Below are 69,646 nucleotides of genomic sequence, written 5' to 3'. Positions count from 1 at the left end.
CTTGTCTGCTGTCATGATTCATGCAGCTATTATTTCATCCAAATGAAAAATGGAGAACAGAGAAGCAGATCATGGCTTGTCTACAGTGAAAAGAAGGACTGGGTTATTTACTTTGGCCTTTTTGGAAACACAGGAAGGAGCAATCAGCTAAGTGAGCTTAGTGCTTGGAAAAAATCTTTCATTCCTTTAGAGACAGCATGAAAAGTCAGCTGAGTATAAAACATAGAGAGGAAAACAAGAAGAAAAGGGACAAGAAGAGAGGGACACAACCTAGAACAGATAATGGATGTCTATTCTATTAACATTTCTCTATCTGGAGAATGGGGCTGTTCTATGTGTTGTTTTCTCCATTCAGATGGGCCCCCTGCCTGTCTTTGCATAGGGCCCCACATTTCCTCAATCCGCCCCTGCCTGCACCCAGGACTCAGAACCCGCTCCACTGAGCCGTAGAGGGTCTGTCACTGCAAAAACGATCTAGAAATAAATAAACAATTCTCAAATTAAGTGTATTTCCCCTTAATCTGAGCAGGTAAATGTGATAAATAAGATGATCTGCCAATGGAAGGAAACATGGAAGGTTGGTTCTTATATCAGTCAGGTCAGGAGTTGACGTTAGGATTTTTACCACTTGCCCTTTGGGAAAGTGACTTTCACATTTAATTTGCCCAGAAACAATTTTTACTTGCCCAGTATAATGTCTGATAATCACAAGACAGAAGTCAATGTCACAAATGAATAACGTTTATTTTAGAGTCACGGTATGTTTATACAAGATAATACTATTAATATAATGTTATTATCCATAGTTATTTTATTCAGGGTTTCCACAGTCTGACATCATTTCAGAATTCCCTGACTTTTAACTGACTCAGGATTAGTTTTCCCTGACAAAATAAATGCAGCAACAAGACAATAATAATAACATAACAGGTCACCAATCTAACATGTTTAGCTCTATAACATTTAAATGCACCACTCCAATGTCTAAGAGAAAAAAATTAAGGAAAAATTTTTAATCTATGACCTGCATCACTGTACAGAAGACTGCCATATGATAGCGCTTTCTAGCTTGTTTGTCGTTTTGCTAGGTGGACAAAAATCACGCCATCTAGCAGAAAATCTTGCGGCTTTTTCAAATCACGCGAGAATGTGTACAAAACAACAAAATTGCCGCCGACTGGGTCGTTTTCAGCTAATGTCGGTGATTTTAAAGTAATTTTGAGTAATAAATAATTTTTTTTGCGATCTCGCCGGGAGATAGGGCGATGGTTAACATGGAGCCCTGCAGGTGTTAATCAGGCTAATAGTCTAACAGCGACTCCCAGTTCATTCCAGAATTCACTTTGAAATCCTCCTTCTCACTCGCAGTGCTCTGCATCATTTATTCCTGGTGGTCTGCAGGTGCATTACAAGGGCTAAATGAAAATATATTTTATTTCTTAGGTAGGAAAATAAAACAGGGCTGGGATCTGTTCCAGTCTGATGACCCAAATGAAAAATTAAACAAGCTTTTATCAACCAAAAAGTACATTTTTATCTGAGTTGACCTGCAGCTTTGATCCACATCCAAACCAAGCAGAGAACAGCCTGGTTTCACTCTGAGCTGTCAGACCTCATCACAGCGGCTCAGCAGTCGACATGAAAACAAGTTAAACTAATAATAAAGTCAGTCTCACTATAATTATTGTTTCCATTTTCATCCAGATTAAATGTGATTATAAGGAAGTTACTCAGAGGAGCTGCAGTTTATAAATAAAGGTTTATTATAGGATTTTATTTTGTATTTATTTTGATTTCTTACTAACTTCCACCGCTGCTGGTTCTGTGGAGGTTTTTAAAAATACAGTGGTCATGATTTTATTGTATTATCCTATCCTGACTTTATTTATTCTCTGTTCTGTTTCTTTTCCTTTTCCGGTTTTATTCTCCCTTTGGGATGTTAAGTTTGTGTCTTTACTTACTTTACTTAATTGGATTTAAGTTCGATTAGAAACCTAAAATGATCAGTAGTTGATGAACATCACAAAAATTTTTATAAAGTAATAAGTATAAATGTCTTAAATTAAGTGAATTTATCCTGAATTTTAACAGCTAAATAAGATAATCTGCCAATGGAATTAATCTTTTTCCTCTTAAAATAAGATAATTAGATAGTATGCACTTGAAATAAGACAATACAATTATTTTTACTAATTTTAATTGTAAATTGTCTTGTTCCATTGGAAAAGTGACTCAATTACCTCCTCAATTCAAGAAAAAATGCACTTATTTTAAGAACAAATAAAAAGTTTTGCAGTCTAATAAATGAGGCCTCCTCTTCTCTCTTTGCTCTCCAGAATGAAGAACTCTACAGCAGCATCGTGTTGCATCATCAGGACGCCGCAGGTCAAGGGCAGGAAGCGGGCCATGAGGGCGAGGAGGTCCGCTACGCCTCCGTCCAGTTCAGACCGCTCAGAGAGGACAGGTGGGACATCAGACGCTTCAGAGGCCTGAGAGCTCAGAGGGATCAGAGAACGCAGGGGAAAAAAACAGAAATAAACATGGAACCTCCAGGTTCTCCTCTGACTGAGCAACTATTTGCTGACCAGAGTCTGTTTTTCTGATTCTGGGTTTTTTTAACAGGAAAGCAGAGAAGGAAGCGGATCAGACCATCTACTCCTCAGTAGCCACCAGAAGCTGAGGTCACAACCCACTTCCTGCCAGAAGATCCACCATCAGGAGGATCTGGTCTGGATCTTTCTGGATAAGGTCTGCAGCAGGTGAGAGCCACGGTCCTCTGCTTGGCTCCAGGTGCTGCCTGCAGGTAAACCTGCGGAGAAGAAACCAGAATAAGAAAAAAGAATAAGGAACTTTACTCTCTGCTTTAATAAAAAGGTTAATAAAAAGGTTTTATTTTGAGGGAAGTTATTAGAGTTCCTGTTTTCACTGAGCAGAAAAGCTTTGAACTGTTGGACAGTTTCGTAACTTTCTTTACTTCCGCTGTAGGAAAGAAATCCTGAAATGTGAAAATAGTTTTTGTGAAACTGAGTCACGTGTTTCAGACGCTTCATTTTCACAACTTTTCCTCCTGAGACTCAAACCCCCGACGGCTCAGGTGTCACACTGTGAACCGATGTAGCGTTTATCCCTAAGGTGGCAGGCAGTACCCGGCCGCTCCATCCTGCTCGGTTGGACCCTGGATGCCGCTGGAAGCCACTGTGCCCTGCTCATGTCCTTCAGGCATATATCAATGCCACGGCATCCTACGCCGGCTCACGGAAAGGTCAGGCACTTTCTAAGCAGCCGCTTGCAAAGAGGGTTGTGGATTTGACCTCCAAGTCTTGCAGGACCGGCCGCTGCCGGCAGGAGTCCAGTGCCACTCTACAAGCGGCATGTTGACATCATTTCCTGCCATGACTGAGGTTCCATTGGATGTTAAATGCCTTGCAGCCTCCTGGAAATCACCTGCTACCTTTACTCGGTTTTAGAGGGTGAATGTGGCTGAGCCCCATCCTGCAGCAGCAAGCCTCTGCATCACATTAGGTGGGGGGTGTAGGGGTTGTCCCTTGAGTGTTGCTGATTCTTAGTGACCTTGTTGACATTCACTACCGTTCAAAAGTTTGGGGTCACATTGAAATGTCCTTATTTTTGAAGGAAAAGCGCTGTACTTTTCAATGAAGATAACTTTAAACTAGTCTTAACTTTAAAGAAATACACTCTATTAGGGATGCGCGATATTGGGATTTTGGCCGATATCCGATATGCCGATATTTTAAAACTCATTGTAGCCGATAACCGATATCGATACCGATGTTAAAGCTGGACAAAAATAAGTAGTCATTGAAAATAGCAGTTTTGTTATCCATTTCTGACACTTTGAAAAATAATATACTCAAATATATTTTCATATGCTGATATCAAATAGATTTTTAAAAACGCGGTATCGATCTATTTTACTTTCAAAATCTGGTGAAATTTCATCGTTCTGTTACAAACTCTCGTGATATTTTGCAAATTCTTGTGAGATTTTGTTAGTAAAATAGATCGATACCGCGTCAATATATCAACATATAAAAATATGGCAACATTGGTGAATTTTCGGGGGATTTCGTAGCATAACGATGACATATAGCAATATTTCATTAGTCAAAGAGATTGATATGGTGTTTTTAAATGGCAATATATCAGCATATGAAGATATTGGGATATTTTAATGGATCAATATTTTTTCTCTCATCTTTAGAAGTTTTTAAGTCTGTAAAAAAGAAGTTTTTGAGGTTTTTTTTTAGACTGTAGAAACTCAGAAGCTGATCAAATATCGGGTTAAATATCGGTGGGGGGGCCGATGTCCGATATTCAGTTTTAAGGCCGATACCGATAGGGGGCCGATTATATCGTGCATCCCTACTCTCTATCCATTGCTAATGTAGTAAATGACTATTCTAGCTGCAAATGTCTGGTTTTTGGTGCAATATCTACATAGGTGTATAGAGGCCCATTTCCAGCAACTATCACTCCAGTGTTCTAATGGTACAATGTGTTTGCTCATTGGCTCAGAAGGCTAATTGATGATTAGAAAACCCTTGTGCAATCATGTTCACACATCTGAAAACAGTTTAGCTCGTTACAGAAGCTACAAAACTGACCTTCCTTTGAGCAGATTGAGTTTCTGGAGCATCACATTTGTGGGGTCAATTAAACGCTCAAAATGGTGAGAAAAAGAGAACTTTCATCTGAAACTCGACAGTCTATTCTTGTTCTTAGAAATAAAGGCTTCTCCATCCGAGAAATTGCTAAGAAATTGAAGATTTCCTTCAACGGTGTTTACTACTCCCTTCAGAGGACAGCACATAAGGCTCTAACCAGAGCAGAAAAAGAAGTGGGAGGCCGTGTTGCACAACTGAGCAAGAAGATAAGTACATTAGAGTCTCTAGTTTGAGAAACAGACGCCTCACAGGTCCCCAACTGGCATCTTCATTAAATAGTACCCGCAAAACACCAGTGTCAACATCTACAGTGAAGAGGCGGCTGCGGGACTCTGGGCTTCAGGGCAGAGTGGCAAAGAAAAAGCCATATCTGAGACTGGCCAATAAAAGAAAAAGGATTAAGATGGGCAAAAGAACACAGACATTGGACAGAGGAAGACTGGAAAAAAGTGTTGTGGACGGATGAATCCAAGTTTGAGGTGTTTGGATCACAAAGAAGAACGTTTGTGAGACGCAGAACAAATGAAAAGATGCTGGAAGAATGCCTGACGCCATCTGTTAAGCATGGTGGAGGTAATGTGATGGTCTGGGGTTGCTTTGGTGCTGGTAAGGTGGGAGATTTGTACAGGGTAAAAGGGATTCTGAATAAGGAAGGCTATCACTCCATTTAGCAACGCCATGCCATACCCAGTGGACAGCGCTTGATTGTAGCCAATTTCATCCTACAACAGGACAATGACCCTAAACACACCTCCAAATTGTGCAGCTGGTAATCTATGGGTAATGGAGCGGCCAGCGCAGTCACCAGATCTGAACCCCATTGAGCTGTTGTGGGAGGAGCTTGACCGTACGGTACGCAGGAAGTGCCCATCCAACCAATCCAACTGGTGGGAGCTGCTTCTGGAAGCGTGGGGGGGAATTTCTACAGATTACCTCAACAAATTAACAGCTAGAATGCCAAAGGTCTGCAATGCTGGAATTGCTGCAAATGGAGGATTCTTTGACGAAAGCAAAGTTTGATGTAAAAAAAATCTTATTTCAAATACAAATTATTATTTCTAACCTTGTCAATATCTGGACTCTATTTTCTATTCATTTCACAACGTATGGTGGTGAATAAGTGTGACTTTTCAGGAAAACACTAAATAGTTTGGGTGACCCCGAATGTTTCAGCGGTAGTGTAAGTCATCCAGTGCTTTAAGCCCCGCCTCTGGCGGTCATCCAGGATGAAATAGAACCATAATTACGGTAGTAACTTTCAATCTAAAGTCTAGTCTGTAAGCTGACTAGATGACTTCCATGGTTTGATTGTTATTGAATAATTGTCTAACTAAAGTGTTTTCTCAGTGGAAGCTGGTAGCGGCTCTCTGGCATTTTTGTTTAACTGTTTTCTCTCTTTTGCTAGCTCCGCTAATTATAATAAATCCTGCTAATTGCAAGATAAATTGTATTTTTCTCCTGACGTCATCTGTTTAGGTTACTGAATGTTGTGTTACACCCAGTGCCAGAAATCACCCTTACTGGTCTTAAGGGACGGTTGTGTTTCTCAGTCTTTTAACCACTTCTGCAGATTCATTGCAGCAAACATCTGGTTTGGTAACACCTTTCTGAGGAAGGAGTGTTGCATCACACCTGGCCCATAAATCACACTCAGCATACGAGGCTGCCACTGCTGCAGACATACTTTGAGTAGAAGTCAACTTCTTGTTTTGATATATTTTATTTTACTGCAAACGTCAATTTAAAAGAAAAGTCCAGTCAGGGAGAAATAATCAATGGATCATTATTTATACAAAAAAAAAAAATTATGTATTAAAAATTTTTAGTGTTAATCATAAAAAAAAAAAAAAAGGGTTTTTTGGAAAAGAGGGGGAAAAGGGGATTTTTGTAAAAGTGAAAAAAAGTGGGGGGAAAAAGAGGAAAGGGTGGAAATTGGGTTGGTTTTAAGAATTTTAAAGGGGGGGGTTTGAAAATGTTATTTTGTGGAAGAAAATTGGGGAAAAGAAAATGAAGAAAAAAGAGAGTTTAAATTTTTAATGGGGGGAAAAATTTTTAAAAAAATGAATTTATGGGGGTTTAAAATTGTACTTCCCCAACGTCCACTTTTATTCCCCCAAAACCCCCCCCCCCTTTTCTCCATTGGTCCCCCTGCTTCTTCAGGGTTACCCCCTTTTTCCCTTGTCCCCCCCCCTAATTGTTTTATTTTGGATTTCCCCCCTTTCCCCCCTTCCTCCCCTTTTTTCCTTTCCCCCCGAAACCCCCCCCCCCCCTAAAGCCCTCCCATCCATGCCCCATTGGGAATTTCAAAAAAACCCGGGGGGTAAAAACCTACTTTTACCCTTCCTTTTTTTAAAAAACCCTTTACTTCATTTTGCCCAAAGTGTAACCAAAATTTTTTTTTTTGTTTTAAAAAAAAAACATTTTCCCCTTTTTAGGATTTCCTTTAAACAAATTTCCCTTTCTCAAAAAAATTTTCCTTTTCCAACCTTTTGTTCAATCCCCAAAAACTCTTTCCAAACCCCCCCTTCCCTTCCCTGGGCTTTGCTGCTAATATTTCTTTTTTTTTAAAAATTTTAAAATGAAAAAACAAGAAAATGGACAAATTCAAATTTTTTTGGCCGCACAACCAAGCAACAAAAAACTAAACAAAAAAAATAAAAAAAATAAAAAACAAAATGAAAAAAATGGGGAACGTGCGTGGAGTGTTTGTTTCAAAAGATTTGATCAATTTCACTTTCCCCGGAAGCTTTAGAAAAAATGCTAATATTTCCCATAAAAAATTAATAAAAAAATATTAAAATTTAAAATGAAAAAATAAAGGGCGTAACTTTTAAAGATGATGGGGCAAGATTAAAAAAGTTTTTTGAGTCAATTGATCACATACCTGGAAGTATTGCAAAAATGCTAATATTTCTTTATAAAAATTTTTAAAAAATTTTAAAAAATTTAAAAGAAAAAATAAAAGGGCGAATTTTTGAAGAGAGGGAGTGCTATGTTTTCAATTTTTTATTTTGATCAATTGACACATTACCTGGAAGCTTTTGAGCAAAAATGCTAAATTTCTATAAAAAAATTTAATAAAAAAAATTAAAAACTTAAAAAAAAAATAAAGGGCGTAACTTTTGAAGATGATGGAGTGCTATGATTCAATATTGATTTTGAGTCAATTGATCACATTACCTGGAAGCTATTGAGCAAAAATGCTAATATTTCCACATAAAAATTAATAAAAAAAATATTAAAAACTTAAAATGCAAAAATAAAGGGCGTAACTTTTGAAGATGATGGAGTGCTATGATTCAATATTGATTTTGAGTCAATTGATCACATTACCTGGAAGCTATTGAGCAAAAATGCTAATATTTCATTATAAAAATTAATAAAAAAAAATATTAAAAACTTAAAATGTAAAAATAAAGGGCGTAACTTTTGTAGACGATGGAGTGCTATGATTCAATATTGATTTTGAGTCAATTGATCACATTACCTGGAAGCTATTGAGCAAAAATGCTAATATTTCCACATAAAAATTAATAAAAAAATATTAAAAACTTAAAATGTAAAAATAAAAGGGCGTAACTTTTGTAGACGATGGAGTGCTATGATTCAATATTGATTTTGAGTCAATTGATCACATTACCTGGAAGCTATTGAGCAAAAATGCTAATATTTCATTATAAAAATTAATAAAAAAATATTAAAAACTTAAAATGAAAAAATAAAGGGCGTAACTTTTGAAGATGATGGAGTGCTATGATTCAATATTGATTTTGAGTCAATTGATCACATTACCTGGAAGCTATTGAGCAAAAATGCTAATATTTCCACATAAAAATTAATAAAAAAAATATTAAAAACTTAAAATGCAAAAATAAAGGGGCGTAACTTTTGAAGATGATGGAGTGCTATGATTCAATATTGATTTTGAGTCAATTGATCACATTACCTGGAAGCTATTGAGCAAAAATGCTAATATTTCATTATAAAAATTAATAAAAAAAAATATTAAAAACTTAAAATGTAAAAATAAAGGGCGTAACTTTTGTAGACGATGGAGTGCTATGATTCAATATTGATTTTGAGTCAATTGATCACATTACCTGGAAGCTATTGAGCAAAAATGCTAATATTTCCACATAAAAATTAATAAAAAAATATTAAAAACTTAAAATGTAAAAATAAAGGGCGTAACTTTTGTAGACGATGGAGTGCTATGATTCAATATTGATTTTGAGTCAATTGATCACATTACCTGGAAGCTATTGAGCAAAAATGCTAATATTTCCACATAAAAATTAATAAAAAAATATTAAAAACTTAAAATGAAAAAATAAAGGGCGTAACTTTTGAAGATGATGGAGTGCTATGATTCAATATTGATTTTGAGTCAATTGATCACATTACCTGGAAGCTATTGAGCAAAAATGCTAATATTTCCACATAAAAATTAATAAAAAAATATTAAAAACTTAAAATGAAAAAATAAAGGGCGTAACTTTTGAAGATGATGGAGTGCTATGATTCAATATTGATTTTGAGTCAATTGATCACATTACCTGGAAGCTATTGAGCAAAAAATGCTAATATTTCCACATAAAAATTAATAAAAAAATATTAAAAACTTAAAATGTAAAAATAAAGGGCGTAACTTTTGTAGACGATGGAGTGCTATGATTCAATATTGATTTTGAGTCAATTGATCACATTACCTGGAAGCTATTGAGCAAAAATGCTAATATTTCATTATAAAAATTAATAAAAAAATATTAAAAACTTAAAATGTAAAAATAAAGGGCGTAACTTTTGTAGACAATGGAGTGCTATGATTCAATATTGATTTTGAGTCAATTGATCACATTACCTGGAAGCTATTGAGCAAAAATGCTAATATTTCCATATAAAAAAGAATTAAAAAGTATTAAAAACTTAAAATGTAAAAGTAAAATGCATCTTGATCACTATGAAACAAATTTTCATTTCTATTCTCTTTGTAAATAAAATATTTGACAATACTGTTTAGTATCAACTCAGCTTAAAAAAACCCCGCCACAAATATGGATTTATGAAGGAAAAATAGTTATTCATCATCACCTTCTAAAGATCCACCTGCAAGATGAGGATTAGCTTTTACAATGATTGCATGCTGTATGCATTAAAGGTAGTAAGACCAATACAGAAGACACAGTTATGTCAACAGAGTTGGATAATGTAATAGCTTATGTCCATCCATCCATCCATCCATCCATCCATCCATCCATCCATCCATCCATCTTATTCCGCTTATCCGGGGTCGGGTCGGGGGGGGTAGCAGCTTCAGTAGGGAGGCCCAGACGTCCCTCTCCCCAGCCACTTAGGCCAGCTCCTCCGGAAATAGGCGCTCGCAGGCCAGCTGTGAAACATAGCCCCTCCAGTGTGTCCTGGGTCTCCCCCTGGGCCTCCTCCCGGTGGGACATGCCTGGGACACTTCACCAGGAAAAGACGTCCAGGAGGCATCCTAATCAGACGCCAGAGCCACCTCAAGTGGCTCCTCTCGATGTGGAGGAGCAGCGGCTCTACTCTGAGTCCTCTCCGGATGACCGAGCTCCTCACCCTATCTCTAACGGAGAGCCCAGACATACTACGGAGAAAACTCATTTCAGCCACTTGTGTCCTGGACCCCAAAGCTCATGACCATAGATGAGGGTAGGAATGTAGATCGACCGGTAAATCGAGAGCTTTGCTGTTGGCTCAGCTCTGTCTTCACCACCACAGACCAGTATAGCGCACGCTTCACAGCAGACGCCGCACCAATCTGCCTGTCGATCTCCCGCTCCATCTTCCCCTCATTCGTGAACAAGACCCCCAAGATACTTAAACTCCTCCATTAGGGGCAGTACATCCTCCCAAACCTGGAGAAGGCACTCTACCCTTATAAGGCTCAGGACCATGGTCTCGGATTTAGAGGCACTGCTCCTCATCCCGGCCACTTCATACTCGGCTGTGAACCGCTCAAGAGAGCTGTAGATCACGCCCTGATGAAGCCAACAGAACCACATCATCTGCAAATAACAGAGATGCAATCCTAAGGCCACCAAGACAGATCCCCTTAACACCTTAACTGCGCCTAGGAATTCTGTCCATAAAAGTTATGAACAGAATGGGTGACAAAGGACAACCTTGGCGGAGTCCAACCCTCACCAGAAACGAGTCCGACTTACTGCCAGCAATGCGGACCAGGCTCTGACACCGGTCATACAGAGACCTAACAGCCCCTATTAAAGGGCATGTACTCCTTACTCCCGGAGTACCCCCCACTAGACCCCCCGAGGGACACATTTGAATGCCTTCTCCAGATCCAGAAAACACATGTAGACTGGTTGGGCAAACTCCCATGCACCCTCCAGAATCCTGCTGAGGGTGTAGAGCTGATCCAGTGTTCCACGGCCAGGGCGAAAACCACACTGCTCCTTCTGAATCCGAGATTTGACTATCCGACGGACCCTCCTTTCCAGAACCCCGGAATAGACATTGCCAGGGAGGCTTAAGAGTGTGATTCCTCTGTAGTTGGAACACATCCTCCGGTCCCCTTTTTTATATACAGGGACCACCACCCCAGTCTGCCAGTCCAAAGGAACTGCCCCTGATGTCCACCAATGTTGCAGAGCCACGTTAACAAACACAGCCCCACAACATCCAGAGCCCCAAGGTACTCAGGGCGAATTTCATCCACCCCTGAAGCCTTGCCACCGAAGAGTGGCTTCCTTGAGTGACTTCGGCAACAGAGATGGGAGGACCCAAGCTGGAGCCCCCAGGCTCTGCTTCCTCAATGGAAGACGTGTTGGTGGGATTAAGGAGGTCTTTGAAGTACTCCGCCCACCGACATACGAATCCCGAGTCGAGGTTAGCAGCACACCACCCCCACTGTAAATAGTGTTGGTACTGCAGTGCTTCCCCCTCCTGAGATGCCAAATTGTGGACCAGAATCTCTTCGAAGCTGTACGGAAGTCTTTCTCTCTCCATGGTCTCTCCGAACTCTCCCCACGCCCGAGTTTTTACCTCAGCGACCAGCTGAGCCACCTGCCGCTTTGACTGCCGGTACATATCAGCTGCTTCTGGAGTCCCACAGGTCAATAAAGCCCGAAAGGACTCCTTCTTCAGCTTGACAGCTTCCCTCACTTCTGGTGTCCACCAGCGTGTTCAAGGATTGCTACCGCGACATGGACTTACAACCTTGCAGCCACAGCTCTGACTAGCCATCTCAACAATAGAGGCACAGAACATGGTCCACTCAGACTCAATGTCTGTCGGTGATAGGAATTAAAGCTCCTTCTCACGGGGGACTCTGCCAGACATTCCCAGCAAACCCTCACAATACGTTTGGGCCTACCAGGTCTGACCAACGTCCTCCCCCACCATTGGAGCCAACTCACTGCCAGGTAGTGGTCGGTAGAGATCTCCGCCCCTCTCTTCACCCGAGTGTCCAACACATGCGGCCGCAGGTCAGATGAAACAACAACAAAGTCGATCATTGAACTACGACCTAGGGTGTCCTCGTCCTAAGAGCAAGTATGAACAACCTTATACTTGAACATGGTGTTCATTAAGGACAATCCATGATGAGCACAGAAGTCCAACAACAGAACACCGCTCAAGTTCAGGTCAGGTGGGCCATTCCTTCCAACCACGCCTCGCCAGTACTCACTGTCATTGCCCACGTGAGCGTTGAAGTCCCCCAGAAGAACAATGGGGGCCCCCGGGAGGGGCACTCTCCAGTACCCCCTCTAAAGACTCCAAAAAGGGTGGGTAATCTGAACTGCTGTTTGGCGCATAAGCACAAACAATAGTCAGAACCTGTCCCCCCACACGAATGCGGAGGGAGGCAACCCTCTCGTTCACTGGGGTGAACCCCAATGTACAGGCACCAAGATCAGGGGCAACAAGAATGCCCACTCCTGCTCAGCGCCTCTCACCAGGGGCAACCCCAGAGTGGAAGAATGTCCACCCCCTCTCAAGGAGACTGGTTCCAGAGCCAGAGCCATGCGTCTAGGTAAGTCCAACTATCTGTAGTTGGAACCTTTCAACGTCGTGCACTAACTCAGACTCCTTCCCCACCAGAGAGGTGACATTCCATGTCCCAAGAGACAGCTTCTTCAGCCGAGGGTCAGAACGCCAGGGTCCCCGCCCTTGACTGCCACCCATCACACACTGCACCCGACCCCTTTGGCCCGTCCTACAGGTGGTGAGCCCATTGGAAGGGGGGACCCATGTTTCCTCTTCGGGCTGTGCCCGGCCGGGCTCCATGGGTAAAAGCCCGGCCACCAGGCCCTCGCCAGCGTGCCCCACCTCCAGGCCTGGCTACAGAGTGGGGCCTCGGTGACCCGCGTCCAGGCGTAGGAACACTAGGTCCATTTATGTTACTCATCATAAGGGGTCTTTGGGCTGCTCTTTGTCTGGTCCCTCACCTAGGACCTGTCTGCCTTGGGTGACCATACTATGGGGCATAAAGCCCCCAGACAGCATAGCTCCTAAGATCATTAGGACACTCAAACCCCTCCACCATGATAAGGTGACAGCACAGGGAAGGGGATAATGTATTATATAAAATTTAAAAATGTCATATTGTTGAGAAAATTGTTGAACCTCTTAGCTTTTGAAACAGTATTAAGTTTGTTACTCATGTGTGGGACAGTTTTGGGCTTTACATTGATTGGGTATACAGAATCAGCTAATAATGGTTTCCAGCTGCAGAGCTGGAATGATAACAAACTGCCTCAAAAAAAGTAATGGTAAGAAAAGTTCTGATCCAGAGGGAAGATACAGGTCGGTAAAGGTATCTATTGTGGGTACTAAGAGTGGTGGAAGAAGCAGTCTGCTGCAGTATTGGAGTAAAAGTGTTGATGTTCATAGTCAGTCATCTACTCAAGTTGAAGTATAGAAGAAGTGATCAAAAGTACATGCCTTCAAAAGTACTTAAGTATTGAAAAGTACCACTTAAATTGTTTAACATCCGTATATTTGTGTATAATTTTCAGAGTAAATTTACGAAACCTTTTAACTTTTTTAACACCTGATATTGAGACATAGAACCACAGCTTCAAATTCTACATCACCTGTACAGAACTGGAGAATAAAATAAGAACAAAGAAGGAAAGCTTTTTGATTTTTTGTTAAAATATGCCAAAAAGAAAACAGAAGGGTGTTAAATCGCAAATTTTCACTGTGGAATAGAGGTTTAATCTTTTATTCATGACCAGGGGTGATGTTAGGGTAGCCGTATGTCCAGCTTTAAGTCGGACACTCCGGAGTTTAATTGCAGCCGGATGCGTCTTTGTCGTCCTTTATGAGTCACAAGTCTTGAATAGCACATTTATTTCCATTTTTGCGGGGCTGCAGCACAATATCCAATCATAGACTGTAAAAAATGCATTGACTATCTTCTCTAACAGATGACTGGCTAAGAGTGGTGCCATGTCAGATATATATCAGCTTGTCATTAGTTAGACATGTAGAACAAGGATCAGAGTGTCCCTGTCTAATTTCAAGGCTAGGCTTAAAACTTTCCATTTTAATAAAGCTGATAGTTATCTGTATAGTAATGCTGCTATTGGCTTAGACTGCAGGAGGACATAGGGACCATTTTTAGTCATTCTGCTTCATTATATCTCTATTCTCCCATTCTTTTGTATTTCTTATTTTAATCTCTAATGTTATGGTCATGATGATGTTTTTTCTCATCGTAGTAGCTTAATCTTGTCTGTTCCTTTTTGGCTGTGACACCTTGGAGAGAAATATCAGCTGTGCTGCTCCCATGAACACCCTTGTTTATAGACGTCAGTTGACAGTTGCCTTTTGTATCTCTGCTTCTTTCTGTATGTAATATAATGTAAACCTGTTTTCCTAAGACAACAAAAATTCCACTTTAATGAGACATTTATATAAACATATTACCTTATTTGCTCAATAGCTTCCAAGTATAGTGATCAATTGACTCAAAATCAATATTGAATCATAGCACTCCATCATCTTCAAAAGTTACGCCCTTTATTTTTTCATTTTAAATTTCTAATATTTTTTTATTCATTTTTATGTGGAAATATTAGCATTTTGCTCAATAGCTTCCAGGTAATGGGATCAATTGACTCAAAATCAATATGGAATCATAGCACTCCATCGTCTACAAAAGTTACGCCCTTTATTTTTACATTTTAAATTTCTAATATTTTTTAAATAATTTTTATAATGAAATATTAGCATTTTTGCTCAATAGCTTCCAGGTAATGTGATCAATTGACTCAAAATCAATATTGAATCATAGCACTCCATCATCTTCAAAAGTTACGCCCTTTATTTTTTCATTTTAAGTTTTTAATATTTTTTTATTAATTTTTATAATGAAATATTAGCATTTTTGCTCAATAGCTTCCAGGTAATGTGATCAATTGACTCAAAATCAATATGGAATCATAGCACTCCATCATCTTCAAAAGTTACGCCCTTTATTTTTTCATTCTAAGTTTTTAATATTTTTTTATTAATTTTTATGTGGAAATATTAGCATTTTTGCTCAATAGCTTCCAGGTACTGTGATCAATTGACTCAAAATCAATATTGAATCATAGCACTCCATCATCTTCAAAAGTTACGCCCTTTTATTTTTGCATTTTAAGTTTTTAATATTTTTTAAATAATTTTTATAATGAAATATTAGCATTTTTGCTCAATAGCTTCCAGGTAATGTGATCAATTGACTCAAAATCAATATTGAATCATAGCACTCCATCATCTTCAAAAGTTACGCCCTTTATTTTTTCATTTTAAGTTTTTAATATTTTTTTATTAATTTTTATAATGAAATATTAGCATTTTTGCTCAATAGCTTCCAGGTAATGTGATCAATTGACTCAAAATCAATATGGAATCATAGCACTCCATCATCTTCAAAAGTTACGCCCTTTATTTTTTCATTCTAAGTTTTTAATATTTTTTTATTAATTTTTATGTGGAAATATTAGCATTTTTGCTCAATAGCTTCCAGGTAATGTGATCAATTGACTCAAAATCAATATTGAATCATAGCACTCCATCATCTTCAAAAGTTACGCCCTTTATTTTTGCATTTTAAGTTTTTAATATTTTTTAAATAATTTTTATAATGAAATATTAGCATTTTTGCTCAATAGCTTCCAGGTAATGTGATCAATTGACTCAAAATCAATATTGAATCATAGCACTCCATCATCTTCAAAAGTTACGCCCTTTATTTTTGCATTTTAAGTTTTTAATATTTTTTAAATAATTTTTATAATGAAATATTAGCATTTTTTTTTTTTTTTTTTTTTTTTTTTTTTTTTTTTTTTTTTTTTTTTTTTTTTTACAGTGTCCTGTCTGGCAAGGTGGCAATAAGAATAATTGTCTTGATGCCAAAAGGAGCCCAACAGATTTTACTTTCACAAGTGGAGCGGTATCGCAATTGCCATACCGCTCCACTTGTTTCATGTATATAAATTGCTTTATTATAATTATGCAGGGAGTTTTACAGTTCATATGGACACTGCAATGTAAGTAGAGCAGAAAAACAGAAGAAGAAGAAGGAAAAAGAAAAAGAAAAAAACAGGACAAAAGATGAAAGAAAGAGGAGATAGGAAGGAGACAATGACAAAACATTTTCAGTCTGCTTCAACACCTGTAATGAGATGGAGAAAAAAAAAAAAAAAAAAGAAAAAAGAACAGCACAACCAAAAAACATGGTACGAGATATACAATAAAGCAAACACCTTGAAACTATCACTAAAGTAATATTATTAAGTCTGACATGTACTCTGTGTTACCTGAAGATATGAATGTGGGGTTTCTGTTTGGAAGTGAATCTCTAAGTACCTGAAGCCTAGCACCTGTAGTTGTTTGTGAGGGTGAACTTGTGCATGTAAAGTTTTAACCATAGAAAAAAAAATGCTCAATAGTGGTTGTGGAGAGCCGGAGAGGCACACCCCCCAGAGCACTGAGTCCAGCGCCGGGAGACCCAAAGCCCCAGGCGCCCAAGGGGACCCCAGAAGCGAAGGCACCAAGGCGGGGCCAGCCCCGGAAATCAGACCCCACCAAGGCAGGAGGAGAGACAGCCACGAGGAAGCCCCCCAGCCACCGCCATGCCGGCGCCCCGGGGAGCCGCGGGGACGAGTCCGCGGGCCCCGCCGGCAGCCGGCCACCCCGAAGTAGGGCCGGGCGCCGAACACCAGCCCCCCCACGGCGCCGACCGAAACGCCCCAGCCCCACAGAGCACCGAAACACGCCCCGCCCCCCGCACCAAGCCCCGGCGACCGGCCGCAACACCCACCGCGACCGCACCACCCAGGAAAACACTAAGACGGCCCCGCCCCCGGCCGGGGCCCATGCGCATCCGCCGCGAACCGGCCACGAGCGCCGCGGGACCCCCCCCAAAACGCCCCCCCGGCCAAAAGCGCAGCCCCACCCCACCAAGACCGATGCCAACAGCGCGCAACGAAACACACCGCGCACAGAATCAGCCCGAGAGCAGAAAAGCCGCCCGGCGCAAAACCACAAGAGGAGCAGACCGCAGCCGGCGCAACCACCCCCCCCCAGCAGCCCGAGGGGCAGCACAAAGCCAGAGCGGAGCGAACCGCGCCGCCCCCCCCACCGGACGATGCCAAAGCAGCCCAGCCACGTCCGCCACCCCCCCCCGCAGCCCGCACCAGGCCCCGACACGCGGCCAGAGCAGCTCCGCCGCCCCGGCCCCCCACCACGCGCCGGTCATAGCCACCCCAGGCCCACACCCGCCCCGCAGCCCCACCCGCCGCGATCAGCGGGAACAGAGCAGCCCCGCCATGCCTCCAGGAGGGAAAACCCACCCGAATACCCAGCCAGCGCAGCCAGCCCGCCCAGACCGGCCCCCCAACACTACCCCCGCCGGAGCCGCCCGGACCCCCACACACCAGCGGCGCGCCGCCAGCAGGACCCCCACCCAGCAGGCCCGCCTGCCCCCCGAGAAAACAGACATGCCAAACCCCCCAAAGAAAAAAAGAGAAAAAAAAAAAAAAAAAAGGGGCCCCCACAATGCGACAGCGGACACCAGACACCGACCCGCCCGCAACCGCTCCCCCCCACCGAGGAAGAGAAAAAAAAAAAAAAAAAAAAAACAAATAAATAGGTAAATAAATAAATTAATTAATAATTATAATTAAAATAAATAGGCAAGAGGAGAAGTGCGAGCGGAAAAACCGGAGCCCAAAACAGGACCCAAGACCCGCACCCAACCATGCCGCGCAGCTCCCCCCCCCCCCGAACCGATACCACAGAACCGGCATAGGAAAGAAACACTGCCCAGGAACCGGCATCGTAGCGAAGGCACCGGCACCGACCCCGAAAATCCCCGAACAACACCCAGCCCCACCCCGAAGCGGATCCAGTCCCAGGCCCCAGGGATCCGAGGCCCCAAGGGCACCCCACCCCCAGACAGGAGCCCCAGCAAAGCCCCGGCCGGCCGGGGCCAGCGGAGAGGCCGCCAGGAATGAGCCAGCAGTCCCCCGGGCATCCACCCCCAGCTCCACCAGTGCACCGGTGAGCCCCGACGCCAGCCAGCGGAGGGAGAGCAGGACGGGGGGAATGGGCTCCGCACTTAGCGGAGACTTGAGATGTATTTGGGAGAGGGTGCGGTTGAGACCCCAACCTGGGAAAGAAAAAAAAAAAAAAAAAAAAAAAAAAAAAAAAAAAAACACACCATCTCAATCATGCCTTCCCACCCAAGTGCCCCCACTCGTACCACAGGAAAAAAAAAAAAAAAAAAAAAAAAAAAAAAAAAATATGAATAAAATAATAATAATAATAAATAAAGAAAATAACAACGCAGACACACATTCACACATAACACTCACATCCAATAATACCAGGACCAAAAACCCGGTGACACCGGTGGTCGGTCCCGGGACTATCGGATGACCCCATAAGTGAACCTAAAATCCGGATGTGAGGGGAGGGGAGCGGCGACACCGCCACACCAACCCATCTCTTTCCTGCTTCAAGCCCGGCCCCCCACCCCGCACACGGACCGGACCACCCCCCGCAAGAGCCCCCCCCGGGACCGGGGCCCACCCATCCCGCGCCGGCCACCCAACCAGAACCGCCCCCCCCCCCCGAAAAGAAAAAAAAAAAAAAAAAAAAAAAAAAAAAAAAAAAAGCATTTTTGCTCAATAGCTTCCAGGTAATGTGATAAATTGACTCAAAATCAATATTGAATCATAGCACTCCATCATCTTCAAAAGTTACGCCCTTTATTTTTTCATTTTAAGTTTTTAATATTTTTTTATTAATTTTTATATGGAAATATTAGCATTTTTGCTCAATAGCTTCCAGGTAATGTGATCAATTGACTCAAAATCAATATTGAATCATAGCACTCCATCGTCTACAAAAGTTACGCCCTTTATTTTTACATTTTAAGTTTCTAATATTTTTTTATTAATTTTTATAATGAAATATTAGCATTTTTGCTCAATAGCTTCCAGGTAATGTGATCAATTGACTCAAAATCAATATTGAATCATAGCACTCCATTGTCTACAAAAGTTACGCCCTTTATTTTTTCATTTTAAATTTCTAATATTTTTTTTAATAATTTTTATGTGGAAATATTAGCATTTTTGCTCAATAGCTTCCAGGTAATGTGATCAATTGACTCAAAATCAATATTGAATCATAGCACTCCATCATCTTCAAAAGTTACGCCCTTTTTTTTTTTTACATTTTAAATTTCTAATATTTTTTTTTATTAATTTTTATAATGAAATATTAGCATTTTTGCTCAATAGCTTCCAGGTAATGTGATCAATTGACTCAAAATCAATATTGAATCATAGCACTCCATCATCTTCAAAAGTTACGCCCTTTTTTTTTTTACATTTTAAGTTTTTAATATTTTTTTATTTTTTTTTATAATGAAATATTAGCATTTTTGCTCAATAGCTTCCAGGTATCTATGTGTAGATATTGGCAGTTTTGCTGAATATGTTCCAGTTTCTGTGATGGATTGACACAAAATTTATGAGAAATCATGGTACTAGACTGGTTTAATGAGATACAGCATTTAGTTTAAATATGAAATCTCTAAACGTGTATAATGTTTTTGTAAATACAACAAATATAAATATTCTAGGTTGACAGCTTCTGGGCTTCAAAATGTAAGCCTACAGTTTTATTTTGAAAACAGGAAGTTGGTACACAATGTAGCCGTTTTCACTCGCCGTGTTTTTACTGTAAAGTCTCTAATAAGGGTGCACTGGAAGTGTTGGAGCGGCTTCCTCCGATCGCAGTGTACCCGGAGAAAAGGAGAGGTTTTCCCGTGGGGGAGAAGAGAATTAACCGGAGGAAGAAGCGGTTTGAATGTCTGTCGAATATCCAACGTAAAACTAACTTCACCGCGGTTCGACGCCAGAGGTTGCTTTGACACTCGGAGGAATGTTTATACAGATGTTCTCTGTTTATACCAAAAATTCTTAATATATCATCTAATTGCGTATGAATGAGGCATTAGGGGCTGTATTATTGCTAAGACTCATACTTGACCTTCAGCATGCACTGTTTTGTTGCTAAGTAAGTAGGCTATAGGGCCACGAAGGAGGCTATATAAGGCAATAAAACCTCTTCAGCACCTCCATTATTCCAGTCCCAAAGAAGCCTCAGGTCGCCTCCCTCAACGATTAGCGGCCTGTCGCTCTGACTCCCATCATGATGAAGTGCTTCCAAAGGCTGGTTAAAGAACACATCGTCTCCAGTCTGCCGCCAACATTCCACCCGTTCCAGTTCGCCTACCGACGGAACCGCTCCACTGACATCTCTGCTGCTCTCCACCTGAGCCTGGCACACCTGGAGGAGAAGAACACCAACGATGGATGCTGTTCCTGGACTTCAGTTCAGCTTTCAGCACCATCATCCCACAGCATCTGATGGGCAAACTGGAACAGCTGGGCTTCAATACACCCCTCTGCTATTGGCTGCTAGACTTCCTCACCAACAGACCTCAGTCAGTCAGCCTCTGATGTCATCAGTCTAAGCCCCTCCCCCATCGGCGTCGCCAGACCCCATTTACTGGGGCACGTGCCCCAGTATAAATGAGCTGTGCCCCAGTATAAATCTCATGAATATTTGCAACAGTATTACATTTTTTAACGCATCAATTTAGATAATTCCAACGCGCAGCAAGTGTGTGGTAACTCCAAATTGAGGATGAATTAGCGCCCCCACGTCAGCGCATGTCACTGCATGAACTGCAGGTAAACTAACACACTGCTCTCAACTGTTTTGGATGGGACACTGTGCGGCGCATTTTTAGTTCTGGTAATGTTTCTTACCTGTCAATTTTAATATTTTCCCAGTGAAACCACATGATTTATAGGCTATTAACTGAAAATTACTGCATTGGTTTGTAGATGGATATGAGGAAATTCCTCACACGAAGCAGAGACAGGGAAGCAGTAAAACAAGATGAGAGAGAGGGAGGTAAGGTCCCGTGATGAATTAGTGATTTAAGCTAAGCAGTTACATTAGGGACGTTATAAGCAATATGATAGATATTTACATAATTATAAATTTACGTTTTTTTAATGTTTGCTGTAGAGGATGAGAATGAAGATGCTGGAGTAGGAAAGGGAGGATGAGGCGAGACTGACAGGCAAGGGACAGGTGAGAGACAGGAGATACAGGACCATGAAGGTGATGAGGATGCAACAACCAGCCTCCAAAAATAAGAAGGGGACATTAGTGACTTAGGGGGAAAGCATGATGGTCCTAAACAAGTGAAGTTATCCCACTATCCCCAGCACAAATTTGGAGTAAAAAAAAACGTTTGTTTAATTCAAAATGGTTTGAAAGCTTTTTATGATTGAAAAAGAAATCCTTGTCATCAAGGATATGCAGTGTGTTTTCAACTTGCTTGATAACACCATATTCCCAAGACTAACACAGGTCATCCAGATCTCCCTCACAATCCCAGTCTACAGCTGGAGTTGTGAAAGGTCATTCAGTGTGTTGAGAAGGTTCCACACTTGGCTGAGGTGCACAATGGGACAAGATAGGCTCCATCATCTTGCTATTTTATCAGTTGAAAAGGAAGAACTTTCTAAGCTGAGTCACAGTCAAGTGATTGACCGCTTTGCAAAAATGAAAAATAGGAGGTACACTTTAATGCTCAAAAAATTAGTTAACATTTCCCCCGAACTAAAACTCTGAAACCTAGAAATTAATGATTACTTCAGAATGTGTATAAGGAAACGTTTTATTTTTAAAGTTGGTAATGTCTTATTTTTTATAGCTGCAATGTTGAAAATGTTCATGTTTGTTAAAACAAATATGCTCTTACACTTATTAATATCTCAACTGGTAATTTTGGTTGGAATGTATCAGGGTTGGGCAGTGTGCTTGTCTGTATTTGTGTATGGAAGGAGGGGCATATGCGGTAGGGGGTCAGTGCCCCAGTAAAGCTTTGTGCCTAGCAACGCCCCTGCCCTCCCCTCAGGGCTGCGTCCTGAGCCCCCTGCCGTTCACCCTGATGACGCACGACTGCGTCCCCAGGTTCACCACCGATCACATGGTGAAGTTTGCAGACGACACCACGGTGGTGGGCCTCATCAGAGACGACAACGACCTGGACTACAGAGAGGAGGTGGAGCAGCTGGTGGAGCAGAGATAACAGCCTGATCCTGAAGGTGGAGAAGACCAAGGAGATCATGGTGGACTTCAGGAAGAAGCGGCCTGACCACGCTCCACTGCTCATCAACAGCTCAGCTGTAGAGGTGGTCAGCAGCACCACATTCATCACAGACACCCTCACCTGGACTGGAAACACCACCTCACTGGTCCAAAGGGCCCAGAAGCGCTTGGACTTCCTGCGGAGAAAATGTTATGTTTACACTCTGTGTACAAAATGACAAAAAAGTTTTCTAAGTAAATAAAATGTTATTAATAAACTAAAATACTAACAGCAGCTTCATTAGCTCCAGCTTTCATTACTCTGCCAAATACGGCTGCTGCTGTCAGGGTGAAGTCAGGTAACTGGATCCACATCAGAAAATCCAACCAAAAAAAGCTTTGACCTACAGTTCAATCACAGAAAAGTTGTTCCAGACTTTTAACTTCAACCTCACAGAAACCACCGTTTCCAGAGTCAAATAACATTTTCTGCTTAAAAATTCCTTACAGGGTAAAATCTGTTAACATTTAAACGGAAATTCTTTTATTTCATCAGAGGAAATGAAAGGTTCTGATCCTCTGTTTCTCTTCTGTACAGAAATATTTGAGGATATTTTCTCTTTTGATTGATTGTTAAAGACAATATCAGAAAAAACTCCTCAAAGACGTATTGTTACATCGACTGCTGAGAAAATTCACATCTTTTTTAAAGAAGAAATATCAGAAAATATTAACCTTAACAACCTGGAGAGGTAATGCTTTTACATCTGATTATATTTATTATCAGTACAATAAATCACAGTTACTAAATTACGAAATTTATGATTTACAATCGATTCCAATATTTTTTTAACAACATTCCTTAAAACATAACAGGTAACCTCTGTCGTCCATGAAATGAGAAACAGTCCAGATTCCTGTTTTATTCCAATTATCAATAAATATAGATTTTCTGTTACTCAGAATGGATCTATTGTTCCACTTAGGGGTGTCAGTGGGAAATAAAATTAGGAATAAAAATTAACCATCCATCCATTTTCCGTCATGCTTATCCCAACCGATGAAGCAGGAGTACCCAGAGAGAACCCACCAATGCTCAGGGAGAACATACAGACTCCATGCAGAAAGACCCCAGGGCGGGAAACGAACCCACAACCTTCTTGCGGCAAGGCAGCAGTGCTACCCACCGCTACACTGAGCAGCCACATTTAAATTAATTTTATTTTATTTTTTATTATTCATGTCATGAATAAAAATAATAATTAGTAATTAGTTTCCAATAAAGAATAATTTGTTTATGAAAACCAGACAGCTGTTGACACTTAATCTGATTTAGTTCAAGTTCAGTTTCTTTTTTCTTTCAATAAATTAAATTGTTCTGTTAACCTATTTTGATAGTCAGACTCATTCTTTTAATTACAGTCTGTAGACCAGACAGCGTGGTGGTCTGTACGGATTCCATAGAAAGTATTCAGAGAGAAGGAAATGATTCAGTATTAGAAAACCAGCACAGTCTATTTAGATTATCTAGGGCTGGCATTGATAGATGGTTATGTTGGGTTCCAACACATGAAGGTTTAAAAGGCAATAAAAAGCAGATATATTAGGAAAAAAATGGCTTTAGAGGGAAAATAATCATTACAATTCCTTTTGGGAAGGGAAATCACTTATTAAGAGTAAAGAAATGGAAAAAAATGGCAAAAGAGGTTGAATTATGATAAGAAAGGAAGATAATTATATAAAGTACAAAAATCAGTATTAAATAGAATCATTAATGAGAGAAACAGAAGTAATAATGATCAGATTAAGAGAGATTCATAACTATTTAAATTACAATTTATGTTTATTGGGAGGAAAAGTAATGATAAATGTGAAGGATGTAGAGAGAAAATGTAGAACAGCTACTGATGATCTATAAAACTAATGAAGAAGGAATAGTTTGGAAAATGAAGGAAATATAAAGAATATCATTTATTTATCTACAGAACACTAAATTAAAAAATAGAACTTGATGTAAAGTAATGTTGCTACACACCCATGTATATGGAGGACCAACTCTGCCATATTTAAAAATAAATACAGAAATAAATAAATGCTCAATAAATAAATAAGCACACAATTAATTGCCACCAAAAATACAATAAAGAGATAAATGTAATAGAAATTAAATTATACAGTGAGACATAAATGTATATAACTCTTTTAATTAGCTTCTTTATTTATTTGCCTTTGTAATTTTTACCTTTACCTTTTTAATTACTTAAATTTTTAAGTATGTATTTATGTGCATGTTATAATATCTTTGTCTGTTTTATTCTTCCTTTGTATTTTTTTTACCCTGGTTATTTCTTCGCTGCTATTTATTTCTGCCTGCAGAAATATGGCAGAGTTGGTCCTCCATACATGTACAGTAGGTGGCGCTATGCAGCTTAAAGCTGCTGGCGATCCGCCATAATAGAAAAGAAGAAGATTTTCTAAATATATTTTTTTAATAAAACATTTATTGAACAATGATTTAACAAAACAAAGTAAAAAGAAAAAACTCAGGTCAAAAATACACTATTATTATTATTATTATTATTGTTCTATTTTAGTTCTCCCGAGTCAGAAATGGTTCACAAAACATTATTAAAACCCCGCAGTTATAAAAAAAAAACCTTCAAATCCTCAGTGGCTCTTTGGAGGAAAAACTGTCCCTTCTAGACAGATAAATAGCCAGTTTGGCTTCAGAGATTAAATTATTTAAAATCCGGGATTTTAAAGCAGCGGTTCGACTGTTTATTAACACCGTTAATAAAAACGGAATGGGTAAAAAAAACTACACTAAAAAAACAGTCTGCAAAATGAAATTTATCAGCCCAGACACTCATTCCTCTGTTTGTTGGCCAAGTTTTATATCCACAAATGTAAAGTTATTGTGACTAAACCCTCCTGTATTTCTTTTTTAAAGGAAGCAACTACTTATTTTTCTACATTGTCCTCCTCCAATAATAAAAATGCTGCTAAAACTATAACTTTATGCTCTAAATTTAAAGTATTTATGTAATCCCTTTATATGCTTCTATTTACTATTGCTATTTTTACTTTTATTTAATAACTTTTTATTTTATTTTTTTCTTTCGCTCAAACCCCTGGTGATTGTTCACTGAAAATTGTACTTCTTTCTGTATTATAAAACTTTTTCTAATAAAGTTTATTTAAAATAAAAACGTTCTCTTTTAGAGGACTTTTGTAGAAGCAGAAGAAGAAGAAGAAGAAGAAGAAGAAGAAGAAGAGGTTTTTTTCTTTTCCGGTGTCGAAGGTCAGCTTCCGGTGAAGACATGGCGGCCCCCGATGAGTTGTTTTGCTGGGAAGGAGACTGGGGTTTACCGTCCGTCAGCACCGAGTGCCTGGTGGTTCTGGTGAGTTCGGACCCGGTAGACGGTGTCGGTTCGGCGGGTTTTATCGCCCACAGGCTGTCGGTAAAAGTTCGTCCATCAGGCCGCAGAATCCCGCCAGTTAAACCAGTTCAGGCGATGCTGTCCGCTGGGTTTGAATTGGAGCTATAGAAATAAACTAAATAGAATTGAATTCATTGAAAGTTATTTTTATCCTGTTGGTTTGTGGAGCTCATCAAAGTAGCATAAATGATAGAAGGAAACTTAAAATATTAAAATTAAGGAAGATAAAAGCAGAATTTTAAATAATTAGAAATATTTCTCCTTTAAATTTGTTTTTTTTTTCCTTATTTAAGATGTAAATGAGCTGGAAGATCACAGGATGAAATATCTGTCTGTGGAACCAGGAGTCACTGATGACTCTGCATTTTAGGGCAAATAGAAAAGTAAAATATAAGATTGTTTATATTTTATTTAATGACGGTTTATTAGAAACTCTGCTGTAAAGCAAACTGGATCCAGAGATTTTCTCTCCTTTTCCTGCTGGATTCTGAACCCTGCAGCTCCTCCTCAGATTTATTTCCTCTGAGATCAGATTTAAATCAACTTTAATCCTCCAAGAAGAACCAAAATGTTTTAAATCTCTGCAGTTAAGGCTGTTTTTAAAAGTCCCGTTTTTTTTATTCTCATTTTAATACCTTTTAGGGCTGAAAAAATGTATCAGATTAATCGATTATTGAAAAACTCGTCAACATTCAGTGATCGATAAATCAGTATGGAGATTGTAAAACATGCATTTATCTGACAGAGCGACCCGCTTAGAGCAGCAATCTTATCAAAATTATAAAAAATATATGTATACATTTTGCATTTAAAGCTACAGTGTGTAATTTTCAGCGACATCTAGCGGTCAGACTGCAGACTGCAGCAACATGAACGTCTCCCCCCCACCCCTTCTCCCCCCCAACAGTACGGCGAGCGTTACGGGACAAAATGTCTTCCACGACGTCCGCATCACCTACCTTCTCAAGTGATGAGGTTTGTTTACATAGATAATTTTACAGATAGTATTTCATTAGTCTGTGTAGGGTATAGATTTCATGTAGACTTTAGATAATAAATATACCCGTTATTTTTTCTACATTGTTGTGACGTTTTGGTGAGCTGCTTTGCATGGTGATATAAACAGATGAAGTAATTGTAGTCATTAGTTTAACAGCGAGATTGTGTTCGCTGGAAGAATATATATCCCCCGTTTACAGAGTCCAAGTCTTGTTTGTTGCACGGGGTTTACAAGGCGAGGAAGAGGGCAGAGGGCGAGGGCAGAGAGGGCGGGGTGGGCGTGCAGCGGTGCCAGCGGGGTGAGAGCAGAGGAGGAAAGGCTTGAAGATCTCCAAAGGAGCTGGAGAGAAGTAACCGAGGTATATATCCAGAAAATTATTTTACAGAAAATTACTGAATCATTACCTGTGAAACGTCAGGGACGTTGCTGAATAAGTATACTGGAGAGTAACAGCATCATCACGCAGCATGTTATTGTTTTAGACAGGTCTGAGCATCCTGTACTCCAAAAACTGCAGTGATATTAGACAATTGTGTGTGTAGGATTAATTACCTGTCCAAGAGAAAACTGGCAACTTGAGCGTCACTTTGAAAACCGTTTTCCTCCATCAGTGACTTCCATCGTGTAAATTCCGTGCCAATGTTGATCCGTGTTTTTTGCCGTTTCTTCTCACGCTTGCGTTTATTCTCGTCGTGTTTCCGCTTCTTAGATGACGGGGGTTCGGTGTCCGCCGCTTTTCGTTGTGATACAGAGTCGGCATGATCCTCCATTCGTCTGAACAGTTTGCAAAGTCACTCACGCCTGCCGCCTTGTTCACCTTTCTTGTTACTGAGGCGCAGTATACCTGCTTCTTCTTCTTCTTTGGTTTCAGGCAGACTAAACGCTTCTCAGGCATAATACTGCCATCTATTGTTCAGTACCGTCTCAGTTCATCTCTCTCAACTTGCCGTAGTTATTTTCGAGCGTAATGGGCGATCTCACAATCGCTAGTTTGTTGCCTCTGCGCTTGCCGTAGCGCAAAGATGTCAGCCTCCATGGCTGCGAGACCCGCTCCTATGTAATTATAAATAACGAATTCTAAGGCAGCGCAAATATTATGGTTAAAAGGCTGAGCTCATAGGTGATGATAAATAACATAGTTATGTATAATATATTAAATTTCTGACTTTATATCCCTGTAATTATTACACACTGTAGCTTTAAGATAAAAATCTTTTTCATCTGTAAATATAGACTTGGAGCACTTTATTAATCCCATCAGGGGCAATTCATTGAGCCGTAAAGGAGACAAAAAATAAACATGTAATAACCTTAGAAATAACATTTTCTTTTACAGATATTTTTATTTGTAATATTCAAATTAAAACTCTAACAATGACACTTTGATGTACAGCATTATTCAGCTTTAACCTCCATCCCAGCCTGTATGATGAGATAACCGCTGATTCAGGCAGATGATGGTTCTATATATGCAAGATCTACAAAGCTGTGCAGCCAGTGATTAAATGACACGTCATTAGGTGGTCTCCATCTTTGTTCCTTGATTACGATGAGGCCTGGCTGCCATATTTTCCATGTTCCTTCATGAAAAGAAAGGTGAGTCTCATCATTTCATAGAGGTGCAAAAGGCTCCCAGTAAAATAAAAAAAATCAATCCACTGGACTTTGTTTCCAAGTTGGAAGACGTTTCTCTCCCATCCAGGAAGCTTGAGATAGAGCCCAGGTCTATTTTAGTCAGACTACGCAGCAATTCAGCAGCAATTCCATGACAGGAAAAGAGACGAGGTCAGAAAGTAAAACACGTCCACTTTGGGTGAAAATAAAAAATAAAACCTGTTAATCTCAACCATTCACTCAGTTAAATAAACGGAGATCGGTGGATTTCACTCAGTCGGCACATTTATTAATATCTTTTCAAAGAGAGAACAGTTCATCAATCGGCCCTTATTGCTCGGTAATCAGTCCTGTTCTGATCTGAGCAGCGTTAGTTTCTCCTTAATAACTATAATGGAAAATAGTCAGAGTCAAAATAAATTACACTTTGGTTAAACGATAAAATGTTATGAATAAACCTGAGAGAGAGTCTGCTTTGCTATGGGAGGAAGCTATATCTGGTCTAGAAACACTCATGCAGTGGAATGGTGCGGCCTTACAGGTGAAACAGGCTGAGTGGAAACTTTTATAGAGAGTAAATAGGATAAATTAATATATAAAATAAGAGAAACAAAATTTTCCGACCACATAATCTCACAGAGAAAGAGTCGGCCTGGAGTCATGTTTATAGTGAGCAGGACAGACTGGGCAAAAACAATGAAACATTAAAATAGAAACTTTCTCCATGATGGGAGTTCAGATAGAAACGGATAAAGTAGAGATCCTCCAGAATAAGGAAGAGCAGACAGAGCAGGTCAGCGCAGCGGATCTCTCTCACCTCTTTATGGAACAAAGAAAGAAAAACTTCCCAGATCTCCCTGAGAATCACCTCTCTGTCGCCATGGAAACCGTCCCACACAGTTTATTGCTGCGTTTTTCTGTTCTTTAGACGTAGATCTCATTATGTTTTAATAGATGAACATTCTATCTGTTCTGGTTCTAGATGCTGCACTGACTCGTTAAGTAGAGTTTGGCTATATAGAATGACACAGTATTTATATAACTTTTCATAATCTGTTCCAGTGAAATCTGGGAAATGGTTTTAATGTGAGTTTAGAGACAGAAGTGATAGAAATCTGCATAGATCCGCTCACCCTGCCTAATCGAAGCTTCTCTATATGCAGGCAGTGAAAGTTGTAGTCAGCTGGTGGGTTCAGGGTTTAAAGGTTTTAGGAAGCTGCTAGAATCATAGCAGCAGTTCTGCAGATATCCAGGAGGGGGCAGCAGACGCTGCTGGAAGCTGTTTCTAAACTCTTAGTCTGTGATTATTAACAGTTCCAGCTGTTGATCCAGGTGTTAGTTGGATCATCTGGATCCTGGAGGAAGCTCCTCTGCAGGTTGGATGAACTTCAAGGTGGAGCAGGTGTTACCATGCAGGTGAAACTTCCTCCTGGAGAAGAGAAGACGCCGCCTGATTGGTCCATCTGGGCTGCATCAGACTGAAGGACCAGCCCTGTGATGATGATGATGATGACCACCAGAGGGCTTTGCTCCTGCAGGCTGACATTCCATGGCTGATGGCGCTCCTGTCAGGCTGCGGCGGCCTACAGACTGCAGCGTGGGCGTCGGCTCTCTGATTTAACCTGATTGGAACATGTTGGTGTTGGCCTGGCATCAGTCAGCCCTGCAGCGGTGCATGCTGGGTAACCATAGCGGTTGGAAAACAGTAGCACAGAGTCCCAGCTGGCTCCCGCTGAGCTGGCCTGTTTAGACGGGTTCTGGAGCGGCGCCGGGGGCGGGGCTTAGGCCTGCTGACAGGTGATGGGTGCTTGTGGCGAGGTGTGAGGATAGTGTGCAGGATGGACGCCCTGACCGCACTTTAATCAACCGTTTAGGAGAAGCTGTGATGATCTGCAGCCCCAGGAACAAACGTCTCCTCCTCCTCCTCCTCCTCCTCCTGAGACTCCACCGCTGCTCCTTTATGAGGAAATTCCTCCTCATTTTCCTGCTTGTAAAACCTGAGCGGGGCTCCGAACCCTCAGCCAATCGTTTTTATGTTTTTCCCTCCAGAAGATCTGAGTCATGCGTTACTGTAAGCGTCTGAATCGTAGGAGCAGCTTTCCAACGATAACCAGACCTTCTCCTCCTCTGATCCTCTGAGAGCAGCAGAAGCTGAAGTCACGTCCTGTCAGCCTCAAATTACCGCCTTCATGCCAGCAGCTTTAATCGCCTGCAGACGGCGCAGCAGAGGGAACCTTTTCCAGATGTTCCAGCAGTTTAACACAAAGCTTCAAACCCCTGACGAAGGCGATGAGGTCGTCTGTTTAGATCTCAGACCTTCGACCGTTTAAAAATAAACTGACTTCAGATCAGTCTGCTGCTGCTGGAGCTCCTCTGTTGGACCGACTCAACCTTTCCTCAGAAACATCACCGTCACTCGCTTTCATTCAGCTTTCAGACCAAACATTCACCAGTTCACTCATTAATGTCACTTTTTTTTTTATCCCATATTTCCTGGCGGGAATATTTTATTTTTTCTCCCAACCTCTGAGCCTCATTGATTGATCAGTTTTTATTTTCTCTTTTTTTAAATTAACTTTTTACCAAACAACAAATATTCCCAACTTCTTGATCCGTTAAAATATCCCGTTAACTCTTCAGAGAATAATAACTGATGGAAGCTGTCGGGTTATTTTTCTAAAGGTCTCATTAAGCAAAGCTGTTTCCACCTTCTGTCTTTCTCTCTTCGGTTCTTTTCCTGAGCAGAAATCACTGAGAACAAACTCCTTAAATAAAACTTCATAATGTTTATGTATTAAATTAGATTATAATCTTCCTCAGATCAGAGAAGTTGCTTATAGTGACAGAAGGCAGCTACTCACCAACCAACTGGCTCCCAGTCACAGTTAAAGAAGCATTTTAGAATACTCCAGTTTGCCACATCGTCTCATCCAGTTTCTGTCACGCTTATCCCAGTTAGCGTTGTGAGGGTCGCTGGTGCCTCTCCAGCTGCCTACGGCGGGTGAGGAAGTCGGAGTACCCAGAGCGAACCCACGCATGCTCAGGGAGAAAATACAAAAACAATGCAGGAAAATGTCTGGCTGGGAATCGAACCCAGAACCTTCTTGTTGCTAGGCAGCCGTGCACTAGGCCACTGAGCAGATATGATTAATGTCCAATAAAGAAGAATCTGTTTATGAAAATAGTTTTAGTGGCACTTGATCTGATTTAAGTTTCTTTATTTCTTAATGTTCTTAATGGAATTACTACATCATCACGTCGTCGCGTCATCGTATCGTTACTTCGTACATCACGCATGTTAGCAGATGAGGCCTCCATGGCTTCAGCCTCATCAAAATGTTCCACTATGTTCTCAGATACAGGAAACGCTCCCATTTAATCCCGTTCCCATTTAATCCCGTTCCCATGTAGAGATTGATGTTTTATCGTAACAGACGAACTTTCCTGAAACATCAGTTCTGATACGCAACAGGAAGCTAATATTAGCATTTAACAAACATCAATAATATTAATAATCCTAACAGTCTGAGACTCAAATGTTGAAGAAACGCTGTAAAAAGCCAAAAATGTCCTAAATTTTCTGAATTCAAAAATAAAGAAAAATAAAGATAAATTTTAGTGTAACGGCAATATATACTACTAAAAATGAAAACGTAAAAAACATAATATAACTTCAATCAAATCAAACTGTCCACTTAGGAAGCAGCAGTGATTGACAGCCAGGTTCACATGCTGCTCTGCAAATGGAAAGTTAGCTAGCAGTGGTTCACCATCATCTGCTCAGTATCTCTGAGCAGATGTTGACCAAAACATCAGCTTTCTGGCTGATGTTTTGGTCACTTTTCAGTGTTGGTGAAGCTTTCACACTCGTGGAGTCGGACTCTCCAATGAACACCAGTGGCTGAGGTAGTGTAGCTCCTCCAGGATGGAGCATCAATGCCAGCTGTGGCCAGAAGGTTTGCTGTGTCTCTCAGCGTAGTGTCCAGAGGCAGGAGGCGCTACCAGGAGACATGGAGGAGGCCGTTGGAGGGCAGCAACCCAGCAGCAGGACGGCTAGCTCACCGTTTGTGCAAGGATGAACAAGAGAAGCACTGCCAGAGCCCCGCAGAACCACCCCAGCAGGCCAACGGGCATGTGTCTGCACACATGGTTAGAAGGCGACTCCATGAGGATGGTATGAGGGCCTGACGTCCACAGATGGGGGTTATGGGGTTGCAGGATGCTTGGCATTTAGCAGAGAACACCACTGACTCACTGAGCTCTTCACACATGGAAGCAGGTTCACACTGAGCACCGTGACCGACGTGACAGAGTCACATGGAGACTCAGGGGAGAGGGATCTGCTGCCTGCAACATCCTGCAGCTGGACCAGTTTGGCAGTGGGTCGGTGATGGTGGGGGGCGGGCGCAGACGGCCCTCCATCTGCTCGCCATCTACCGCTCCGGTTAGCCCTGGGCTCCTCCTGAGTTTTGTCTGATTCTGTTTTCAGCACATTTAAATTTCCACAGAACGAAGTGTTTAATGAGATTATTTCATTCCTTCAGATCCAATATGTGTTTTCTCAGTGTTCCTTTGTGTAAAATGATGGTGAGAATGCAATACCAGCATTCAAATGTAGATTTACTGGTTTTACTGGGAGTCTGTGGATCCGAGGGGAACCAGGGGGGTTAAAGGTTTTTCCAAACACTAGAAGGAAAAACATGAAAATGAAACAGATGATTCCCTCAAAGCAAAGCTGGACAAGAACTAAGGGGCCCCTGAGAGCCAGAGGCTAAACTCCTCCTCCTCCTCCTCAGGCCTACGCTCAGTTCGCTGGAGCTCCGCTGAAGCTTCGGAAGATCTGCAACCCCTGGAGGAGTCCCAGTGGTGAGACCTTTTAACGGCGCTGCGCTCCTCACAAAAACATCCAAAATCTTCAACCTCTGTTGCCTTTTATGGTTTCCTCAGGTTCACTTCCTGCTCTGAGGACCAATCAGAAAGAAACTCTGTCCAGACCCTCTGACATCATCATCCACCTCAGGAAACAGGTGAGTCCCCCCTCCCTTTTTCTAAATAATGCCAGCAGGACGATGCTGAGTAGCTAGCAGCGTGTGCGGCTCTGGTTAGCTAGCTCCGCCTCCATCTACGGTCCATCGACAAAACCTGCAGATAGGATTCCAGAGGAGGCTGGGTTATTTATACTCTATGTGAGACGAAGGATTTTAAATCCTAGTCTGGATCTAACTGGTTCTGCAGCTGGAAGACATTACCCAGCATGCCCTGGGAGGCCGGAAGCTGAAAGGTTCTATTCCCATCAGCTTCTGTAGCTTCATGTAGGAATGTTCTGGTTTCTCTGCTGGTTCTGATGAAACCTTGAAGTGGTTCCAGCGGGAGGAGCCCGGTCTAGAAAGGAAGCGGCCCTGATCCTGTATGGAGTCACATTTGTTCCACTATTCCACAACGAGCAAAATGGAAATCAGAAAAAAAAAAAATGTCTCAAAATTAAACTTTGAAGAATGTTTTAATCAGAAAAAAGGTTTACTGCTTCTTTACTCATTTTTCAAATAAAATTTTATTTATTTAACAGACTTTAGATTTTCCAACTTTCTCTTTTTTCCAACAGAGTTTTATTCATTTCTTTCTATTCAAATTGTGTTTCCAGGTTTTATTCTCCTCCTCTGGGGGCGGGGCTTTCCTCTTGACTTCTATTGGTCAGTGTGACCGTGAAGAGTGAAGTGAAAAAAAATGTGATCCGTGAAACACAATTTCAAAAGAATGCATTTCATAAAACTCTTAAAACTATAAAATCTGTAAAAAAAAAAAAAAAAATTTTTAAATATTTAAATCTAACAAATTTTCTAACTTTGCAACAATAGTGGTGCAAATCTTACTCCATAGCCCTGGAGCTGGTTCTCCAGAGGTCCCTGTAAACTCCGGCCAGGTTCCTTTGGCGGGGCGGTTCTGGGTCCTGGTCTGGGAGGTTCTGGGTCCTGGTCTGGGCGGTTCTGGGTCCTGGTCTGGGCAGTTCTGGGTCCTGGTCTGGGAGGTTCGGGGGTCCTGGTTGGGCTTTCTGGGTCCGGGGTCTGGGGGTTTTTTGGGTCCGGGTTTGGGGGTTCCTGGGCCCGGGTTCGGGGCCGGGTTTCTGGGCCGGTTTTTGGGCCGTTTTGGGTCCTGTTTGGGGTTCCTTGGTCTGGGGGGGTTTTGGGTCCTGTTCGGGGGCCCGGGTTGGGCATTTCTGGGTCCGGTCTGGGGGGTTCTGGGTCCTGGTTGGGCCCGTTTTCCTGGGTCCTGTTGGGCCGGGTTGGGGGGTTTTCTGGGTCCTGGTTGGGCGTTTCGGGGGTCCTGGGGCCCTGCGGGTTTTTTGGGCCCTTGGTCTGGGGGGGTTCTGGGTCCGGGTCTGGGGGTTCGGGGTCCTGGTCTTTTGGGGGGTTTTTGGGCTTTTTCGGGGGCCCTTTGGTCTGGGGGTTCGGGGCCCTGGTTGGAGGTTCGGGGCCCCTGGTCGGGGGGGGTTCTGGGCCGGGCCCGGGGGGCCGGGGTTTTTCTGGGCCTTTTTTGGGTCCTGGTCTGGCGGTTCGGTCCGGGTCTGGGCCCGTTTTCTGGGTCCGGGTTCTGGGGGGTTTTCGGGGGTCCTGGTCTTCCCCCCCGGGCACCGGGCCGTTCTGGGTCCGGGCGGGGCCCTTTTTCTGGGCCCTTCCGGGGCCCTGGGGGGGTTTTTCGGGGTTCCTGTTCTTTGGCCTGGCGGGGGTTCTGGGTCCTGGTCTGGGGGGGTTTTTGGGGTCCTTTTCGGGGCCGGGTCCGGGGGGGGGTTTTCGGGTCCGGGGTCTGGGCCGGTCTGGGGGGTTTTCCCTGGGGGCCCCTTGGCCCGGGGTTTTTTCTGGGTCCGGGTTTGGGGCGGTTTTCGGGGGTCCTGGTCTGGGGGGTTTTGGGGTCCTGGTCGGGGGGTTTTCTGGGTCCTGGTTGGGGGTTCGGGGTCCGGTTGGGCGGGTGGGGGGGTTCCCCTGGGTCCGGTCGGGGGTTCTGGTCCGGGCCCTTGGGGTTCTGGGTCCGGTTTCTGGGCGGTTTTTTTGGGCCCCTGGTTGGGGGTTTCTGGGTCCGGGCTGGGGGTTTTGGGGGTCCTGGCTGGGGGGGGTTTCGGGGGCCTTTTCTGGGCCGGTTTCTGGGGCCGGGTTCTGGGTCCGGTTTTTGGGCCGGTCGGGGGTTCAAGAATCCGGCCCCCGGGCGGTTCTGGGTCCTTTTTTCGGGGCCCCGGGTTTGGGCCGGTTTGGCCGGGGTTCGGGGTCCTGGTTTGGGCCCCTGGTCTGGGCAATTCTGGGCCCTGGTCTGGCGGTTCGGGGTTTTTCCCCTGGTCTGGGGGGTTTTTGGGCCCCGGGTCTGGGCCGGGTTGGGCGGTTCTTTTTTTTTTTCCCCCTGGCCCTGGGCGGTTCGGGGGTTTTTCCCGGGTTTGGGGCCCGGTTTTGGGGTCCTGGTTGGGGGTTTCTGGGCCTTTGGGGGGGCCCCCGGGTTGGGCTTTTTGGGGTCCGGGTTCTGGAGGGGGTTCGGGTTCCGGGCTGGGGGGGGGGTTCTGGGCCGGTTTCGGGGTCCTGGTCTGGGGGGTTTTTGGGGTCCTGGTCTGGGGGTTCGGGGGTTCCTGTCTGGGGGTTTCTGGGCCCGGGTTTTCCGGGGTCCTGGTTGGGCGGTTTCTGGCCCCCTTTTCCCTGGGGGCCCTTTTTTTGGGGGCCTTTTTTTGGGTCCTGGCCCTGGGGGGGTTCGGGTCCTGGTCTGGGGGGTTTTTCTGGGTACTGTTCTGGGCCCTGGTCTGGGGGGGTTTTCCCTGGGGTCCTGGTCTGGGCGATTCGGGGCCCCGGGTCGGGGCCGGTTTCTGGGGTACGGGTTTCCGGGGCCCTTGGCCGGTTTGGGCGGTTCGGGGGTCCTGGTCTGGGGGTTTTTCTGGGTCCGGGGCCCTGGGGGCGGTTTCGGGGTCCTTTTTCTGGGCCCCTGGTTTTGGGGGGGTTCTGGGCCCGGGTCGGGGTTTTGGGCCCGGGGTTGGGGGGGTCGGGGCCGGTTTCTGGGTCTGGTTGGGCGGTTCGGGGGCCCTGGTCTGGGGGTTCGGGTCCTGGTCTGGGATTTTCGGGGTCCTGGTCTGGGGGGTTTTTTTTGGGGCCCGGGTCTGGGGGTTCTGGGTCCGGGTTCGGGGGGTTTCCCTGGTCTGGGGGTTCGGGGTCCGGGTTTTCGGGGGGGCCCCCCCCTTCCCTTTCCCCGGTCTGGGGGGTTCGGGGTCCGGTCTGGGGGGTTCGGGGCCGGTTCGGGGGCCCCGGGGCCCTGGGCGGTTCTGGGCCCCTTTTCTGGGCCCCTGGTCGGGGCGGTTCGGGCCCTTTGTTTAGGGCCGGTTTCGGGGGTTTGACCTGGTCGGGGGGCTGGTTTTCGGGGTCCTGGTCTGGGCGGTTCTGGGCCCTGGTCTGGGGGGTTTGGGCCCGGCTGGGCCCGGGTCTGGGCTTCTGGGTCCGGCCCTGGGCGGCCCCGGGGGTTTCCGGGGCCCCTGGGCGGGTTTGGCCCCCGGGTTCTGGGCCGGGTCCGGGCGGTTCGGGGTTTTTGGTCTGGGGGGTTTCCCCTGGGCCCTGGTTTTGGGGGTTCGGGGCCCTTTTTTGGGGGGTTCCGGGGCCGGGGCCCGGTTCGGGGCCCTGGGGGGGGGGGGGGGTTTTTCCCGGGCGTTCGGGGCCCCTGGTCTGGGGGGGTTCGGGGTCCGGGTTTGGTTTTTCGGGTTCCTTTCTGGGGGGGTTTTTCTGGGCCTGGCCCTGGGGGGTTTGGGGGTCCGGGGCTTGGGCGGGTTTCCTGGCGGGGGTTTTTTGGGTCCGGGTTCGGGGCCCCGGTCGGGTTTTCCCGGGGCCGGGTTTCTGGGCGGTTTTTGGGGTCCGGGTCTGGGGGGGTTTTCTGGGGTCCTGGTCTGGGGGGTTTTGGGCCCGGGTTTTGGGGGCGGGCCCTTGGGCCCGTTCGGGGTTTCCAGGTCGGGGCGGGGGGGGGTTTTGGGTCCGGGTTGGGGGGTTTCGGGGCCCCTTTTTTTCGGGGCCCGGTTCTGGGTCCTACCCTGGCGGTTTCGGGGGTCCTGGCCCTGGGGGGTTCTGGGGCCCCTGGTCGGGGCCCGGCCCTGGGGTTTTCCTGGCCCTGGGGCCGGTTTTGGGCCCTGGTCTCGGTTTGGGTTCTGGGCCCTGGCCCGGGGGGGTTTCTGGGCCGGTCTGGGGTTCGGGGGTCCTGGCTCGGGGTTCCGGTTTGGGGGGCCGTTTCCGGGTTTGGGTCAGGGCCCCCTGGGGGGGTTCGGTTGGGTCCGGTTCTGGGCGGGTTTCGGGGGTCCGGGTCTGGGGGTTCTGGGCCCTGCCCTGGGGGGTTTTTTGGGCCCGGGGATGGGGGGTTTTTGGGCCCCGGGGTTCGGGGTTTTTCGGGGCCCTGGCCCTGGGGGGGTTTTGGGCCCTTTTGGTTCTGGGTTCCCTGGCTGGGCGGTTTCCCTGGGCCCTTTTTTGGGGTTTCGGGGTTCCGGGTTCTGGGGGTTCGGGGTCCTTTTCCGGGGGTTCCGGGGTTCCCCGGGGCTTCTGGGTCCTGGTCTGGGTTTTTTGGGGTCCTGGTCTGGGCGGTTCTGGGCCCCTTTTTCTGGGCCCTGGTCGGGGGCGGGGGTTGGGGTTTTTGGGTCCTGGGTCGGGGGGGTTTCTGGGCCGTTCTGGGTCCGGGTTCTGGGCGGTTCTGGGTCCTTTTTCTGGGGGGTTTCGGGGGGGTTTCCCCCTGGTCTGGGGGCGGTTTCTGGGGTTTTTTCCTGGTCGGGCGGTTCTGGGCCCCCTGGTCTGGGCGGGTCTGGGCTTTTCTGGGTCCTGGTCTGGGGGGTTTCCCTGGGCCCCGGGTTTCTGGGGGGGTTTTCGGCCGTTTCTGGGTCTGGTGGGGCCCTGGCCTTTTCTGGGGTCCCTGGTCTGGGGGTTCGGGGTCCTGGTCTGGGGGGGTTTTGGCCGTTCGGGCCCCTGGTCTGGGGGGGTTTTTCGGGGCCCTGGTCGGGCAAATTCTGGTCCGGGGCGGGGCCGTTCGGGGCCCCTGGCCCTGGGGGTTTTCTGGGTCCTGGTTTGGGCGTTTCTGGCCCAGGTTCTGGGGCCGGTTCTGGGGTTCCCCGGGCCCTGGGGGGGTTTCGGGGGTTCCTGGGGGGGGGGTTTCTGGCCGGTTTTGGGGGGGGGTTTGGTCCGGGTTCGGGGGGGTTCCTGGTTGGGGGGGGTTCTGGGTTCCTGGTCTGGGCGGGTCTGGGCTTCGGGGGCCCTGGTTGGGGGGGTTTGGGCCCGGGTTTCTGGGGGGGTTTCTGGGCCCTGGTCTGGGGGGTTTGGTTTTTTGGGCCCGGGTGGCGGGCGGGCGGTTTGGGTCCCTGGTTGGGCGGTTTTTGGGTCCGGTTTTCCTGGGCGGGTTCTGGGGTCCGGGTCTGGGGGGTTTCTGGGCCCTTTGGTTTCTGGGGGGTTTCTGGGCCCTTTTGGCCCCTTTGGGGGGTTTTTCTGGGCCCGGGTCGGGGCCCCTTTGGGCCGGGTTCTGGGTCCTTTTGGGGTCCTGGCCCTGGGCGGTTCGGCCCTGGTCCCGGCGGTTCGGGGTCCTTTTCTGGGCCTTTCGGGGCCCCGGTTTCGGGGCGGTTTTGGGGTCCGGTCTGGGTTTTTCCCGGGGTCCTTTTTTGGGCGGTTTTTTGGCCTTCTGGGGGGCCCGGGGGTCCTTTTCTGGGGCCGGGGTTTTTGGGGGGTTTGGCCCGGCCCCTGGGGGGTTTTCTGGGGTCCGGGTCGGGGCCCGGGTTTTGGGGTTCCGGGGTCTGGGGGTTTTTCTGGGTCCGGGCCCTGGGCTTCTGGCCCTGTTTCTGGGTCCGGTCGGGGAAATTTTCTGGGTCCTGGTCTGGGGGGTTCTGGGCCCTGGTCTGGGCCGGTTTGGGGGTTTTCGGGGTCCGGGTTTCGGGGGTTCTGGGTCCTGGTTGGGGGTTTCTGGGGCCCCTTTTTTGGGGGGTTCCGGGGTTCCTGGGGCGGTTTTGGGTCCCTGGTTGGGCGGTTTGGGTCCTGGTCTGGGGGGTTCTGGGCCGTTCTGTCCGGTCGGGTTTTTTTCCCTTGGGTCCTGGTTTTTGGGGGGTTTCTGGGTCCTGGTCTGGGCGGGGGGTTCGGGGGGCCCTGGTCGGGGGGTTCCTGGCCCCTGGGCGGGTTTTCGGGCCTGGTCGGGGTTTCGGGGGCCCCGGGTTCGGGGGGTTCCTGGCCCTGCGGCGGTTTCGGGTCCGGGTTCTGGTCCTGGCCCGGGGGCGGTTTGGTTCGGGGCCCGGGTTTGGGGTGGTTTTTGGGTTCCTGGTCGGGGGGGGTTTCGGGCCGGCCGGGGGGTTCTGGGTCCGGTTTTCGGGGCTTTTTCTGGGCCCTGGGGTATTGGGGTTTTCTGGGCCCTTTTTTTGGGGCCCGTTCGGGGTTTCCTGGCCCCTGGGGGGGTTTCCCTGGGCCCCGGGTTTTGGGGGGGTTTCGGGGCCCTTTTTTTCGGGGTCCGGGGACTGGGGGTTCTGGGCCCCTTGGTTCTGGGGCCCTTTGGTCGGGGCGGTTCTGGGCCCGGGTCTGGGGCGGGTTTGGGTCGGGGGCCCCGGGGGTTCTGGGTCCTGGTTGGGGGGTTTGGGCTTTTCCCTGGGCCCCGGGTTTGGGGGGGTTTTTGGGGCCCTTTGGTCTGGGGTTTCTGGGTCCCTGGTTGGGGGGGTTCTTTGGGTCCGGGTCTGGGGGGGGTTTTTTTCTGGGCCCCCTGGTCTGGGCTTTTCCGGGGCGGCCTGGGGTCGGGGGTTTTTTTCCCTGGGTCCTGGTCTGGGGGGTTCTGGGCCCCTGGTCCCCGGGGGGTTGGGGGGCCCGGGTTCGGGGGTTCCGGGTTTGGGGCGGGGTTCGGGCCCCTGGCCCTGGGGGGTTTCCTGGGTCCGGGGTTGGGGGGGGTTTTCGGGGTCCTGTTCTGGGTCCTGGTCGGGGCTTTTTGGGGGCCTGGTCTGGGCGGGTCTGGGCTTTCGGGTCCTGGTCGGGGCGGTTCTGGCCTTCGGGGGGTTGGGGGTTTCTGGGGGTTTTGGGTCCTGGCTGGGGGTTTTCTGGGTCCTGGTCTGGGGGGGTTTTCTGGTCCTGGTTTTGGCGGGCTGGGGGTTCCCTGGGTCCGGTCGGGGGGTTTTCGGGGTCCGGTTTCTGGGCGGGGTTTGGGCGGTTCTGGCCTGGCCCCGGGGTTTTTTCTGGGTCCTGGTCTGGGAGGTTCGGGGCCCCTGGGTCTGGGCGGTTCTGGGCCCCGGGTCGGGCCGGTTTTTTGGGTCCGGGTTCTGGGCCTTTTGGGTCCGGGTCGGGGCTTTCCTTGGTCTGGGCGGTTCTGGGCCCTTTTTCTGGGTCCGGGCCCTGGGGGGTTCTGGGGTCCGGGGCCCCTTTTTGGGCCGGGTCTGGGGGGTTTTTCCGGGGTCCGGGGCTGGGCGGTTCGGGGTCCTTTTCCCGGGCCGGGTTTGGGGGGGGTTTTTCTGGGTCCTGGTCTGGGGGGTTTTCTGGGCCCCTGGCTGGGGGTTCTGGGTCCTGGTCTGGGGGGGTTTCTGGGCCGGGTTCGGGGGGTTCCCTTTGGGCGGTTCGGGGGTTCCTGGTCTGGGGGTTCTGGGTTTTGGTCTGGGGGTTCGGGGTCCGGGTTCGGGGCCCCCCGGGCTGGGGGGGTTTTTGGGTCCTGGTCTGGGGGTTTCTGGGCCCTGGCTGGGGGGTTTCTGGGTCCTTTTCTGGGTCCGGGTCGGGGGGTTCGGGGTTCCGGGTTCTTTTTGGGGTTTGGGGGCGGTTCTGGGTCCTGGTCTCCCCGGGTCCCCCCTGGGGGTTTTCCGGGCCGGTTCGGCCCGGGTCTGGGGGGTTCGGGGTTCTGGCCCTGGGGGTTCTGGGTCCGGGTTGGGGGGTTTTCTGGGTCCTGGTTGGGGGGTCTGGGGGGGGTTTTCTGGGCCCCTGGCCCTGGGGGTTCGGGGTTTTTTCCGGGGCCCGGGGCGGGGGGTTCCCGGGGCCTTTTCTGGGTCCTGGTCGGGGGCGGTTCTGGCCCTGGCGGGGGCTGGGTCCTGGCTGGGCGGTTTCGGGGGCCGGTTGGGGGCCCCGGCCCGGGGGCGGTTTCGGGGTTCCTGGTCGGGGTTCTGGGGCCCGGGGGTCCTGGGCTTTTTTGGGTTTTTTGGGTTTTTTTTTTTTTGGTTTGGGGCCCCCCCCCTGGGCGCGGCCTGGGTCCTGGCCCGGGGGGTTCTGGGTCTTTTTTGGGGGGTTGGGGGGTTTGGGGGTTTCCTTTGGTCGGGGGGGGTCGGGGTTTCTGGTCCTGGGGCCCTTTTCTGGGCCCTTGTTTGGGGGGGTTTCTGGGTCCTGGTCTGGGGGGGTTTTCCGGGCCCCTGGTTGGGGGGTTTTCTGGGCCCTGGTTGGGCCGGTTGGGGCCCCGGTTTTGGGGTTCCTGGTCTGGGCGTTTTCGGGGCCCCGGGTTTCTGGGGGGTTTTTTCTGGGCCCCTGGCGGGCCCGGTTCGGGGTCCTTTTCGGGGTCCGGGCGGGGCGGTTCGGGGTCCTGGTCTGGGCTTTTTTGGGTCCTGGCCCTGGGCGGTTTGGGGTCCTGGGGCCCTGGTGGGGGTTCGGGGTCCGGGTCTGGGGGTCGGGGTTTTGGGGTTCCTGGTTGGGGGGTTTTCCGTCCGGGTCGGGGCCCGGTTTTGGGTCCTGTTCTGGGCCCCCTGGTTCTGGGGGGGGTTCTGGGTCCTGGTCTGGGCGGCCCTGGGGGGTTCTGGGCCCTGGTTTTTTGGGTCCTGGCCCTGGGGGGTTTCTGGGCCGTTCGGGTCCGGGTTGGGGGGGTTTCGGGGTCCGGGCCTGGGGGTTCTGGGTCCTGGCCCTGGGGGGGTTTGGGGGTCCTGGTCTGGGCGGTTCTGGCCCCTGGTTCGGGGGTTCCTGGCCCCTTCGGGCCCTTTCTGGGTCCTTTTTCCTGGGGGTTCGGGGTCCTGGCCTGGGGGGTTCTGGGCCCCCTGGTCGGGGTTTCCCTGGTTTTGGGCTTTTTCTGGGTCCGGGTTGGGGCGGTTTTTTGGGCCCCTTGGTCTGGGGGGTTCGGGGGTCCTTTTGGGGCCCCTGTCTGGGGTTCTGGGTCCTGGTCGGGCCCGGTTGGTTCTGGGGCCCTTTGGTCGGGGGAGGTTCTGGGCCCGGGTTTCCTGGGCGGTTCTGGGTCCTGGTTTGGGAGGTTCTGGGCCCTTTTTTTCGGGGGGTTTTCCGGGGCCCCTGGTTTTGGGCTTTTTTTTCCCTTCTGGGGGTTCTTTCCGGTTTTTTTTGGGTTTTTTTTTTTTTGGGCCCTTCGGGGGTCCCGGGTCGGGGGTTCGGTTTAGGGGGTTTTTCTGGGGGGCTGGGCGGACGGGCCTGGGGGCCCCGGGGGGGGGTTTGGGGGGGGCGGGGGGGGGGGGGCGGGGCGGGGGGGGGGGGGGCCCCCGGGGGGGGGGGTTGGGGGGGGTTTTTTCTCCCCGTTTTTTGGGTTTTTCCTGGTTCCTTCGGCGGGGCCTGTTCGGCGGTTTTCTTTCTGGGTCCTGGTCTGGGCGGTTTCTGGCGGTTCTGGGCCTTTGGTTGGGGGGTTTCCTGGGCGGTTTGGGGTTTCCGGGCCCTTGGGGGGTTTTGGGGGTCCTGGCCCTGGGGGGGTTTCTGGGCCTTTTTTCGGGGTCCTGGTCTGGGCTTTCTGGGTCCTGGCTGGGGGTTCTGGGCCCCTGGTTGGGGCCGGGTCTTAAATTCGGGGCCCTGGTCTGGGGGGTTTTTGGGTCCGGGTCGGGGTCATTCGGGGCCCGGTTTCTGGGTTCCCGGGCCCGGGGGGTCTGGGCGGTTCCTGGGCCTTCGGGGCCCCTTTCCCTGGGCCGTTCTGGGCCCCCTTGGTCGGGCGGTTCGGGGTCCCTTTTTAGGGCGGTTTTTGGGTCCTTTTTGGGGGGGGGGGTTTTCCCCGGGGTTTTTGGGTGGTCGGGGCTTTTCTGGGTCCGGGTTGGCCGGTCTGGGGGGTTTCTGGGTCCTGGTCGGGGCGGTTCGGGGCCCCGGGGTGGGGGCGGTTTTGGGCCCTTTTTTGGGGGGTTCCCTTGGGTTTCCCTGGTTGGGCTTTTTCTGGGCCCCGGGTTGGGGGGTTCTGGCCCGGGGGCGGTTCTGGGTCCGGGTCTGGGGCTTTTCTGGGCCCAGGTCTGGGGGTTTTCTGGGGTCCTGGTTGGGGGTTTTCCGGGGTCCTGGCTGGGGGGTTTTTCTGGGTCCGGGTTTTTGGGCCGCGGGTTCGGATCCTGGCCCTGGGGGGGGTTCTGGCCGTTCTGGGTCCGGGTTTGGGCTTTTTTGGGTCCGGGTTTTGGGCCGGGGTTCGGGGCCCCTGCCCTGGGCGGTTCGGGGCCCGGGTTCTGGGCGGTTTGGGCCCTGGGTCCCTGGGGGGGGTTCTGGCCTCGGGGGTCTGGGCCTTCGGGGGGGTTCGGGTTTCCGGGTTTCTGGGCGGTTTCTGGCCCGGGTTCTGGGCCGGTTGGGGTTTCGGGGCCCCTGCTTGGGGGTTTCCTGGGGGGGGGGGTTTTCCGGGGCCCGGGCCGGGTCCTGGTCTGGGGGGGTTTTCTGGGTGGGGGTTTCTGGGTCCTGGTCGGGCGGTTTCCTTTCGGGGGTCCTGGCCCCTTGGGGGGTTTTCTGGGTCCTGGTGGGGGGTTCGGGTCCTGGTCTGGGGGGTTTTCTGGGTCCTGTTCGGGGCCCCCTGGTCTGGGGGGTTTCTGGGTCCTGGTCTGGGGGTTCTGGGCCCTGGTTCGGGGCTGGTTTGGGTTTGTTCGGGGGGTTCCGGGGCCCTTTTGGGGGTTCTGGGCCCGGGTTTCGGGGTCCGGGTGCCCTGGGCGGTTCTGGGTCCTGTTTTTTGGGTCCTGGCTGGGGGGTTCGGGGTCCCCGTCTGGGGGTTCTGGGTCCTGGTCTGGGCGGTTCGGGGTTTCCTGGTCCGGGGCCGGGCCCGGTTTCCCGGGTCCGGTCGGGGGGTTTCTGGGCCCCGGGGTTGGGCTTTTCTGGGTCCTGGTTGGGGGGTTTTCTGGGTCCTGGCCCCGGGGCGGGTTTGGGGCCCGGGTTCGGGGCCCCCGGGCCCCTGGGGGGGTTCTGGGCCCTGGGGGCCTTCGGGGGCCGGGTTTCGGGGCCCCGGTCGGGCGGTTCCGGTTCTGGGTCCTGGTCTGGGCGTTTCTGGGCCCTTTTGGGGGCCCTGGGGGGGTTCTGGGTCCTTTTTGGGTTTCTGGGGGGGGTTTCGGGGCCCGGTCTGGGCGGTTCGGGGGTTCCTGGCTGGGGTTCGGGGGTTCCGGTCTGGGTCCGGGTCTGGGGGGGTTTTTGGGTCCGGGTTCCTTTGGGTCCTGGTCTGGGGGGTTTCTGGGTCCGGGTTTCGGGGCCGGTTTTGGGGGTCTGGTTCTGGGGGGTTTCGGGCCCCTTGGTCTGGCGGTTCGGGGTTTTTCATGGTCGGGCGGTTTTCCTGGGTTTCCTGGTCTGGGGGCGGGATTTCGGGGGTCCTGGTCTGGGGTTTCGGGTTGCGGCGGTTTTGGGCCCGGGGGTCTGGGGGTTTCTGGGTCCTGGTCGGGGCGGTTCTGGGTCCGGGTTTCGGGGCGGTTCGGGGGTCCGGGTTTTTGGGGTTCTGGCCCTGGGGGGGGGTTCGGGGGTTCACCTGGTTGGGGGGTTTCTGGGTTTCGGGGAAGGTTTCCGGGGCCCTGGGGCCGGTTCGGGGTTCCGGGCGGGGGGGGGGGCGGGGTTCTGGGTCCTGGGTTTCCTGGGGGGTTTTCGGGGCCCTTTTTTCTGGGCCCTGGTTGGGCGGTTCGGGGTCCTGGGGGGGTTCTGGGCGGTTCGGGACCCTGGTTGGGGGGTTTTGGGGTTTCCTGTTTTTGGGTTTTTGGCCCTGGGGGTTCTGGGTCCGGGTTTTGGGGGGTTTCTGGGTCCTGGTCTGGGGGGGTTTCTGGGTCCGGGTTCTGGGCCCGGGGGTCGGGGGGGGTTCGGTTTGGGTCTGGGGGGTTTTCTGGGTCCGGGTCTGGGGGGGTTTTCGGGGTTTTTCCCTGGCCCGGGGCCCCGGGGGGGGTTTCCCTGGGCCCTTTGGTCCTGGGCGGTTCTGGGTCCTTTTCTGGGTCCTGGTCGGGGCGGGTTTTTCTGGGGGCAGTTTTTTGGGTCCTGGCCCCTTGGGGGGGTTTTTTGGGTTTCCTGTTTGGGGGTTTTGGGGTCCTATTGGGGCGGTTCGGGGTCCTGGTCTGGGCGGTTCGGGCCCGGGTCTGGGCGGGCCCTGGCGGTTCTGGGTCCTGGTCTGGGGGGTTCTGGGTCCGGGTTGGGGGGGGTTTTGGGTCTGGTTTTTTGCGCCCTGGCCCTTGGGCGGTTCTGGGTTTTGGCTCGGGGGCCCCTGGTCTGGGGGGTTCGGGTCCTTTTCTGGGCCCGGGTTTCTGGGCGGTTTCTGGGTCCGGGTTTGGGGCGGCCCTGGGTCCTAGTCTGGCGGTTCGGGGTCCTGGTCTGGGGGGTTTCGGGGTCCTGGTCTGGGGGGGTTGGGGGGTTTTCTGGGTCCTGGTCTGGGGGGGGTCTGGGTCCTGGTCTGGGGGGTTTTCCCTGGGTTATTTCCGGGGGGTTTTTCGGGGCCCGGTCGGGGGGTTTTTCGGGGGGCCCCCCCCCCCGGGTTTCTGGGCGGTTCTGGGTCCGGGTCGGGGTCCTGGTCGGGGGCGGTTTCGGTCCGGTCGGGGGGGTTTGGGCCCGGGTTCGGGGCGGTTCGGGGTCCGGTCTGGGGGGGGTTCGGGTCCTTTTCGGGGGTCCGGGCCCGGGGCCGTTCTGGGTCCCCGGCCTTCTGGTCCGGGGTCTGGGGGGGTTTTTCTGGTCCGGGTCTGGGGGGTTTTCCCTGGGCCCGGGTTTTTTTTGGGGCCCTGGGGGGGTTTCGGGTCCTGGTCGGGCGGTTCTGGGTCCGGGTTCTGGGCCCGGGTTCTGGGGGGTTTCTGGGTCCTGGGGGCCCGGCGGGGGGTTTCTGGGCCCTGGGTTCGGGGGTTCTGGGTCCTGGGGGCCCGGGGGGCGGTTTGGGGTTTCCTGGTTCTGGGCCCCTGGTCGGGGCGTTTTTTGGGCCCTGGTCGGGGGGTTCGGTTTTCTGGGCCCCGGGTTTGGGGCGGTTCTGGGTCCTGGTCTGGGCGGTTCTGGGTCCTGGTCTGGGCGGTTCTGGGTCCTGGTCTGGGTCCTGGTCTGGGCGGTTCTGGGTCCTGGTCTGGGCGGTTCTGGGTCCTGGTCTGGGTCCTGGTCTGGGCGGTTCTGGGTCCTGGTCTGGGCGGTTCTGGGTCCTGGTCTGGGCGGTTCTGGGTCCTGGTCTGGGCGGTTCTGGGTCCTGGTCTGGGCGGTTCTGGGTCCTGGTCTGGGCGGTTCTGGGTCCTGTTCTGGGTCCTGGTCTGGGCGGTTCTGGGTCCTGGTCTGGGCGGTTCTGGGTCCTGGTCTGGGCGGTTCTGGGTCCTGGTCTGGGCGGTTCTGGGTCCTGGTCTGGGCATAAACTCTCCCCCGGTTTGTTTCCTCAGAAATACAATGCAGACTACGACCTGTCGGCCAAGGAGGGAGCCGACAGCCTGGCCTTCATCTCCCTGCTGGAGGAGAAGCTCATGCCGGCTCTGGTAAGATGGTTCCCGCCCGTCCTGCTCCCGCCCGCTTTCCTGAACCCGCCCTTCAACCTCTGGGTTGGACTTCCTGCAGATCTACACCTTCTGGATCGAGCCGAAGAACTACGTAGAGGTGACCCGCCGCTGGTACGCCGAGCACATGATGTTCCCCCTGAACTTCTTCCTGCCGGGCCGCATGCAGAACCGGCAGCTGGAGAAGCTGCGTCTGCTGAGAGGAGACCAGAACCTGGAGGCTGGAGAGGAGCTGGAGAAGGAGGTGAGAGGAACAGCTCCTGGGTTCTGCAGAGGAACAGAACTCGGGTCTGCAGGTCCCACAGCAGCCAGGGAGCGGTCTGAGCTTTGACTAGGCCACTGCAGCTCCTCCATTCTGCCATAGTGGTTCTGTTGATGACCCAGTTTGGTCCAAGCTGCAGCTGCTGGACAGATGGACTCAGTTCCAGAACATCTGGAGGAGATCATGGTCCACTGATGACCTGTTTTGTCCAAGCTGCACATGGTTCCGTCCATCATGGTCCAACATCTCTGCTCTCATCTGTCCAGAACCGAGATCTTCGTTACGCTGCATTATTGGCTGAACGTTCCCTATGGGGCCAAAATGGTAGCTTTAATATTTGCAAATTTGCAAATGTGTGTGGAGAGTTGTGTGTCTGTATCTCGATTTGTGTGTGTGCAGTGGGATTTGAACATGTGTGTGGAGATTTGTGTGTCTGTACAACAATCTGCAAATGTGTAAAACTACTTGTGTGTAATCCGTTTTGCAAATGTGTAAAAAATCCACAAATCTGTACTCAGATCTGCAAATGTGTACTGAGATTTGCAAATGTGTAGATCAATCTGTAAGCACACACAGAGACACTTGTGTCTGAAGTATTTTCGCTTCAAGACCCAGAAATACAGACAAATCATTGGTTACAAGTCAAGCGGTTTTTCGGTTGGCTCTCTTTACACACGTGATTTTTGCTACTCTTCTGCCGCGTGAGATGCACAAATGCGTAGAAGGATTTGTATGTGTATTTTCGCGATTTGTAACCCCTTGCGCAGGCTCGCAGGCTCACATGCTGCCCTGACCGCAGGCTCGCAGGCTCACAGGCTCACAGACAGCCTCTCTCTGCTGCGGCAGTTCAGCACAACTTGCTTCACATACAGCCACATACCACCAGTTGGCGGTATTGTACAGTACGTGACGTTACTGGGGTCCTAGGGGTTGTACCTGCTAAGTTGAGAGCAATGGAATCCCGTCAGCTTTCTGTAAGTATATTTCTTTATTTTTTTCTATAGTTTGCATTAGTAAAACTGTTTCTTCTTCTTCTGCTTTATGGCGGTTGGCAAGCAACTCTATGATGTGCATTACCACCATCTACTTCAGTGGAGTGTGGATCGGGATGCTATGTATTTTCCCACTGAAAAATAAAAATAAATATTAACAATATTTACATAAATAAACTTATATCCTTTCTATCAATTTCGTTTTTTCAAGATTGTTTATCAAATTACAAAAATAATCATTAGTAGATTTTTTTCCCCCCAAAATATCTTGTATATTTAACTGTAATTTATTTTCTTGTAACCCTTCTCTCCATAGAATATTTATAACAAAACAACAAAACATGCTCCACCGTCTCCCCTTGATAACAAAAACCACAACCTCCTGTTCCCATTCTAAATAAGTTTCCATTTAACCCCGTGTTTCCGAAACTTAATCTAGATATAACCTCTTTTTTATTCCTTTCCGTTCTCCTCATTTCACCAATTTTCCTTTGAATACTATAAAGCCAACTTCCAGTTCTATGCTCTTCCCACAGCTTCTGCCATCTTTCCGTAACCTTTTGTTTAATAATAGATTCAATTTTTTCCTTACTGAATGGTATCAATATATCATCCTTGTCACGTCAACTCCCGCAGCGGAGGAAAAAAAAAGGTAGAGGCTGTCTGTGAGCCTGCGAGCCTGCGGTCAGGGCAGCATGTGAGCCTGCGAGCCTGCGCAAGGGGTTACAAATCGCGAAAATACACATACAAATCCTTCTACGCATTTGTGCATCTCACGCGGCAGAAGAGTAGCAAAAATCACGTGTGTAAAGAGAGCCAACCGAAAAACCACTTGACTTGTAACCAATGATTTGTGGATTTTTTACACATTTGCAAATCTCAGTACACATTTGCAGATCTGAGTACAGATTTGTGGATTTTTTACACATTTGCAAAACGGATTACACACAAGTAGTTTTACACATTTGCAGATTGTTGTACAGACACACAAATCTCCACACACATGTTCAAATCCCACTGCACACACACAAATCGAGATACAGACACACAACTCTCCACACACATTTGCAAATATTAAAGCTACCATTTTGGCCCCATAGTTCCCACATGATGTAAAACATTGTGGTTGCCCGGACAACGGTGATAACATCACGCAGCATCGATGTGGCGAGTCGGGAGCATCTGTAGCATTAGCGTTAGCGCGTCTAATGACCGATGAAGTTTACCTGATCGATAACAAAACAAAAATAAATCTATTTCTGGTGAACAAAGTGACTGTTAGAGTAGCGCTGTGGCTAGCTGTGCTCACTAGCTAACAGGCTAGCCTCTTTTAGCTCAGTCGGTTAGCCACATTAAGCTACTCTAATTTTAACCTTGTGTCAACAACAACCGTACGTTTTCTACAAGTAGAATAATTGTTGTTTTCTTTTTCTAAAATCTATGAAAGTCATTTTTTAGGATTTTCCATTTTTCCTCCTCTGACCTCAGATCTTAATAAAAATAATAAAAATAAGCTTTTAGTGTCTCCTTGTTAAATAGCAGAGCTCAGTCTCTTTCCTTCCAGACGGACGATGATTGTTTTCTACTTTAGATCGCTGATAAAATGTAAAATAATAGTAAATAAAGGGAATAATATGTTGAGACTCCAGAAGAGATTCAATCATTAGAAAACGGATGAATCCAGTTTGTCTGAGTGGCGTCGCCATATGATGATGTCATAAAAAGGGACGAGCAGATCTGGTAGCTCCAGCGGGCTTCTTCTGACGCTCCTAACAGAACCAGGAGCTGAACTCAGGTTCTTCTGGTCCAGAACCTCCTAATGGAAGATGAGGAGCTTTATGGCCCCTGATGACCTGAGCTACAGAACCTCTCCGGGTCTCTGCGGTTCCTCTCAGGGTTCTGTTGTTTTTGTGTGGAAGAACTCGGTTCTCCTGTTGCCATGGTGACGGGGTTTCTGTGTCTGGCTTGGGTTTTAGTGGTCGGAACTGTTTTTCGGGTCAGAGGTCAGTTCTGAAGCAGAACAGCTCAGAGATCCAATGGAAGCTGCAGGACGGTCGGTTGTCCCACCAGAACCTAATGACCCAATGACCTCAGATCCGCCCCCTATCAGTGCTTCAAGGCCGGTTCTGGTTAGCTGACCCGTTTTGATCTGTGTCTTCCAGCTGTACCGGGATGCTGCAGAGTGCATGAACCTCCTGTCTCAGCGACTTGGATCCCAGAAGTTCTTCTTTGGAGACTCGTAAGTTCTGACCCGGTTAGTCTCTCCTGTTCTAAAGCTGTGATCCGGGCCTCTGAGGACCCAGACCGGGTCTGTGTTCCTGAACTTTCTGTCTCTGGTGGAAGGTGTCTGGTAGCTGCAGGTTGTGCCAGCGGGTCAGAGGATGTTACAGTGACGCTTTTCCCCGCAGGCCTTCGTCTCTCGACGCCTTCGTCTTCGGCCACCTGGCGCCGGTCCTGAAATGGAAACTTCCCAACGGGAAGCTGCAGCAGCACCTGAAGAACCTGGACAACCTGACGGACTTCTGCACCAACATCCTGTTGCTCTACTTCCCCAGAGACGGCCCGGGTGAGGCGGCGGCTGTGGGTCTGGACCTGGAACCAGTCCCTGGCTGGTTCTGGTTCTGGTTCTGTTTGAGAAGAAAACATGGAAATAAGTTTAGTTTGTTGAGAGGTTTTTTCCTTTGGTCTGAAAACATTTCAAACAATCATCAAACATTTGATTATAAATGGAGAAAATATAAATAATCTGTTCTTAGCCGCCAGTAAAAGTTTTCAAACCCTTTAAACTTTTCCTCCTTTTGTCTCTTAGAGCCACGAACTTAAAGTCCAACAGGCTGGCTTATAAATAATAATAAATAAATAAAAAACAGAAAACTGTGTGAAAGTATTCAACCCCCTGAGGGAATAGTTTGTGGAGCCTTGTTCTGCTGCAGGTCTCCTGGTGAAACATCTGCTGGTAAACAGCATTTCTGTGCATCAGGTGGAGTTCTGGGCTTTGACTAGGCCGCTCTGACCGATCGATGTTTTGTTGTAGACCGTAGTTCTGCCTTCGCTGCTGGCGAACAGGACGTCCTGCGGCTCGCCTCCTTCGGGGGTTTAGGTGGGCGGTCCTCTCCTAGCAGGGTCACTGTCTCCTTTCCACATGTTGGACTGAACAGCCTAAAGCTGCGTTCACACCAACGGCCTTATGAGCGTTAAAAACGATTAAACAGAAATGTGGACGCTGGTCGTGTTCCTTTAACGTCCTTAAGGAACCTTTTGCTGCCCGACTATTAATCCAAAAAAAAACCTACAGAATAATCAACCTGCAAAATCGTCTTTAGTCGCAGCCCTAATCCAGATCATGATCCTGATGCAGGATTTTGTGAGATCAGAATATTTAGCGGAACAAGCAGTTCCCCACTAAACCAGAGGGGGGCAGCAGAGACCATTCAGCATCGGACTCAAAAAGTCTGCAGGTTTTTACTGAAGCAGGAAAAAGGAAACGTTCTCGGTTTGTCAGCAGGATGGATTAAAAACTGATGAAGGGATTTTATGGAAATGTTCAGTTCAGTCTGAGGAACGATTCATTTAAACTTTTAATGATCCAGGTCAGGTGTGAGTTTACGCTACAGGTGGAGATCACAGTACGGGGAGAAACCTGCCGATCGGCGCAGCTCTGAGCGCTTTACTACTTTTATATGTTTTAGAATGAGCTGATAGAAAACCAGAGAAACGAAGGTTTCAGAACAAACACTGCGAGTTCCTAAAACACGTTTCTATTTAAGGTTCTGAACTTCCATGGGAGGAGCTGGAATCACCGCCGTCTGTTTGTTTCCTCAGCAGAAAACTGCGATCAGAAAGCGGCGCCGCAGCCGGACGGCGGAGACTTCGACAACGTCCCCAACAAGCGGCGGAAGCAGTTCCTGTCGGCTCTATTCGCGTTCGGCGCCATGCTGAGCTACGCGCTGCTGACCGGCATGGTGTCCATCCAGCACGCCAACCAGGAGGCGCTGGAGGAGCCGCCCGATCTGGAGCACATTGGATCCCATGACCACGAAGAAGAAGGCGACGGCTGAAACTGAAGGACGATACGGGACCTAGAAATGTTCCAAATAGAGTTTCTAGATCTATGGCACCAACCAGACACCTCGTGGGGGGGAGGGAGAGGGGGGATAATTTATCAGAGCTTCTGAGGAGACAGGAAGTGGGAAATAAAAGTCATGGATCTCACTGCTGCTTCTTTGTTGTTCTTGCATATTTCACACTTTATCCTTGACAGGATGCTGTTCTTCTGGGCCCTTCCGTAATAACATCCAGGGGAGGTTTGATGATGGGGGGGGGGCCAAAATAATACATTGTTTTGAGAGCAGGCTGCGCAGGAATGTTCGGTTCAGTTACCCCATATACCCTACCCTTGAATAACCGTGCCGAGACCGGTTCGAGCTCAGTAACTGAGATAACTTATGGTGTGTAAATGGAAAGCAAACTGAACCGGACCGAGCTAGACACAACCGGACCGAGCTAACTGCAGACCAGTTCCAGAGGTGGGCTCGGCTCGGTTCTCTGATAACAAGAGCGCATGAGCAGAACCATCATCTCCGTCTGGCTGCACATCCCGATTCATACTCCATTCCAGTAGGTGGCGGTAATGCCCCTCCGGAAGCTGCTTGCCAACCAACACAAAACAGAAGAAGAAGAAAAACTATAAACGACAATCCAAATCTTCTCCACGCAACATTTTAAATAATAACACCGAAGTACAGCAATAATAATCAAGCATAGCTTTCTGAATGTGACGGCGCCGCCATTTTGATTTGCTTGATTTCCTCCTTCTTCTTCTTCTTGTGTTTTATGGCGGTTGGCAAACAACCTTTGGTGCATTACCGCCACCAACTGCTTGGTTTCCTCCTTCAATACTGGCAGTAATACCGCAGATCGTCACTAGGAGGCGAGGAACCGAGATAGCGTGATGTGTAAACGGTCGTCAGAACCGAGCTCGGCCTGGTTAACTGATCCGAGCTCGGACCGATCTCGGCGTGGATCGGTTCTTCAAGGTTAGTGTAAATGAGGTAAGTCTTTTCTTGCTGGCTCCATGGAGGGGAATCTAATATTCCAAATCTGTTAGCTTTGAAGCGAGCGTGCCCATCCAAGATATTCCCCCATCTCACCTTTGAGTTCAACCACCGCCGCCAGCCTGCGCTCAGTCGCACCCAGCATACGGTTTAGCTAACGGTCCTGCTCGTTCACAGCCTTTCTGAGCGCATCAACCGCTGCCAGCAGCCTGATCAATGCCCAAATTCCCACCATCATCCTCTGTAATCGTAGATCAGGTATCCTCCAAATCCAAACAGGAGAAATCAGAGAATCATAAATCCGAAAATCCACACATCTTCGAAATTCTCCACTGACAACGTTGTAAAACACACCAACCTCCAAGCCTTCCAGGAGTCCATGGTGCATCCCTCAAAGTATGTCCCCTTTTCCTTGTCTTCCAGTTGAGAAAATTTGATCAACTGCATGAAGAGACCAGCTGACCAGATCCATTGTTAGAGTTTGGGTGATATGAGGAGAGCTCAGAAAGACACGGGACAGCAGGGAGGTGCAGGAGCAGCAGGGAGGAGCAGGAGCAGCAGGAAAATCTTAATTGGCTAATTTGGATCACGTGCAGCCTGGAGCCGGACGCTCCGCTTTACCGTATTAACAGGAGAAGAGGAGCAAGTGTAGTTAGACGCCGCCATCGGAAAACATGCGATAATTTATAAATGTTTTAAATCAGGTTGGGTCCGGATTAGCCAGCAGATGGATCCGGATCCGGACAGCGGTCCGCTAATCCCTGACCTCTGCTATAGAGTATGTTTTACTGGAATATGGGACCGAATGTTATCTGAAACAGAGTTATATTCAACTTTGCTGTGATAATGCAGAAATAACGGATCCCTCCTCTGCAGAAATTTGACCATTTTGTTCATTTCATACAATTCGACTTCAATAGATTTTTTGTGGTTCACAAAAGTCACCAACTTATTTTTCAGTTTTTTATTTGAACATAGAGCGTTTCTTCCTGTCCTGAAACCGACTGAAGGGAAGCAGTGGCTCCACATCCTGTCATCCTGCTGAATCGGCCTTTAGTTGGAAAATGAACATCAGTCCTGATGCAGCAGCAGCTCCTTTAACAGTCGGCTGAAAGTTTGAGTGTTAAACCGTTAACCTGCCTCTGGGCCAAAAGTCCGATCCATTTAGCTGCTTCTGTAAGTTAGAGAGTTTAGATTGTTTTTGTTTGTTCACTTCCACCAGGATGTTTGATGATGTCTTTTTATAAAGGCGTAAAGTTTCCTTTGGAGAAATTTGCAGGAATCTTGTTCAGAGAGAAAAAACCTAATAAACCCCAAACTCAGAGGTAGGGGGGTCATTTCCCATCAGAAGGAAAAAGAATTAAAACCTGTTTTTCTTTTTTTTTTATATTTTTCCTGAACTGGAAAACAAAATGTTTCAGTACAGAAAGTGATTTTTAGTGGGATGAGTGAAGCTTGTTGAAAACGGACGCCCATCCAGGGTGGGTCTGGACCCCCTGGGACATCCAGCTGCACATGACGGCACCATCCAGGAATCCTGCTGTTAACGGAGCCTAATGAGCCGATCTGGAAGCAGTTTGTGGAGCTGAACTCCGAGGGCAGATCAAGAACAGACACAGAACCGGCTGATTGATGGGAGTGAAAACTGACTGATGGGAGTAAAAACTGACTGATGGGAGTGAAAACTGATTGATGGGAGTAAAAACTGACTGATGGGAGTGAAAACTGACTGATGGGAGTGAAAACTGATTGATGGGAGTGAAAACTGACTGATGGGAGTGAAAACTGATTGATGGGAGTGAAAACTGATTGATGGGAGTGAAAACTGACTGATGGGAGTGAAAACTGATTGATGGGAGTAAAAACTGATTGATGGGAGTGAAAACTGATTGATGGGAGTAAAAACTGACTGATGGGAGTGAAAACTGATTGATGGGAGTAAAAACTGATTGATGGGAGTGAAAACTGACTGATGGGAGTAAAAACTGACTGATGGGAGTGAAAACTGATTGATGGGAGTAAAAACTGATTGATGGGAGTGAAAACTGACTGATGGGAGTAAAAACTGACTGATGGGAGTAAAAACTGATTGATGGGAGTGAAAACTGACTGATGGGAGTAAAAACTGATTGATGGGAGGGACTGGGGGTTTTAGTTTTTCCGGATCTGAAGGCCTCACTGCTTCCGTCACACACTGAGATCAGGCTGCAGGAGCAGCAGAGGATCAGAGGCCCAGAAGGTTCTCCAGACGAGACCGAAGAACCACAGTGATGGTGGAGAGCTGCAGCCGCCGCTGGCCTGGGGCAGGTCGCCACCGGGCCCTCTGACCACCATCAGAGCTGAGGGGGCCACTGTCGCTCCTATATCCAGTTCATCTGTTTGGATGAAACACTTTTTTTAGCCAGAGATTGTCCAGAAGTCGTGATCTTTGTCTGTTTTCTGTCCGTTTCTGCGGCCAAATGTTCTCACAGCATTAGATTAGTTTATCTTTGAACTTTATCGGCTTAAGTTCAGGCCAGGAACGGATTCCTTCTAAGGTTTATCTTAACTTCTCTTGTTAAAACATATTTTATTGAATCAGATATATTTTAATTTGTGAATCTTGTCTCTGGAAATTAATCTTAAGATTAAATCTATAAATATATTTAAAAACTCAAACTGGACGTTATAGTTAATAACTAGGTCACTCAAATCGAGGTTAAAAACTATTGATGGTATTAGTTAAATGATTATAGCTGTAGTTTTCTCGCTCCCCAACGTTTTTTGGTCTTTTACCTAAAGGTTGGACTCCTGGACCGACTGTTTAAATCCAGTTATCTTTCAGTAATGAGACTCTGGCTGTCAGCAGAGTTATTAATCACCAACCTAAAGAAATTAACCAAAAAGGGTGAATCTGTTCTGAGTGATAAATCATTCACAATATCGATAATCACAGACGACCACGGGTTCAAATATTAGTTCTTTTATTGTCTTATAATCCCTATTAAAGTATGATAATATCTAACAGCTTTGCAAACACTAGAAGGGTTTAAGAGTTAACTCAAAGAGTTTCTAATGAATGTTTTCAGTGGTACAAAAACAAAGTTAAACTTTTCCCATTTTCAGCATGGTCATACGACGTTATTCCACCAAAGTTAGATTCATAACCTCAACGCTGTTCATCCCTCAGCTTCTAGAAACAGAAATGTAGATCAGTCCAACAGCAGGCGGGGAGATCAGGGTATTTACAACACTAAGCGCTGCTCCTCCTGGGAAATCCTGTTTTCCTTCAGCTTTTGTCCACTGGGGGAGCCAAAATCAACCTAAACTGAGAGTTCTTTAGAGGAGTGAATGTTAGATATAAATATCTGCTAAAATCAGTGGAAGTTGGAACGTTGAACCCCTGTTGGCGCCGTGGCGTTCAAACTGAACGTGGCGGTTCAGTCTGGTTCTGTTTGGGACGTACCGATTCAGAGGTCTGACATTTCTGCTGTTCACCGTAAGCAGCTCTGGATTCCTGACTAACAGCCTGATAATTTCCCACCTTAATCCTAAAACATCAGAGAAATGAACCTAAAGCACCTGGAGCTTCAGACTGCAGCAGCTTAGCCTCTTTGCTTTGCTTTTCTGGTTAGGCTTTCTTCTTCTGCAGGGTTTGATAGTGAGAGTTTTATTTAACTCCTCCTCCTTTAACCCCTAAAAAGTGTCCAAAGATTGAAACCTCAGACTTTAAAACCTTTACTGTTGGTAACGTGATAAAAGCAGAAAAGGGACAAACTTTCTGCACTTTATTCCAACAGAAGCCTTCGTTATGGAAACGATGCACCGATGCGGACATTTGGGCCCCGATGGACGTCTGCTGATATTATTGCTACAGTTAATATCAGGTGGAAAACAACCACACGTTGCTGCATCGCCGTCACATGACCACATTTATTTCTGAATTAAGGTTTAAGTTTGCTCTGAGGTTTATTTTTAGTTTCTTTGTGTTGTGTTTCATTGTAGTTGATTTCTAGATCTTCTTTAGTTACTCTCTGTCGCCCCCTTGTGCTCATTTCCTTTCCCTTGGCTTCCTCAGGTGGTCTTTCCCACACCTGCTCCCAATCTGCTGATAAGCCTGTCTTGGTTCAGTCTCTGCAGTCACTCAGTGCTGGTTTGTTGTTTAGTTGCTTCCTCTTCTCTGGTTTCCCATGTGAGTTTCTCTGATGTTTTCTAGTTGTTTAGTTGTTGTATTTTTTATTGTGTCTCAGTTTTGTCATTAAATCTTCAAGTTTCACCTCTGCCTCCTGGTCTCTGCATTTAGGTCCTCACAAGCCTCCGCTGATCAACCTCCGCTGATGAATCCCTCATTCCTCGTCTGGTAGGTTCAGACGGAGACGCTGCAGGAAATGATTCCTCTAACTAACCTTCCTTCATCAGGTCGACCATGTTTCAGTGGAACATCAGCAGGACTTTCTCCTGACATCATCAGGAAGCAGCGGGGGATCAGTTTTGATCGTTACTGATAATTGAAGGGATGATTCCAGCACTTTACGCTCCCCCGATGCTTTCCTCTAACTTACTGACGCGTCCCATAACCTGCTGAGATTACATCCAGTGAGTACGCTGCAGAGTTTGAGGATTCTGGTCAGAGAAGCAGCTTCATTACAGCCTGCGCCCCCCCTCCTGGGGGAGGTCATAATGAGACCAAACAGCTAATTAAAGGCCATGCTGTTTACATCTATTCTGTCTGAGCCACAGAAAAGCTCAGAAGTTCAGCCTCCGTTATACAGGTCTAGAAGAACAAACGATGATCCATTATCGCTGTTTTCTCTTTATCAAAATAACAAACAAGCATTTTGATCTGATTAAAAGAAAAGCAGAAAAATAAAATGTTATTTTTATTCCTTGTCTTCTGGTGGTTTCTGTGTTTTCAGTTCAGTGAATTCTTTATTAATCCTGATCTGAAAGTGACATCTTTAATCAGAGCAGAATGTTGGTGGATGAATGTTGATAATCCTGCAGGTTCCTGAGAAATATTTATTATTTGATATCAATTATTTAACCTGCTGCATTAGGAATATTTAATGGAGCTGGTGTTTCTGAATAAAGAAGAAAAACTGCTTTCATCCATGTGGAGCAGAGCAGCTGGTTTCCAGCCTCCAGAGGCTCCCAGGAATCATCCAGAAGCAGAAGGTCATCATGAGGCAGTAGATCCCATAAATCCATTTGTTCTGATCCAGTTTGGATCCTGGGAGGTTCTAAATCAGGCATCCCCAAAGTCGGTCCTCGAGGGCCACCGTCCTGCAGGTTTTAGAGGTTTCTCTCCAGCACAGCTGATTTACATTGATAATTGATTAACAGGCTTTTGCTGAACTGCAGTCATCAGAATCAGCTGTGCTAAAGCAGGGAAACCTCTAAAACCTGCAGGACAGCGGGCCTCGAGGACCGACTTTGGGGATGCCTGTTCTAAATGTTTCAGGATGTTTTCCACTGAAGGAGGAAAACGGAACCTGGACCCGAAGGCTCTTTAGACCAGCAGCTGTTGGACCGGAACCACAGGAACCAGAACCTGATCATAAAACCAAGCACTCATCTGGATCCTGTCTCCTGAACTTAACTCCCTCTGGTCGCGCGCCTGCAGGGTGAGCGCGCGCCTGTGGGTTTCCAGCTGTGAGCTCGTGCGCGCCTGCAGGCTGAGCGCGCGCCTGTGGGTTTCCAGCTGTGAGCTCGTGCCCGCCTGCAGGCTGAGCGCGCGCCTGTGGGTTTCCAGCTGTGAGCTCGTGCGCGCCTGCAGGCTGAGCGCGCGCCTGTGGGTTTCCAGCTGTGAGCTCGTGCCCGCCTGCAGGCTGAGCGCGCGCCTGTGGGTTTCCAGCTGTGAGCTCGTGCGGCTGACTGTTAGTTTCTGTTCGGTTCGTGTCGGACTGCTTCGTTCTTTGGTGCCTTTTTCTTTAGGTTCGGACCCAGCCTGTCCTCCCGGAAGCTGCGCTCCTTCCTCCGGACCCAAAGCTCAGGGTTCCTCGGTGGTTCTGGACCTTCATCCAGGAGGCGCTGCGGCTCCAATGATGCGCTGGACTGTCCCGGTTCTGCTGACGGTTCTGTTCGCTCAGCTGTCGGCTGCTGATCCGGACACCGGAGCGGAAGATCAAGGTAACCGAACCGAACCGGACCGGTGGGTTAATTAACGGTTAATTACGGTCATTTCTGAAAGTTCAACTGAGGTTGGAATTAAAAAGATTTTTTAATTAATAAAATGAAATCTTATATTTTATTTATTCTTTTTGTTCACACAAGTGGAAACAAGAAAAAGTTCTTAAAGTGCAGCTCTAGGTTTTTCTCTAGCCTGGTGAAAAAAGAAAGTGATGTGAATATAGACTATAGTTACAGTTCCAACAATCAGGGTTTTTAATTTAATAGAAATGTTAAAAATTATCTACAAGTTTTAAACAAAACAGATTTACATCATTTTGGTTTAAAGAGAGAATCAAAGGATCAGATGTGTCTAGATCCCATCAAGTATTCAGGTTAAGACTAGACTCACCTTGATGGGATGAATGGAGTCTGGTGTGCTACTGCTTGGGTGGAAAGAAAACCAGCAGCCGCACGGCCCTTTCTGGAACTAGTTTGATACCTGTGGCCTACAGGTAACGCCCCCCCCCCCCCCCCCCACCCCCCCCCCCCCTGGCTCTGTCTATAGTTCAGGTGTCACAGCTAAATATAAAGAAGGCCCCAGAAGTGAACCTTGAGGGACACCATATTTGATTTTTTTATTTCCGCACTAAAACCAAGTTACACAAGAGAGAGGCAACCTGCCATCTCCACTTTCCACCCAAAGGTTGTGATTTATCAAATGTGCAGCTGGTGACTGAGGGGAAGCAAAGCCAGACTGCATCATATGAAATTATAGATCTACTTTATCAGATCTAAACCACAGTGTGATCTATGCCGGCACTAACAGCTCCAATTCGCACATAACCAGAAGAAGCCGGCTCAGATTTAGAGTCCTCACATATTTCATTCTATTCAGTTTATTTCTATAGCTCCAATTCACACCCTGTCATCTCAGGTCACTTTATAGATCCAGATCATCCAGTCAGATTGATTCAAAGTTTTCTATCTAAGGAAAACCAGCTGATTGCATCGACTCATTGACTCTTCAGCAATCCCTCACACTAAGCACGCTTGTAGCGATAGTGGAGAGGAAAAACTCCCTTTGAACAGGAAGAAACCTCCAGCAGAACCAGGCTCAGTGTGAGCGGCCATCTGCTGAGGCCCACTGGGGTTCAAGGAGACAGAAGCAGACATAGAAAAAGAAGCATAGATACAAAAGGCAACTGTCAACCAGCTCCACAGGCGGCCCCGTCCAGGAAACACACAGCTGGATGAAAATATTTAGATCTTTATTACTTCCTCTTTCATTAATGTTTGCATTTATTCCTAAAAATTTTCCTCATTTGCTCACAGAGAAAGTTTTCAGCTTTGGAGTGATGCATTCCATTTAATTAATAAGAAGTGGGTTTGCAGGAAAATTGTGTGGATGGCTGAAGATCAGGGCTACTCCCAGGAGACTTTATGTTAACAGCGACATGAAGTCTATATAAAAGTGACTGAGGCATTCCAGTCCACCAGTTAAAACCGCTAAAAGAATGGCTGTTATTTCTCCAGCTCAGAGTTGGTCCAAATACGTCACCATCACAGCTCTGGAAACTGGGTGCAGCATTTAGCTGAATCAGCTGCTTTCTGTTTCCACGGATACGAAACTGTGTGTCAGACAGACGGGATCCGATAATTAGATCCAGAAACTCAGGGAGCCTGATCCCCGTCTGTTAGGCAGGGATTATGTTACAGAAAAGCTCCTGGAAAATGATTTCCTAAAGGGAGGAAAAACTGTTAGCGCCAGATGTCTGGGCTGTGTTTCATTTCCTGACGGCCTAACCACCTGAAAAGTTTCCCTCTTTGGATTTCTAAAATCTGTCAGCTGCAGATGTAACATTAAAATGTGTTTAAAGGTTATTTCCTGCAGGGCAGGACATAGGGAGCCGAGTCCCACTGTTCTTCTTCAGGTTGAAAACTTGCTGCATTACGAAGGAAACCAGCTGCATTACGAAGGAAACCTGCTGCATTACGAAGGAAACCAGCTGCATCAGGAGGGAAACCAGCTGCATCAGGAAGGAAACCAGCTGCATTAGGAAGGAAACCAGCTGCATCAGGAAGGAAACCAGCTGCATTAGGAAGGAAACCAGCTGCATCAGGAAGGAAACCAGCTGCATCAGGAAGGAAACCAGCTGCATTAGGAAGGAAACCAGCTGCATCAGGAAGGAAACCAGCTGCATCAGGAAGGAAACCAGCTGCATTAGGAAGGAAACCAGCTGCATCAGGAGGGAAACCAGCTGCATTAGGAAGGAAACCAGCTGCATTAGGAAGGAAACCTGCTGCATTAGGAAGGACACCAGCTGCATCAGGAAGGAAACCAGCTGCATCAGGAAGGAAACCAGCTGCATCAGGAAGGAAACCAGCTGCATCAGGAAGGAAACCAGCTGCATCAGGAAGGAAACCAGCTGCATCAGGAAGGAAACCAGCTGCATTAGGAAGGAAACCAGCTGCATCAGGAAGGAAACCAGCTGCATTACGAAGGAAACCAGCTGCATTACGCAGGAAACCAGCTGCATTAGGAAGGAAACCAGCTGCATCAGGAAGGAAACCAGCTGCATCAGGAAGGAAACCAGCTGCATCAGGAAGGAAACCAGCTGCATCAGGAGGGAAACCAGCTGCATTAGGAAGGAAACCAGCTGCATCAGGAAGGAAACCAGCTGCATTACGCAGGAAACCAGCTGCATTAGGAAGGAAACCAGCTGCATTAGGAAGGAAACCAGCTGCATCAGGAAGGAAACCAGCTGCATCAGGAAGGAAACCAGCTGCATCAGGAAGGAAACCAGCTGCATCAGGAAGGAAACCAGCTGCATCAGGAAGGAAACCAGCTGCATCAGGAAGGAAACCAGCTGCATTAGGAAGGAAACCAGCTGCATCAGGAAGGAAACCAGCTGCATCAGGAGGGAAACCAGCTGCATCAGGAAGGAAACCAGCTGCATCAGGAAGGAAACCTGCTGCATTAGGAAGGAAACCAGCTGCATCAGGAAGGAAACCAGCTGCATTAGGAAGGAAACCTGCTGCATCAGGAAGGAAACCAGCTGCATTAGGAAGGAAACCTGCTGTATTAGGAAGGAAACCAGCTGCATTAGGAAGGAAACCAGCTGCATCAGGAAGGAAACCAGCTGCATTAGGAAGGAAACCAGCTGCATCAGGAAGGAAACCAGCTGCATTACGAAGGAAACCAGCTGCATCAGGAAGGAAACCAGCTGCATCAGGAAGGAAACCAGCTGCATCAGGAAGGAAACCAGCTGCATCAGGAAGGAAACCAGCTGCATCAGGAAGGAAACCAGCTGCATCAGGAAGGAAACCAGCTGCATTACGCAGGAAACCAGCTGCATTACGCAGGAAACCAGCTGCATCAGGAAGGAAACCAGCTGCATCAGGAAGGAAACCAGCTGCATCAGGAAGGAAACCAGCTGCATCAGGAGGGAAACCAGCTGCATTAGGAAGGAAACCAGCTGCATCAGGAAGGAAACCAGCTGCATTAGGAAGGAAACCAGCTGCATCAGGAAGGAAACCAGCTGCATCAGGAGGGAAACCAGCTGCATCAGGAAGGAAACCAGCTGCATCAGGAAGGAAACCAGCTGCATTAGGAAGGAAACCAGCTGCATCAGGAAGGAAACCAGCTGCATTAGGAAGGAAACCAGCTGCATCAGGAAGGAAACCAGCTGCATCAGGAGGGAAACCAGCTGCATCAGGAAGGAAACCAGCTGCATTACGAAGGAAACCAGCTGCATTAGGAAGGAAACCAGCTGCATCAGGAAGGAAACCAGCTGCATTACGCAGGAAACCAGCTGCATTACGCAGGAAACCAGCTGCATCAGGAAGGAAACCAGCTGCATCAGGAAGGAAACCAGCTGCATCAGGAGGGAAACCAGCTGCATTAGGAAGGAAACCAGCTGCATCAGGAAGGAAACCAGCTGCATTAGGAAGGAAACCAGCTGCATCAGGAAGGAAACCAGCTGCATCAGGAAGGAAACCAGCTGCATCAGGAAGGAAACCAGCTGCATCAGGAGGGAAACCAGCTGCATTAGGAAGGAAACCAGCTGCATCAGGAAGGAAACCAGCTGCATCAGGAAGGAAACCAGCTGCATTAGGAAGGAAACCAGCTGCATCAGGAAGGAAACCAGCTGCATCAGGAGGGAAACCAGCTGCATCAGGAGGGAAACCAGCTGCATCAGGAAGGAAACCAGCTGCATCAGGAAGGAAACCAGCTGCATCAGGAGGGAAACCAGCTGCATCAGGAAGGAAACCAGCTGCATCAGGAAGGAAACCAGCTGCATCAGGAGGGAAACCAGCTGCATCAGGAGGGAAACCAGCTGCATCAGGAAGGAAACCAGCTGCATCAGGAAGGAAACCAGCTGCATTAGGAAGGAAACCTGCTGCAATCCTGCCTAATTTGGCTGAAAATGTTTTAATCTAGGATAGAAGCCTGTTGAATTAAAACTTGATGATTTAGGTATAAATCCTGCTGAATTTGGCTTAAAATGTGTTAAACCTAATTCAGCAGCTTTTCATGCTAATCAAAATGCTCTTTTCTAGTTTCACACATTTCCAGCCAAATTCAGCATGATATAAATCCTGTGGCTGAATACGTGTTTAGCTAGGATAGAACCAGTTCAATACCTGTTAAACTAGGTTTTAAACCTAAATTGTCGAGTTTAACAAGTTGCTGATTTAGGTTTAAATGGTGCTGAATTTGCCTGAAAATGTGTTAAACTGAGATAGAAGCTGGTTGAATTGGGATGTTTTCACTACATCGGTTAACAGAGTTAGTATTAGAATAAAGTCTGGGGGTTACCAAGCTCAACAATTCATCCCTTGTAGAATGAGAAGCGTTGTTATTGACTGCTCAGTGTCTGTAACCTGAGACCCTCCTGATTGGTTGATGCCATGTATCCATGTCCTCCTGCCAGTGATCGACGTGCTGAGCCTGCATGACTCCAAGCAAAGCGTTGCAGCAGTGCAGAAGCTGTCAGGGAGTCTGAGCGCGCTCAGTGACATCTATGTGGTGTCGACGTTCCGTCTGCCGGTGAAGATGGGCGGAGTTCTGTTCGGACTCTACAGCAAACAGGACAACAGGAAGTACCTGGAGGTGGCCATCATGGGGAAGATCAACAAAGGTTGGTGGGAATGTAGCGCCTCGCTGCGATGGCTTTAGTCCTTAGTTTGAAACTGCAGGAAATCTCAGTTTTCCACACATCCTGAATGAGTGCGGAGGGGGGGGGTCGGCATCATTAAACTTTTCCTGTTTTATTTATTGATAATAAAAAACACAAAAAAATCTGGATGTAACGAAACATAAACTGCTCTTTTTATCCTTTTTCTCCACCTCTAAACCATCTGTATTAGTACTTGATGTCTTAAAGCCAAACTAATGTTCCTGCTGGACAGAATCTTGGCCGCATGTCTTGTTTTTCTGCTTCCTCCTGCAGTGAGCTGCCAGCAGGCGCCTCCCTCAGACTGTTTATTCTTTATACTGTTTCCATGAAGTCTGTTGCATCCCTTAATCCCTCCTCAACATGAACCATTCCTCTGTTCCTCTCCATAAAATGCACCTCGTTTAAAGTAAAGGAAATGAGAACTGGAATCCTTTCAGTTTCTGAGGAGGGTTTTCCTCAGTGAGTGCAGAAAGCAGGTTAACAGCTGGAAGTCTCCTCCTCTTCCTCAGTCCTGCTGCGGTACGTCAAGGCTGACGGGAAGATCCACACTGTGAACCTGCAACACTCCAACCTGGCTGACGGACGCACTCACTCCATCATGGTGAGACTCGGTGGCCTCCGGCGCAGCAGCATGCAGGTGGAGCTGTATGCTGACTGCCGATTGGTCGACTCCAGTGAGGGCGCTCCCCCATTGGTTCCTCTACCCAGAGAGGCGGAGATGGTGGAGATCCGACACGGACAGAAGTCGTACAGCCGACTGCAGGTTAGAGGGAACCACCAGTGTTGGGAAAGTTCTCTTTCTACGTGAACTAGTTCAAAGTTCAGTTCACACATTTTAAAATGAACTAGTTCAGTTCATAGTTCATAATTCAAAATTTTGAACTAAGTTCACAGTAAGTTCAAAATGAAATAGTTCATAGTTCTTTTTTTTTCATGTATTGCTCAATTACACCATAGCCTACTGTAGAACCACAGACAGCAATTATTTTATCAGTTGTAACTCTGAAACTGTGCGTCAGATTTCATCTTCATATCCAGTTTTGAATCCTTATCCAACCAGGGTTTACATTAGCATTGAGGGGACAGCATTTCCCCATTGTTGCTTTAACGCTTTGTTGCTGTCCATTCACTTCACACTAGTAGCAGCTGCAGCTTTCACCCCTACAGTATATTCTCAAAAACATCAGGAAAAATGTGCTGCTTGAATGGTCTTTTTTATGAGTAATTATTAAAAGAAAAACAGGAAAGTAGTCTTTAAGGAGCAAATGTTTTTTTAATTTTAATAATTTTTTCAATTTGAAATTCCATTTCAGTACATACTAAAAAGAAATCCTGGAAAATTATACCAGGCAGGTTTAACAAACAAGTTACACAAATAGTAAAACCCTCAAGAACATTTTACTAACACAAACTGAGGGACCAGGCTGAGGTAGGAATTTAAGGTTACTGAAGTGCAGATTTTTCTACTGAAAGCCGGCGGGCAAAGTTTGCAGAGAAATGTCAGATTGTTGCCATCATCCTCACCGACCACCTGGTCATAAAACTGTTTTAAGTGATCATACTGCTGCTTTGTCGCCTCCACGGTCGCCTCCATGCTGCTGTAGCTTCCACGCTGCATTTTTTTTTCTGACGCACGCGGCTGTAGGCTACGACGCTGGTAGCTGGTGTTGCCAGATTGGGTGTTTTTCCCGCTACATATTAAGGCCTGTTTACGGTGTGATTTAGCCGGGGTTTCGCCTGGAGGGCTTTATAGAAATCTGGCAACCTATTGAACGGAGCTGAACTGAGAGAGCGTGCCGTTCACAGACACCAGAATGAACGAGTTCACAACAACGTTCACCAGGCAGTAATGCAGTACGTTCAGTTCACGTTCGCCCAAAATATGAACGAGTTCATGAACTTTGGTTCAATGAACGCGTTCAGGCACAACACTGGGAACCAAGACTCACTTTTAGACACACAAAAAAACCTAGAAAACTGAAAGAACTTTGAATTGAACTTTATTTCAGGAGAAACTTAACCTTTATTGTTTATTGAGGGCTGAAACAGCTCAGAGTCTTTCAGCGTAAAAACTGAAACAAGAACAAAACAAACTTGTAACAGAAATTAGGAAAAGATCCATTTAGGATGCAAGAGGAGCAGAAGGTGCTGCATCCTGCAGATCCTGTAAAAACTCCCATAAAACATTGTTTGCTTTCTATTTATTTCCGATTGATAGAAATTGCCGGCAGTAAGTCAGACCTGTTCCTGATGCATGCTGGTCTCCTCCAGGGCTGCCCTGCAGCCAGGGACCGGAGGGTGTCCGGTTCAGGAACCTCAGGATATCCTCTCTATTTGCAGATGATGTTGTCCTGTTGGCCTCATCAAACCAGGACCTCCAATGTGCAGTGGGGGCGGTTTACAGCCAGGTGTGGGGGGGCTAGGATGAGAATCAGCGCCTCTAAATCTAAGGCCATGGTTCCCCACCGGAGAAAGGTGGACTCCTCTCTGCAGGTCGGTGGAGAGTCCTTGTCTCAAGTCGAGGAGTTCAAGTTTCTCGGGGTCTTGTTCAGGAGTGAGGGACAGATGGAGCATGAGATCGATAGATGGATCGGCATGACAGTGATGCGGTCGCTGTATCGGACTGTAGTGGTGAAGAGGGAGCTGAGTCGGGGGGGCAAAGCTCTGGATTTACCGATGGATCTACGTTCCCACCCTCACCTATGGTCAGGAGATCTGGATAATGACCCAAAGGACAAGATCGCAAATACAAGCGGCCGAAATGAGTTCCCTTCGCTGGGCGCACCCTTCCAGATCGGATGAGGAGCTCAGTTACCCGGGAGGAGCTTGGAGTAGAGTCGCTGCTCCTCCACGTGGAAAGGAGCCAGCTGAGGAGGATCGGGCATCTGTTCCTGATGCCTCCTGGTTGCCTCCCTCAGGAGGTGTTCCAGGCATGTCCCATCGGGAGGAGGCCTGGTGGAAGGACCAGGACACACTGGAGGGACGATGTCTCTAAGCTGACCTGGTGTCGCCTCACCGTCCCCCCCAGAGCAGCTGGAGGAGGGAAGTCTGAGTATCTCTGCTTAGACTGCTGCCTCCGCGACCTGACCTGACCCAGATAAAGAGGAAGAATGGATGGATAATAGATAATAATGAAAGGATTAACATCATGTTGCTAGTTTACTACTGAAGCATCGCTGATACTGCAGATGTCATCATCATCACCAATATGCTGCAGGTGATCTAAAACATAATCAGCTGATCTGATTGAGTTTAGAGGCAGATGTTGAGGCTTGGAGTTTGATTAGTTTAGACGTGTTTTTTCTTTCCGTGATAAAAACTAACTGGCAGGCGTCCCAGACGACGGTCTTATTCATGGATTCATTCATATTCAGGATGTCCAGCAGGAGACGTGCGTCTCTGTCTGTCTCATGGTCCCTCTCTCTGTCAGGGTGCTGTGGAGTCCCTCCGCCTGGCTCTAGGGGGCACCGTTGCTAGGGCGGGTGCTCTGACCGACTGTCCATTCCAAGGAGACGCATCAGCCTACAACTCAGGTGAGCTCACCTGGATCTCTGCAGAGTTCCTCTGTGGTGTGATTCTGACCCGGATGGTTTGTTTCCTCAGTGAACGGCGAGCTCCAGTCCATCCTAGGTGAGGGTTTCCACCACTTCTTCTGCTCTGATCACTGTTCAGCCTGGTCTCTGATTGGACATCATGTTTGTGACATCATCATCCGTCAGGTGAACACACCAAGGCTCTGATTGGTCAGCTCATCATCTTCAACCAGATCCTTGGAGAACTGCGGCAGGACATCAGAGAGCAGGTGAGACAGGGACTGGTACCGTGGCCAAGCCTGCCCTGAGGCATGCTGGGTAAAGAGGGAGGGTTGTTCTCAGTAGTGCTGAGGCCGATGATGTTTCACCAACGCACCAGAAAGCACAAGTACGAAACAACCGTAGCTAACCTGTCCTTGTCCTCAGGTGAAGGAGATGTCTCTGATCAGGAACACCATCCTGGAGTGTCAGGTTTGTGGTGAGTCAGCTGCTCTGTGGACGTCTCACAGCGACCCGTCTCAGCCCTGAGCAGTCTGTCCCTGTCTGTCCCCGTCTGTCCCTCTGTCTCCATCCATCTGCAGGATTCCATGAACCACAGTCCCGCTGCTCTCCAAACCCGTGCTTTAAAGGTGTCCCCTGCATGGACAGCCTGCATTACCCTGGCTTCACCTGCGGACCCTGTCCCCCTGGAACCAACGGTAATGGGACGCACTGCAGGGACGTCGATGAGGTAATGTCCGGACGCCATCAAACAGTCAGCTGGTGATGGACGCTGCATGTGGACTCCTTCCTGTGTCTCGTCCTTAGTGTGAGCTGCAGCCTTGTCATTCTCCTGATGCCTGTGTGAACACCGTGGGGGGCTTCAGCTGCAAACCGTGTCCTCCGGGCCTGTGGGGGGCGCCGCTGGCTGGAACTGGACTGGACTACGCCAAGACACACAAACAGGTCTCTCGCAGAAAGCTGCCAGTGTAGACAGAGTGTTCAGCCGTCACAATGTCGCAGAAAACCGGTTAGAGAGGGCGACTGTGAACGCAGCTCGTCAGATTCCAACCATCAGCTGATGGTTCATGACTTTAGCTTTAAAATGCTCCTCAGATGACATCATCATCACATGACCCAGAGGGGAGGAATGTGTCTGATGTGAGCAGATATGAGCGCAGGGCGGCGGCGGCGGGCTGCAGCTGGAAAGCATTACAGCCTCTGATACTCAGAGAGCTTCCAGCTGTGCAGCAACCAGCCGACCCTCCTCATCTGGAGCTCGTCAGGTTTCACCACCTCCCCTGAGATGCCATGAATGTCCTGCTTTTGTTTAGAGAAGCAGTCAGGCGGGTCTGTAACCTCCACAGTCTTTGGTTCTGCCTGTAAAACAGGAACATGTAGATTTGATCACCTGAAATGTTTCTGTAAGTTTTTATCCAATCAGGAATCAGTTTGATTAAACGCAGAAGATGATGACCTGGTTTTCCTGGATGTTCTGTGACTCGGCCGGTTCTCTGACTCGGCCCCTTCTGTGACTCGGCCCCTTCTGTGACTCGGCCCGTTCTCTGACTCGGCCCGTTCTGTG

General features: G+C 47.9%; 3 protein-coding genes across 4 annotated transcripts in view; all 3 read left to right on the top strand.

Moving 5' to 3' along the window:
* The window catches only part of LOC119778313, an 11,042-nt gene extending 8,216 nt beyond the window's left edge, over nt 1-2,826 (top strand). The window contains exons 6-7 of the mRNA XM_038277484.1: nt 2,337-2,464; nt 2,623-2,826. Coding sequence (XP_038133412.1) covers nt 2,337-2,464; nt 2,623-2,680 — 186 coding nt within the window. The 3' untranslated portion in view covers nt 2,681-2,826. The remainder of the gene's footprint in view (nt 1-2,336; nt 2,465-2,622) is intronic.
* Nucleotides 2,827-25,611: 22,785 nt separating this feature from the next.
* LOC119778312 (metaxin-1-like) lies at nt 25,612-52,437 on the top strand. 2 transcript variants are annotated; one of them, XM_038277483.1, is made up of 8 exons: nt 25,612-25,759; nt 33,209-33,278; nt 33,360-33,439; nt 46,861-46,953; nt 47,033-47,215; nt 50,388-50,464; nt 50,634-50,791; nt 52,051-52,437. In XM_038277483.1, exons 1-8 carry the CDS (start codon nt 25,679-25,681, stop codon nt 52,281-52,283), a joined length of 975 nt encoding a protein of 324 aa, XP_038133411.1. In that variant the 5' UTR covers nt 25,612-25,678; the 3' UTR covers nt 52,284-52,437. The 2 variants fall into 2 exon arrangements, with proteins under 2 accessions (XP_038133411.1, XP_038133410.1); XM_038277482.1 differs by having other exon boundaries at nt 52,048-52,437.
* A 6,628-nt stretch (nt 52,438-59,065) lies between these two features.
* Nucleotides 59,066-69,136, top strand: LOC119778311 (thrombospondin-3a-like). Its single transcript, XM_038277481.1, has 9 exons — nt 59,066-59,387; nt 64,304-64,510; nt 65,059-65,312; nt 67,980-68,082; nt 68,153-68,179; nt 68,269-68,351; nt 68,509-68,560; nt 68,664-68,812; nt 68,890-69,136. The coding sequence occupies exons 1-9, from the start codon at nt 59,300-59,302 to the stop codon at nt 69,052-69,054; spliced, it is 1,128 nt and encodes a 375-aa protein (XP_038133409.1). The 5' UTR covers nt 59,066-59,299; the 3' UTR covers nt 69,055-69,136.
* Nucleotides 69,137-69,646: the final 510 nt, after the last annotated feature.

Source organism: Cyprinodon tularosa, unplaced genomic scaffold, assembly GCF_016077235.1.
Source record: "Cyprinodon tularosa strain WSP-4 unplaced genomic scaffold, ASM1607723v1 ctg1313, whole genome shotgun sequence".
NCBI lineage: Eukaryota > Metazoa > Chordata > Actinopteri > Cyprinodontiformes > Cyprinodontidae > Cyprinodon > Cyprinodon tularosa.
Note: the sequence above shows the minus strand (reverse complement) of the source record. Positions and strands in the feature narration are given on the sequence as shown.

Bases quoted from the DNA above. Each gene is read 5' to 3' on its own strand.
- LOC119778312 (XM_038277482.1), top strand. From the start codon at position 25,679: ATGGCGGCCCCCGATGAGTTGTTTTGCTGGGAAGGAGACTGGGGTTTA. The intron at 25,760-33,208 runs GTGAGTTCGGAC...CCTCCTCCTCAG, and splicing joins CCGAGTGCCTGGTGGTTCTG to GCCTACGCTCAGTTCGCTGG. The intron at 33,279-33,359 runs GTGAGACCTTTT...TGGTTTCCTCAG, and splicing joins CCCCTGGAGGAGTCCCAGTG to GTTCACTTCCTGCTCTGAGG.
- LOC119778311 (XM_038277481.1), top strand. From the start codon at position 59,300: ATGATGCGCTGGACTGTCCCGGTTCTGCTGACGGTTCTGTTCGCTCAG. The intron at 64,511-65,058 runs GTTGGTGGGAAT...CCTCTTCCTCAG, and splicing joins CATGGGGAAGATCAACAAAG to TCCTGCTGCGGTACGTCAAG. The intron at 68,561-68,663 runs GTGAGTCAGCTG...ATCCATCTGCAG, and splicing joins CCTGGAGTGTCAGGTTTGTG to GATTCCATGAACCACAGTCC.